Source organism: Zea mays, chromosome 3 (assembly GCF_902167145.1).
Source record: "Zea mays cultivar B73 chromosome 3, Zm-B73-REFERENCE-NAM-5.0, whole genome shotgun sequence".
NCBI lineage: Eukaryota > Viridiplantae > Streptophyta > Magnoliopsida > Poales > Poaceae > Zea > Zea mays.
In genome coordinates, this window is record NC_050098.1 from 191,837,174 (window position 1) to 191,907,260 (window position 70,087).

General features: G+C 47.7%; 5 protein-coding genes and 1 long non-coding RNA gene across 11 annotated transcripts; 4 read left to right on the forward strand and 2 right to left on the reverse strand.

Annotated features, from left to right (window-relative positions):
• Positions 1-11,519: 11,519 nt before the first annotated feature.
• LOC100501609 (uncharacterized) lies at positions 11,520-16,439 on the forward strand. Of its 5 annotated transcripts, XR_004857018.1 has the most exons (6): positions 11,520-11,917; positions 12,052-13,001; positions 13,143-13,214; positions 15,709-15,918; positions 16,023-16,152; positions 16,255-16,439. XR_004857018.1 is itself a non-coding variant. In XM_035966027.1 (5 exons), exons 2-4 carry the CDS (start codon positions 12,153-12,155, stop codon positions 16,101-16,103), a joined length of 1,002 nt encoding a protein of 333 aa, XP_035821920.1. In that variant the 5' UTR covers positions 11,520-11,917; positions 12,052-12,152; the 3' UTR covers positions 16,104-16,152; positions 16,255-16,408. The 5 variants fall into 5 exon arrangements, 3 of the variants coding, with proteins under 3 accessions (XP_035821920.1, XP_008673328.1, NP_001183222.1); XR_002267922.3 differs by having other exon boundaries at positions 16,023-16,439; XM_035966027.1 differs by lacking the exon at positions 15,709-15,918 and having other exon boundaries at positions 16,255-16,408.
• Positions 16,440-19,523: 3,084 nt separating this feature from the next.
• LOC109945173 (uncharacterized) lies at positions 19,524-21,211 on the reverse strand. Its single transcript, XM_023302134.1, has 3 exons — positions 20,043-21,211; positions 19,727-19,969; positions 19,524-19,651 (listed from the first exon to the last, which is right to left on the reverse strand). Exons 1-3 carry the CDS (start codon positions 20,972-20,974, stop codon positions 19,534-19,536), a joined length of 1,293 nt encoding a protein of 430 aa, XP_023157902.1. The 5' UTR covers positions 20,975-21,211; the 3' UTR covers positions 19,524-19,533.
• Positions 21,212-22,656: 1,445 nt separating this feature from the next.
• Positions 22,657-27,802, forward strand: LOC100277449 (14 kDa zinc-binding protein-like). 2 transcript variants are annotated; one of them, NM_001364796.1, is made up of 5 exons: positions 22,674-22,926; positions 23,807-23,864; positions 24,328-24,417; positions 27,179-27,296; positions 27,396-27,802. In NM_001364796.1, the coding sequence occupies exons 1-5, from the start codon at positions 22,778-22,780 to the stop codon at positions 27,467-27,469; spliced, it is 489 nt and encodes a 162-aa protein (NP_001351725.1). In that variant the 5' UTR covers positions 22,674-22,777; the 3' UTR covers positions 27,470-27,802. The 2 variants fall into 2 exon arrangements, with proteins under 2 accessions (XP_035821686.1, NP_001351725.1); XM_035965793.1 differs by lacking the exon at positions 24,328-24,417 and having other exon boundaries at positions 22,657-22,926; positions 27,396-27,783.
• Positions 27,803-29,855: 2,053 nt separating this feature from the next.
• Positions 29,856-31,237, forward strand: LOC100383393 (Protein RETICULATA-RELATED 3 chloroplastic). The gene has a single exon (NM_001176048.2). The coding sequence runs from the start codon at positions 29,921-29,923 to the stop codon at positions 30,947-30,949; it is 1,029 nt and encodes a 342-aa protein (NP_001169519.1). The 5' UTR covers positions 29,856-29,920; the 3' UTR covers positions 30,950-31,237.
• Positions 31,238-57,700: 26,463 nt separating this feature from the next.
• On the reverse strand, positions 57,701-58,712 carry LOC100276695 (Osmotin-like protein OSM34). Its single transcript, NM_001150422.2, has one exon. The coding sequence runs from the start codon at positions 58,631-58,633 to the stop codon at positions 57,971-57,973; it is 663 nt and encodes a 220-aa protein (NP_001143894.2). The 5' UTR covers positions 58,634-58,712; the 3' UTR covers positions 57,701-57,970.
• An 8,444-nt stretch (positions 58,713-67,156) lies between these two features.
• Positions 67,157-68,020, forward strand: LOC103651088 (uncharacterized). The gene is made up of 3 exons (XR_002268455.3): positions 67,157-67,229; positions 67,310-67,736; positions 67,823-68,020. It is a non-coding gene; the product is annotated as an uncharacterized lncRNA (long non-coding RNA).
• The last annotated feature ends 2,067 nt before the right edge of the window (positions 68,021-70,087 follow it).

The following is a 70,087-nucleotide window of genomic DNA, read 5'->3' on the forward strand; positions in this document are numbered from 1 at the left end:
TTTTCCTCCGTCGCCTTGAATGCGACGGGTTGAGCTTCGGATGTGGATGGATCATCAAGCTCGTTGATCTTCCTCGAGCCTTCGATCATGCACTCAAAACTTACAAAATTCCCGATAACTTCCTCGGGGGTCATTTTAGTATATCTAGGATTACCACGAATTAATTGAACTTGAGTGGGGTTAAGGAAAATGAGAGATCTTAGAATAACCTTAACCATTTCGTGGTCGTCCCACTTTACGCTCCCGAGGTTGCGCACTTGGTTCACCAAGGTCTTGAGCCGGTTGTACATGTGTTGTGGCTCTTTCCCTTTGCGAAGCCGAAACCGACCGAGCTCCCCCTCGATCGTTTCCCGCTTGGTGATCTTGGTGAGCTCGTCTCCCTCGTGCGCGGTTTTGAGCACATCCCAAACCTCCTTGGCACTCTTCAATCCTTGTACTTTGTTATACTCCTCTCTATTTAAAGAGGCGAGAAGTATCGTTGTTGCTTGAGAGTTGAAGTGCTCGATTTGGGCCACCTCATCCTCATCATAATCCTTATCCCCTACGGATGGTACCTGTGCACCAAACTCAACAACATCCCATATACTTTTGTGGAGTGAGGTTAGATGAAATCGCATTAAATCACTCCACCTAGCATAATCTTCACCATCAAAAGTTGGTGGTTTGCCTAATGGGACGGAAAGTAAAGGTGCATGTTTAGAAATGCGAGGGTAGTGTAGGGGGATCTTACTAAACTTCTTACGCTCTTGGCGTTTAGAAGTTACGGAGGGCGCGTCGGAGCCGGAGGTCGATGTTGATGAAGTGTCGGTCTCGTAGTAGACCACTTTCCTCATCCTCTTTTGCTTGTCCTTACTCCGATGCGGCTTGTGGGAAGAAGATTTTTCCTTCTTCTCTTTGTGGTGAGAAGAAGATTTCTTCTCCTTCCCTTTGTTGGAGGAGATCTTCTTCTTCTCCTTCCTCTTGGTGCGGGACTCTTCCGATGAAGTGCTCCCTTGGCTTGTAGTGGGCTTTTCGCCGGTCTCCATCTCCTTCTTGGCGTGATCTCCCGACATCACTTCGAGCGGTTAGGCTCTAATGAAGCACCGTGCTCTGATACCAATTGAAAGTCGCCTAGAGGGGGGGTGAATAGGGCGAAACTGAAATTTACAAATATAAACACAACTACAAGCCGGGGTTAGCGTTAGTAATAAAGAAACGAGTCCGCGAGAGAGGGCGCAAAACAAATCCCAAGCGAATAAGCAAGTGAGACACGGAGATTTGTTTTACCGAGGTTCGGTTCTTGCAAACCTACTCCCCGTTGAGGAGGCCACAAAGGCCGGGTCTCTTTCAACCCTTCCCTCTCTCAAACGATCCACAGATCGAGTGAGCTTTCTTTTCTCAATCACTTGGAACACAAAGTTCCCACAAGGACCACCACAAGATTGGTGTCTCTTGCCTCAATTACAAGTGTGTTTGATTGCAAAGAATGGATCAAGAAAGAAGAAAGCAATCCAAGCGCAAGAGCTCGAAAGAACACAAGCAAATCACTCTCTCTAGTCACTATGGCGTTGTGTGGAAATTGGAGAGGATTTGATCTCTTTGGTGTGTCTAGAATTGAATGCTAGAGCTCTTGTAGTAGTTGGGAAGTGGAAAACTTGGATACAATGAATGGTGGGGTGGTTGGGGTATTTATAGCCCCAACCACCAAATGTGGCCGTTGGGAGGCTGTCTGCTCGATGGCGCACCGGACAGTCCGGTGCCCCCTGCCACGTCATCACTGTCGTTGGATTCGACCGTTGAAGCTTCTGACTTGTGGGCCCGCCTGGGTGTCCGGTGCACACCGGACATCTACTGTTCCTTGTCCGGTGTGCCGGAATGGGCGCGCCTGACATCTGCGCGCGCAGAGCGCGCATTAAATGCGCGGCAGAGAGCCGTTGGCGCGGAGATAGCCGTTGCTCCGGAGTCGCACCGGACAGTCCGGTGCACACCGGACAGTCCGGTGAATTATAGTGGACTAGCCGTTGGCGTTTTCCCGAAGCTGGCGAGTTCCTGAGGCCGACCTCCCTTGGCGCACCGGACACTGTCCGGTGTACACCGGACAGTCCGGTGAATTATAGCGGAGTCGCCTCTGGAAATTCCCGAAGGTGGCGAGTTGGCGTTGGAGTCCTCTGGTGCACCGGACACTGTCCGGTGGCGCACCGGACACTGTCCGGTGTACACCGGACAGTCCGGTGCTCCCAGACCAGAGTGCCTTCGGTTCCCACTTTGCTCTTTTGTTGAATCCAAAACTTGGTCTTTTTATTGACTGAGTGTGAACCTTTTACACCTGTGTAATCTATACACTTGGGCAAACTAGTTAGTCCAATTGTTTGTGTTGGGCACTTCAACCACCAAAATTAATTAGGGACTAGGTGTAAGCCTAATTCCCTTTCACTCTCAGCCCCTTACGGAAGCAAGGAGACGTCGGCAAGGATCCGACAGCCCCGACAGCTGTACTTCCACGGGGCTCAAGCGCTCCTCCGACGGCCATGACATCACATTAACAGGGCGCCAAAACCTCTCCGACAGCCACGACGGCATGTACATAGGGCTCTGGCTCCCCTTTGCTGGACACGTTAGCACATTGCTACACACCCCATTGTACACCTGGGCCCTCTCCTTACATCTATAAAAGGAAGGTCCAGGGCTCTCACACGAGAAGGTGGCCGCGCGGGAGAACGGGCCGACGCGCAAGGCTCGCGCCCTATCTCTCTCTCCCCCGCGAACGCTTGTAACCCCCTACTGCAAGCGCATCCGCCCTAGGCGCAGGACAACACGAAGGCCGCGGTTTCCCCTTACTGTTTTTCCCCGTTTGTGTTCCGTCTCGCGCCGACCCATCTGGGCTGGGACACGCAGCGATAATTTACTCGTCGGTCCAGGGACCCCCGGGGTCGAAACGTCGACAGACAGTAACACCTAAATCCGTAAAAAGACAGTTGTAACCCATTTTACATAATTAAGAAACTGAAAGCAAGTTGTAATCTAAAGAATCTACAAGAAAAACATTGGAAATAGAATGGTCAGGAGATATAGCAATTTTACCAAGTCCTTTGACCAAACCTTGATTTCCATCACCGAATGTGATAGCTCTTTGGGGATCATGGTTTTTCTCATAGGAGGAGAACCTCCTTTTCTCCCCAGTCATGTGGTTTGTGCACCCGCTATCAATTATCCAACTTGAGCCCCTGGATGCATAAACCTACAAAACAAGTTTAGGCCTTGTTCTTAGGTACCCAAACGGCCTTGGGTCCTTTCACATTAGAAACAAGCACCTTGGGTACCCAAACACAAGTCTTCGACCCCTTGTGTTTGCCTCCAACATATTTGGCAACTACTTTGCCTGATTTGTTAGTGAGCACATAAGAAGCATCAAAAGTCTTAAATGAAATATTAGGTTCATTTGATGCTATAGGAGATTTCTTTTTAGGCAATTTAACATGGGTTGATTGCCTAGAGCTAGATGTCTCACTCTTATACATAAAAGCATGATGAGAGCCAGAGTGAGACTTTCTAGAATGAATTCTCCTAATTTTGTGTTCGGGATAACCGGCAGGGTATAAAATGTAACCCTCGTTATGCTGAACCATGGGAGCTTTGCCCTTAACAAAGTTAGACAGTTTCTTAGGGGCATTAAGCTTGACATTGTCTCCCTGTTGGAAGCCAATGCCATCCTTAATGCCTGGGCGTCTCCCACTATAGAGCATGCTTCTAGAAAATTTAAAATTTTCATTTTCTAAGTCATGCTCATTAATTTTGGCACTAAGTTGAGCTATGTGATCATTTTGTTGTTTAATTAAAGCTAGGTGATCATGAATAGCATCAACATTAATATCTCTACATCTAGCACAAATAGTAACATGCTCAACGGTAGATGTAGAGGGTTTGAAACATTTAATTCATCAATCTTAGCGTGTAACATGACATTTTCATTTCTAAGATTGGAAATAACATCATTGCAAACATTTCAATATTTAGCCTTAGCAATTAATTTTTCATTCTCAATTTTAAGGCTAGAGAGAGATGCATTGAAATTTTCAATCTTAGCAATCAAATTAGCATCATCATTTCTAAGACTAACAATTGAATCATCACAACTATCTAACTTATCAACCTTAGCAATTAGTTTAGTGTTCTCATTTCTAAGGTTGGAAATGATATCATGGTAATTGGTAAGTGCTTAGCTCACTAGTTAATTTTTCACATTTTTCTATCTCCTGAGCATAAGCATTTTTAACTTTAACATGCTTCTTATTTTCTTTAATAAGGAAGTCATCTTGGCTATCCAAGAGTTCATCCTTCTCATGAATGGCATTAATCAATTCATTTAATTTTTCCTTTTGTTGCATGTTTAAGTTGGCAAAAAGGGTGAGCAAGTTATCCTCGTCATCACTAGAATTTTCCTCATCACTAGAAGTTGCATACTTAGTGGAGGATCTAGATTTTACCTTCTTCTTCTTGCCGTCCTTTGCCATGAGGCACTTGTGGCTGACGTTGGGGAAGAGAAGACCCTTGTTGACGGCGATGTTTGCGGCGTCCTCGTTGGAGGAGGAGTCGGTGGAGCTCTCGTCAGAGTCCCACTCCTGGCAAACATGGGCATCGCCGCCCTTCTTCTTGTAGTATCTCTTATTTTCTCTTCTTTTTCCCTTCTTGTCGTCGCCCCTGTCACTATCACTTGATAATGAACATTTAGCAATGAAATGACCGGGCTTACCACACTTGTAGCATACTTTCTTGGAACGGGGCTTGTAATCCTTCCCCTTCCTTTGCTTGAGGATTTGGCGAAAGCTTTTGATGATTAAAGCCATCTTCTCATTGTCGAGCTTGGAGGCGTCGATGGGGAGCCTACTTGATGTAGACTCTTCTTTCTTCTCCTCCGTCGCTTTGAATGCGACGGGTTGCACCTCGGGTGTGGAGGTGGCGCCTTGCTCGATGATTTTCTTGGAGCCTTTGATCATCAATTCAAAGCTCACAAATTTTCCTATCACTTCCTCGGGAGACATTAGTTTATATCTAGGATCACCACGAATTAATTAAACTTGAGTAGGGTTAAGAAAAACGAGTGATCTAAGAATAACCTTGACCATTTCATGGTCATCCCATTTGGTGCTCCCGAGGTTGCGCACTTGGTTCACCAAGGTCTTGAGCCGGTTGTACATGGTTTGTGGCTCCTCCCCTTGGTGAAGCATGAATCGATCGAGCTCCCCCTCGATCGTTTCTCTCTTGGTGATCTTGGTCACTTCGTCTCCTTCGTGCGCGGTCTTTAGCACGTCCCAAATCTCTTTGACACTTTTCAACCCTTGCACCTTATTATACTCCTCTCAACTTAGAGAGGCGAGGAGTATAGTTGTGGCTTGGGAGTTGAAATGTCGGATTCGGACTACCTCGTCCGAGTCATAGCCTTCATCCCCCACGGATGGTTCCTGCGCACCAAATTCAACAATGTCCCAAATACTAGCGTGGAGTGAGGTTAGATGGTTCCTCATTTTATCGCTCCACATACAATAATCTTCACCGTCAAAAACCGGTGGTTTGCCTAGTGGGACGGAAAGTAAAGGGGTGCGTTTGGAAATGCGAGGATAGCGTAGGGGGATCTTACTAAACTTCTTGCGCTCATGGCGCTTAGAAGTGACGGACAGCGCGTCGGAGCCGGAGGTGGATGGCGATGAAGAGTCGGTCTTGTAGTAGACCATTTTCTTCATTTTCTTCTTCTTGTCGCCACTCCGGTGTGACTTGACGCGGGGAGGTGATTCCTCCCTCTTCTTGTTGCCGGACTCTCCCGATGGAGTTTTCCCGTGGCTTGTGGCGGGCTTGTCGCTGGTCACCATCTCCTTCTTGGCGTGAGCTCCCGACATAACTTCGAGCGGTTAGGCTCTAATGAAGTACCGGGCTCTGATACCAATTGAAAGTCGCCTAGAGGGGGGGTGAATAGGCAAATCTGAAATTTACAAACTTAAGCACACACTATAAGCCAGGATTAGCGTTAGAATTAAATTCGAGTCTGAAAGAGAGGAAAACAAATCAACAAAGAAATAAAGCAGATGAACACGGTGATTTGTTTTACTGAGGTTCGGTTCTTGCAAACCTACTCCCCGTTGAGGTGGTCACAAAGACCGGGTCTCTTTCATCCCTTTCCCTCTCTCAAACGGTCACTTAGACCGAGTGAGCCTTTCTCTTCAATCAAATGGGACACTTAGTCCACTACAAGGACCACCACAACTTGGTGTCTCTTGCTTTGATTACAAGTGAGTTGGAAACAAGAATAGAGGAAGAAGAAAAGCAATCCAAGCGCAAGAGCTCAAAAGAACACAAAAGTCTCTCTCTCTAGTCACTAATTTGTTTGGAGTGATTCCGGACTTGGGAGAGGATTTGATCTCTTTGTTTGTGTCTTGGAATGAAGTCTAGAGCTCTTGTATGAGGTTTGATGGCTGGAAACTTGGATGCATTGAAGTGTGGTGGTTGGGGGTATTTATAGCCCCAACCACCAAAATGGTCGTTGGTGAGGGCTTCTGTAGTATGGCGTACCGGACAGTCCGGTGCGCCACCGAACACTGTTCGGTGCGCCAGCCACGTCACCCAGCCGTTGGGTTCCGACCGTTGGAGCTCTGACATGTGGGGCCACTGGACAGTCCGGTGGTGCACCGGACAGTCACTGTTCACTATCCGGTGCGCCTTCTGCGCCTGCTCTGACTTCTGCGCGTGCAGTCGCACATTGTTGATCACTGTTCACCTATTGCAGACGACCGTTGGCGCTGTTAGCCGTTACTCCGCTTGGCACACCAGACAGTCCGGTGCTACACCGGACAGTCTGATGAATTATAGAGGAGTGGCTCCCCAAATTCCCGAAGCTAGCGAGTTGGAGGGAATCCACCCTGGTGCACCGGACAGTCCGGTGCGCTAGACCAGGGCAGCCTTCGGTTGTCTTTTGCTATTTTTATTTGAACCCTTTCTTGGACTTTTTATTGGTTTGTGTTGAACCTTTGGCATCTGTAGAACTTATAATCTAGAGCAAACTAGTTAGTCCAATTGTTTGTGTTGGGCAATTCAACCACCAAAATCATTTAGGAAAAGGTGTGAGCCTATTTCCCTTTCAGTATTACATCATCTAATATGTTTAGTCGAGCCGTAGATAATCGGTTGTAGACGTGGTTAAAGAGGATGTGATGAGGACATCCTCCACTATTGCCCGTTTGCAAAGACGCAATTGGCCCAATTGTAGTCGGACGACGACCGTGTGAGCCTCAGAATTATCCCACCTCGCTTAACTCGAGAGGAGGAAGCCACCTTAAAAGGGAGAGCTACCTTTCCCCCATCGAATTAGTCTTTTGGGGAGATTGGGCATTTCCCTGAGTTGAGTGTGCTTAATGAACTGTTGGGCTCTAGTCAACCTTAATTTGTTAGGCCTCGAACAACCCCACCTGGGCTGGGTGTATCATCTGGTACCAGAGCTAGGGCCCATTTTAAGAAGGCGAGAATGATGAGGACATCCTCCACTATTACCTGTTGGCAAAGACGGAATAGGCCTAGTTGGCCCAATTGTAGTTGGACGATGACCATGTGAGTCTCAGAATTATTCCACCTCGCTTAACTTGGGAGGAGTAAGCCACCTTAAAAGGGAGAGCTACCCTTCCCCCATCGGACTAGTCTTTTGGGGCGATTGGGCCTTTCCCTGAGTTAGGTGTGCTTAATGAACTGTTGGGCTCCGGGCAACCCTAATTTGTTAGACTATCTCCAGCAGCTTACCTATACCCATACCCATATTCAAACTCCACTATGCAAACAATACAGTCTACAGTGCAAAACAATGCTTATGGGTAAACTTTGGGTGAACTGCTGGAGTCGGCCTTAGGCCTCGGCCAACCCCACCTGGGCTAGGTGTCTCGGGATGACCTTGCGGTTGCTCGCGGACCGCCGATCCCTTCAACTATTTAGTGGTGCAGTGGTGAGGAGGTTCGTTGGTGGAGTTGTATGTAGTTGCTATTTGGCCCCAAAAGGTTGGTCCCCTTTTATTGTAGCCCTCAACGGGGCCAACGGTGTGCAATAGCCATGCGTGCACCTATAAATTTATGAACTAAAAAAATGTTCACAACTTGAAAACTAAGTCTAACTCATAAAAGTATATGTGTACTTACAAGTCTTTCATCCTCCTTATTAGTCTAGTCTCATTGTCGTTGGAACTGTGACGCACATGAGTACACAAACTTGTTGAAGGTTGTGTCACTGTGGCTGCTTCCAGGCACCATGCATGTAGGAGGACGAAAAGGGGGACACACACCATATGTGGGGGAGCATCACAAGGGGAGGGAACACATGAGGAGCACCATGCGATACATAAGGAGAATCATCATATGAATATCCATATGGGTACGAAGGAGGACACAATAAGGAAAAGGTTGTGATGGGGAGCGTCGGTGGAAGGAGCTTCATTGGTAGGAGGAGCATCGATCGTAGGAGGTTCAACAGTAGTAAGAGCAACATCGACACTTGATCAATATGGATATGGAGGAGGAGGATACGATAAGGAAACATAGGTTGCAGAGTCAGGGGACGAGCAGTAATGCTCTCTTGTAAATGATGGACGAGGCAAAGGCCGTCGATGAAGACCTGTTTCCGCACCCACACAGGTATTGGGACATTATGGAGATTGCTCGTTGAACAAACCTGAGAACGTATCAAAGTTGGATCTCCACCTTAGATCCATATCAATATAGAGTGAAGGCTACACATGCAGTAGATGGTTTGTGAGTTCAAGAGGAAGGGATGTGAATGAACCCGAGCACCCCTCTATTTATAGGGCGGATTCAAATTTTTTAAAATCCAAATGGTTAAAATGACACTAGCCTATCAGGAGACGACACATTAGTAGTAGGTGGTCTTATCGACTAGGCCTGATCGAGACCGATCTAGACTCCAACGCGGCAGTCAATATCAACTAGTATGGTGCCAACGTGGTCGGTACCGATAGTACAGACCGATTGACGGGTCCACCGTCCATTGACCGACCGACTGAATCGCCTGCCCTTGGGGCCTTTTTGGTTGGTACCAACCGTGCCCTGAGCCACGTCAACGGGCGTGTCATCTAGCACTGGACCCAACCTTAGCAATACATCGAATTGAATAAGTGTGCAAGTAAACCATGATTTTAAACTTCATTGCTATCAACATATGGTATCCTCCAATCTTCTTCTAAACATGGACATAGACACACGTACAAGTTATAAACAATGACCAACTGTACTTATTGGAAAAAATAAATAGGTAAATTAAAAAGTAGTTTGTTAAGTGAGATTGGGTTACTCATTGGGCCAAATAGTTCCAGCTCTCTCAACCCATTTCAGATTCATGTTTTAAAACTCTTAATGTTATATTCCATCTCTAGTTATTAAAGTTAAACATTTTCATCCTTTACCCTTAATTTTAAGAAAATTTAAATAGTTTTACAATACGTAAGTTATATATTACAAAAGTACTTGTTATAGTGAATATAGAAATATAAATTATATATTGTTGATATATATATATATATTTAAAATTGTTAGTTAGAATTAGAAATATTTGATTTAGAACGAAAATAATGTGGCATATAAAAAAATAGAGGGGGTATTTATGCGTGTGAGGTTTTAGAAATTGCTAGTTTTCGAACAACTTTAATATTTATGTTTGTGAAAGGGAAATGTGCCCCTGAGCTATTTGTATATTGTTTTGGTGATTAGATACACAATACACTATGTGTGAACTAACATAATATTGAGCAGAGGAATATCTAGATGGATCAAGTATGAAGGTAAGTTCTAGACACTTAGTCCATTGTTTTATGTGCTAAACATGCTTGTCTAAGTACCAGGAACTCAATTAAGTCAAGTCCAAAAGGACCAAAAGGAGTTCAGCTGAAACAACGAGTACTGCACCAGCTGCGGGTGCACCGGACAGTGTCCGGTGCACATGTTGGCTCATCAACGAACTCGCTGCTCTCGGGAATCGTCGAGGACGCTGCGGCTAAAATTCACCGGACTGTCTGGTGAGCCAACAACGTCTGCAACAACGGTCGACATCGCGATCGACGCGCAATCCACGGGCGACGCGTGGCCAGAGCCAACGGTCACTAGGCAGCACCGGACTGTCCGGTGTGCCAAGTGGACCGAGGGTTCAACTGTCGGCTTCGCCAAAGAAGGAAAGAAATCGTGCACTGTTCATGTCCGGTGGTGCATCGGATTGTCCGGTGCGCCAATGGACAGAAGGCAAGAATTGCCTACCAAATAGAGCTCTAACGGCTCCTAGCTGCCTTGGGGCTATAAAAAGGACCCCTAGGCGCATGGAGCAGTACACCAAGCCTCCATTGAACATCCTAAGACGCCTAGACTCCGAAAGCACGCATCCGGATCATTGTGTTTCAGATTTGAGCACTTGTTGAGTTGTGGACTCGTTGCGCTGTGTTTGTGCGCTCGTGTCTTAACTTGTGTGCGTGTTGTTGCTGCGACTCTAGCTCTTGCGTGTGTTTCTATTCTCTCCCATACTCTTGTGGTTTTCATTGTGATCAATATTGTAAGGGTGAGAGGCTCCAACTTGTGGAGATTCCTCACAAGGGAAACATCTGCTATAAGGAAGAAAATCGTGGGATTCAAGTGGATCATTGGATCACTGGAAAGGAGTTGAGTGCAACCCTCGTCCATTGGGACACCACAACGTGGAAGTAGGCAAGTGTTCTACTTGGCCGAACCACGGGATAAAAATCGATGTGTCATCTGTTGTTATTCTTGTGCGGTTCTCTCTGCTTCTACTCACTTGATAATTGCTCTAAGTTTAATACTCACTTTGTGAAGAGCAATTAAGTGAAGAAGTCATATCTTTCTCTCTAGTCATAACACCTTGGTTTTGATTTCACAAACATTTCATAAACCAAGTTTGTGTCAGTTAGTGTTGATTTTTACAGGATCACCTATTCACCCCCTCTAGGTGCTCTCAGTTTGTTGTGTGGTACTTGATATAAGGACATGTAAAATAGTGTTTAATGTAGAGGCTTTTAAGGTGGCTAAAGGAGTTTTTTTTTGCAAAAAAACCGTGAGACGTTTATGGCTCGTAATTCAAGTAGCAACAAACATCTCATTTTTCACTGTACGAGTTCGTCATATGTTCTATTGATCTGATGTTATACAAGTGTATTTACTTCTATATTTATTAGTGAGCTATATTTATAGACAATCCATTGTATAATAGAGTTTCTTAGTTGTATGGTGTGCTTGAAGAATCTTTTTTTTTGTGTCTCACTGCCGTATACGCCAAACTGGGGTACGAGATGTGAAAATTAAAATCGGAGCCTTGGTCAATGATATTAATTAATAAACAGAATGTCTAGGTATACACGTGGCTGCCCCTACACTCGGCATCTAGGCTGAATCGTGAAGACAAAAGCATGGACCCCATTTCCATTTCATTTTTCTTACCCATTTTGCTGGTGGGGCCCACGTCTAAGTTCTTAAATACCCTCTACAGCAGTTTTAAGCCTTAAGTTAGCGTAGTATCACTGCTGCCTAACACTAAACAAGATCTCTCTCTCAGGCCCCCGACCCCGATGGTTTCCTCGCACACCCATCACATGGCCGCCTCCTCCCCTTCCACCTCCTCCCCTAATGGCAGATGCTAGGCGGCGGCGCCCCTCTTGAGAAGTGAAAGGGAAAGATTTGTTTTGCCGCCCGCGCCCTGCTCAGGCGCTCCGCCTCGGTCGGGCCACACAAGGTAGCGCCTTCCGCCTCGTTGCCTGACCCATTCCTGTTTCGTTCGAAGCACTGAAGCAGCCCCAGACCGACGCCAGGCGCCCAGGCCAGTGGTCGACGCCTGTGGTGAGCTGATAGGCGATGTCGTCACCGTCTCCGGTGCTGGCAAGGGCTGCGCGTCTCACGTGTAGGTAAGGTCGCGCTTCTTCCCTTCCCATGGCGATTGATGATTCAGAATAACATGGCCTTTTTCTTTTCTTTTTTTATCCGTGTTGGGTTCACTAGCAGTTTCCTGATGGCTCTCCTCACTATTATGGATCTGCAGGTTGTGATCTTTCTGCCCAGAGATGTGCGATTTGTCTTCGCTTGATCTGAGTGACAGTAAAACGGAGACCGGCTAGTGTTGTTCCTGAAACCTGTTGATTTATGGGGAGCCAGACAATCGCATCACAGGCTGGGGGAGGTGGAAGAGGCATGGGTAGTAGTGGTGGTGCCGGTGCAGCGCAACGCGGGCAGATGCAGAGTCTGGCAAGACAAGGGTCTCTGTATAACCTTACCCTTGATGAGGTGCAGAGCCATTTGGGAGAACCCCTACACAGCATGAACCTTGAGGAGCTGCTGAAGAGTGTCTTTCCTGATGACCTGGACCCTGATGGTGGCACTACCAGCCAATATGAGCAGAGTTCGGGCCTCTTGCGACAGGGAAGTATCACAATGCCGCCTGAGCTCAGCAGGAGAACTGTGGACGAGGTGTGGAAGGACATCCAGGATGCACCAAACAGAAATGTTGGGGAGAGTGGTCGGCGGAAGCGGGAGCGGCAGCCAACGCTTGGAGAGATGACGCTTGAGGATTTCTTGGTGAAAGCTGGGGTTGTCGCCGAAGGATATCTGAAGGACTTGAATGGCATAGGCAGTGTGGAACAGGTTGGTAGCACTGGGGCTGCGGGTTTGACAGCAGGGGCACAATGGTTAGACCACTATCAGCAGCGGATTACAGCTATCGAGCCCCATCAGCACAGGCAACATAGTTTGCCAGGTGCTTACATACCGGGTCAGTTAAGCCTTCAGTCCCTGAATGTTGGACCAAGTGCTATTTTGGAGTCATACTCTGATGGCCACATTTCTTCACCGATGATGGGTGCACTTTCTGATTCTCCGATGCCTGGTAGAAAGCGTGGTTCCCCAGGAGATGTGGCTGATAAGTTGGTGGAGAGAAGGCAGAAGAGGATGATCAAGAATAGGGAGTCAGCTGCTCGTTCAAGGGCTAGGAAGCAGGTTGCAATATTCGTTTCCTTCCTTTCTTTGTTTTTACTAATTGATTGAGCTAGTTTTTCTTGTTATCTGTAAATAAAATTTTAGAAATGATGATGCTGTTCTTCTTAAGCCTGAGTATTACTTACACTGTATTTTCAACAGGCATACACTAATGAACTGGAAAACAAGGTTTCTCGATTAGAAGAGGAGAATAAGAAGCTAACCACGTTAAAGGTACTTTAGTTCTTCAATACATTACTATCAGATGTCACCCTCGTTTTGCTAAGTGCTAACACGGGTTGCCCTCCCCTCCCCCCTGTTTGGTTGGTGCAGACGGGTAGTTACAAATTAGTATTTCCCTTCACCATCACTTTCTGCTCCTTAATAGGTGTCATTTTACTCTTACTGACACCTGCCTCTAATTTATTTTCACATTGTGAAGCTACTTTTAAGACTTGCAATTATCTAAAGATACCTAAATCCCGTGATGTTTTATTTTTTTTGTTCTATCCTTTCTGTTTCTGTTGCTGGAGATAAACCATGTTTGAGTAGGTATACAGACTAAGATCTGATGTGTTGCATCTGTTGGCTTTGGCTAATCCAATTACTATGAGATTTTTACTGTTTGTCCCTTCATATATCTATTGGGGTTGATGCAAATACCAAAGGGCAGTTCTAAGTCTTAAAAAAAACTCGGCCGGGGAGGGAAAGACTGAAACATGGCCCCGGCCGAGAAAACCCCCGAACCCTGCCCCCCATCACTAGCGGGCCGTCACCGCTCACTCTGCAACGGCTCAACCGGAGGGTGGCACGCAGGACGTAACCTGGGAGCAGGCGGGGCACAACGAGGGGATTTTTTAAACAAGCCAGAAAGTTGCCCCTGAGGGGGATCGAACCCAGAACCTGGAGGTGCTACTCGGAAGCCTTAACCATTACGCTAGTGGCCCTTTCGCGGCAGTTCTAAGTCTTATTTGTAATTTTATCTGCGACTGCGAGTGTTGATATTTTTCAGTCAATCATGATTAATCAATGTTAATGGACAAATTGTTCCCTGGACACCAATTTGGTGCATCAATTTGATTACATATACTAACAATTCAGCTAGTTTACTATTTTACCAATCATTGACTAGTTGGCTATGTCTCACTGGCAACTTTGGCTTCAGCCTAGTAGTATCTGAGGTACAGACCACGCTAGCTCGGGTTGTCACCATCTATATATATTAACACACAGCCACAGCTTTGTTTTGAAGTAGGCGATCTTCACTCGCTGCCTGTAATGGAGCACGAGTGAGGAAGGGAAATTTCTCCCGCATGACACCTCTGTCTGGAGCTTGCCACACTGCAGCCACTTCAGCTTCCATCCGGCGGTGCACCTCCATCTCCTTCCAGCAGAGGTCCATGCCAGTGTGCCGCACCACATGCCCCGACCCCGACCTCTGCTCTCTGGTTGCCGGTTGTGCTAAACTTCTCCATCTAGTCTCTACTGGATTTGCAGTCAATGCTACTGGGATGGCCAACCAACTACAACTAGGAAATAGGTTGCCCTGGGCAAACTATTCAACTAAACTAATCGCGACTCACCACTAGTCGGCTAGTTGTTGCTCAGGTGACTAGACTTGATTTATGATTTGGAAACACTAGTAGCTGCTTATCTTTTATTTACGCTAGTTATCCTCAAAAGACCACCAAATGTTATTATACACATTCGTAGCAATCGTATAAGGTTATATTATGCTACAGTGAACGATGTGCCAAAAAATGGATAAGCGTGTTCATTTAAATTCTAAGAGAGCCATTTTATGTCCTTGCTGGATACAACAACATTTTGATTTACTGTCTTGCATCCGAAGGGTGCATTCCAAGCCTATATCTAGTTGTAAATTCTTAGGGTCTGATTGGTTGCCTTATAGGCTCAGGCTTGCACAGTAGCTAGTACGGTAAATCTGGTCAATATTAGACAATGCAGGTTTGCACAACCCGATGTTCACACAAAAATAAAACTCCCATTCCTCATATTTCTACTCGAAACATGATACGTCAACTCAAATGGAGGTGACTACATGCAACAAAAAGTTAACAATAAAAAAACAATTTTGTTAAATGCAGCTTTCCTGTGCAGAACAACCAAACGCCAAGACACTGCATACATGTAGGTTATGCTGCATAAGGTCTAATGCAGTCTAACATTTCTGCCAACAACCAATCAAACCTTCACAGTAGAAGAGGGCTACAGCTCTACAAACATATATGTTATATTGAGAGCTCTTGTTTGTGGAAACTATCTTAAGTTTCTCTAGATAACTCAAAAGTTCTATAAATTAAATTTCTACTAGTGTATTCTGGAGTCATTTACACAGGCATGTTAGCGCTATTATAGCTAACATTTTTTTCTTTCTTTATATGCTATTGTTGATGGGTGATATATAACTAGCTATTCAAGTTTGGACTTGATGTCTTGGTCTTTGGTGCTACATCCTAATGACCACTTGATATTGGTAACTCAATAGTTTATACAGCCACCTGTTCATTTCAGTAAGTATGTTTGTAGCCTCAATCTCAAACTTAATTTGTAGCCAAGTGATCTTGTTTAGTTGGTTGCAACTTTTTGATGTTTTATTTGTTGCTTATGGTATTAGATGACTATTATGTTACTAAGTAATCCGATTTCTTATACTCCCTCCGATTTTTTTATATGACGCTGTTTAGTACAAAATTGAACTGTGCAGCGACATATATATCCGAACGGGAACGGAGGTAGTATTTTGTGATATTATTAGAGAATGGGCAGAAGCAATTTCCTGACATCGTATTCTGACAATCAATTTCTCATGTGCCAATAAATAAATAAAAACCAAGATACTGGTGTGCTGATCCAAATGCTAAGATAGTTGGCCTGATTTCTTGGTTCTTTAATTTAGATCAATACAGCTCCCATGGTAGGTTCTTGTATTCGTGTACTTTGATTGAGATAATGATGGATGTTATCCTATCTCCATGCGTACCGTTGACCCCATTTTGCCCTGTTTTGTGTTATCTTCAGGAGTTGGAAAATATACTTTTCTCTGAGCCTCTTCCGGAACCCAAGTACCAACTGAGGAGAACCGGCTCAGCGACTTTCTGATTGTATGCAGAATATCTTGTTTTGCTGTAGGTTGTAAGTCCTGTAGCTTGTAAGTTTTTTTGTCTCTTTGGTTTAGAATCATTTGCTAGCTTGGGAGTTTTTGTTTATCCTAGCTCGATGGTTTGCTCTCTCCCTCCCTCCCTTTCTCTAGACTAGCAGGAGCCGAGCATGTGCTGTCCGAGGCCTTGCTACCAGTATAGTATGTAAAATCTTCAGGACACATGTAGGTGGTCGGAGCTTGTTTACATGGTGTGACTTAACAGATGGATACATATAACTATGAGAAGTATGGGAGCCCTTTCTTTGGTAACCGGAGTTAAATGACTTGACTCTTCTGGTCGTTGTTCTTCTTCCATCACTCTCCTGATCCGTTTGGAGAATTTTTTTGATTTACTTGGGAGGTTGTGGTGTACTGGTGTTGCAGTTAGTTAGGGTTACTTACCCTGACACCACTGCTTCATATATTGTGGAGCCCCGTTCTGGTGCTGACTCGTGGTGAAACGCCGGTGGTCCGATGAGATGTTGATGTGTTTCCTTCGAAATACGGCGTTGATGTTTCTGTTCTACCAGCAAGAAGTGTGAATTGTTTCAGGCACAGATTGAGAAAACCAAAATCAATTGCAGATTCTGAACCTCGCATTATCTGTCACTGTCAGGCCCTTGATTTCAGATTTAGGTTTGATTTATTGATTAAGGGCATATTTGGAAGCACCCAGTTTTTAATAAATTAGTCTATTAAAATTGAGATGGTTCCAAACATATCAGTTTATGCTTCAGTTTAATAGTAATTAAGAATTCAATTTCTTAAAAACCAAGAATCTAGCTTTTTCTAGCTAAAATATAAAAATCAGTTTTTTTAAACTGGCTTGATTTCAAACCGTACCTAAATTAATTATGCTCATTACTGACTTCTGATGGGAAAAAAAATCAGCTGCGCTTTCCTGAAACCTCGCAAACTTCGTAACTGTGCTTAGGATTCGCTAAACTCGCGTGAGATGCAAAGTACGATTTGATTCTAAGAAGGCGTAAAACTGAGTTAGAGCTTGTTCGGTTTGCTCTCAATCCATATGGATTGAGTAAGATTGGATGAGTTTAAATTCAAACAAGTCAAACTTCTTTTTATTTTTTCTAATCACATTTAATCCACGTGTAATAGTATTAAACGAATGAGGCGTCAGTGGGAGTGTGGAACCGCGCTGGAGTTAATTGACTTTATAACAGTCTCGTCGCGCGGCTTCGCCAGTATACTACTCCGCAGCTCCGCTTCGCCAGATTGGTATTATGGAGCACGGACACACGCTAAATTGGTATGGTTAATCTCCCGCCCACTGTAACATTCCATCAGCAATGGTAAAAGTCAATTGTATCCCTGCTTTAACCACGGCGGGGGCTGGTGAAAACGGAGTACTCGGTGAAAACCTAAGTCCTCTTTCCATTCCACGGCGCTGCCAATCTCACTTATCTCGTTCCTCCTCTTTCTCCGATGGCGACTCCGAAAACAGCTTCTCTCCATCTAAATAGTAATTTGAAGCTATCCTCCCATGTTCCATACAACTCTCTAAGGGCCTTATCTTTATCTTTCCACACTGTATCATAAAAAATGTGCAATTGTGCTGCTCTTGCAAGGTATTTTGCAATTCTTTTGCTCCCATATGTGGTTTCTTCGTTAGGATTGGCAGTGCTAGGGATGCAACCCATGAGCTGGTGGGTGTTGTTGTTTTTCGACGGCCACTAGAAGTGCATGTGTGCTGATCCACGATAACTGCAACCTGCACAAAAAATAATGTATCATTGAGAGCTTCCCTAATTTCATCAACGATCGAAAGTACAAACAATGTGTGCTAAAACATTACTCACAACGACAGTGGGAGACACGACATTTTGTAGCCTTGCATTGATTCTCCATGGACAATCACCTCCTTTGCAATAACCTCGATATCTCCAAGGTGAGCTTGACTCAATTCCTAACTCAAACTCATTATTAATCGCATATTGCCTCATAGCCAGTCTGAATTCTTTCATATCCTTGTACAAACTACCAATGTTCATTATCGGATTAGATCTGTTGCAAACAAATACTCTTTCTTGTGGTATGCAATCAGTACAGGGCAATGTAGCTGTTTCATCATCAAATTCATCACTTCGGCGGACACCAAATGGTCTACTGGTAAAAGCATCTTGCCTTTGAGTAGTTTCACGTTCATCTTCTGCTAGCAATCTTAACCGATCAAACATCACTGACTCAAAGGCAATATCTTGTTCCCCTTCTTCTTCTCATCTATCATCAATCTGTATTGCCCTCCAATCAATTTCTAAAACCTGAAACCAAAAGATAAGACAACTATGAAGTACTCGACGCAGGTACATCAGACAATAAACTGCTGGATATTTGAAATTGAATCAAAGCTCCATTCTATTTTCATCCCCAAATAGAAAGACTTGTCGATCCAATAAATCCAAGCTCGGAGCCGGTAGATCAACTCTTTGCACAACAGAAAATGTGGGGAGGCAAGGAAGGGCTGGCTCACTTGCATCACCGGGAGATGAATCCGGTGAGTGGGCGCTGTACTCGTCCTCCATGGAGACGGGTGAAGGGAAAATGCTGCTTGGGCAGCGTCACACGGGGGATACAGCGGGCACACGATGGTGGACGGCCCAGGCACCAGATGGCGGCGGCGCGGGCGCCAGTGGGCAGGCGGCGCGGGCAAAACTGGACACCAGCTTGGGCAGTGTCGCTAGGAGTAGATTAGGAAACAGGAGTATACGACCTTCATCAAACGCAAGAAAACAGATGGTTACTGTGGGTGGGAGATTAACCGAGAAAATTGGATTTATGCCATTATCAAACTACGGATTCGCTCGAATGCCATTATGAGAACACGCTTCGTTATTACGCCATTTTCAAACACTGGATTACAGATAAAATGCCATTTAGGGGGTTATTTGACAAAGTATCAATTAATTGGACTATTTTACCCCTAAACTAAAACAGCTCCTCTCTGTTCTCTGTCTCTCGCGTTTTCTCCTCTCTGTACCGCACCACACCAGACCAGGCTCCTCTCTGTTCTCTCAGCCATTATCTCCTCCTCTAATCCTCTCCCACGGCAAGCACCAGGCATGCTCCTGCACGCACAGGCAAGCTCCAGCACGCACCATGGGTTAGAGGCAAGCTCCAGCACGGACGAGGGCAAGCTCCAGAAATTCAGAACTGAATGAACAGCAAGGGGCAGGGAAACATCAGAGTGAAAAAGTAGCCGATCTTAACTGAATGAACACAATTTCAGAAATTCAGAACACAGTTTCCCATTCTTAACTGAATGAACACAGTTTCAGAAAGAACACAATTTATCTGATAGCATAACAAGGTTCAAAATAACTAGCTTACTAAAATCTTAGATAACACAAAAATCAGCAGCTTATTACAATCTTGTCACATTTTCTTCAGCTTCCTTGGTGTGAGCTTCTTCATTAGCATCTTCTTAGGAGTTGTATTCTTGGGAGGTGACTGGATATCAATCTGTCCATCTCCCAGTAGCATAGCAAGCCGACTGAAAAAAATAAAGACCAGTAATTTAATGAGACAACAACGACTTGATGCAACATAATCATAATGATATGTTTACCTCCTAGTGACTCTGATTGGGCTGTCCTGTAAAATAGACTCCCTTGTTGGTGTAACCGGAAGAGAAACTTCGAGCTGGACATCAGCTTCAGTTTGGACAGCACCATGATCTTGAACAGTTTCAAGTTCGACATTAGCTTCACCTTGGACAACACCTTGACCTTGGACACTTCGTTGAAGTCGAGTTTTGGGGATTTTGGCATTATCCCCATACTTTGTTCTATTCATGCGAGGCTTTCTCTTCCTACAAGTTGGACAGCACAGTTAGATACAAATATAACAGTGCAAATGTTCAAATTAGACATTTCATCACTTACCTTTTCTTTGTTCCGTTCAATGGGCACTTGTAGCTAGTTTCACTGTGACCTAATTCTCCACATCTTTTGCACTTTCTTTTGCCTCTAATCATCTTCCTTTTCCCCTTCTCAGATTGGTTTGAACCCTCCATGTCAGCTTCTAGTACTGCATTCTTGTCAGCTTCCTTGCCTTTCTCTGTAGCTACTTTTTCCCCTTTGCTATTCCCACCTTCCAAACAACTCTTAATTCTTAGTTTCTTATACCTTCCTTTACCTCTCTTGTCAAGTGGTGCAGCAACCGCATAGGGCAGATCCACTGTTTGCCATTGAGACTTATCAGGTAGTGGTTCAATTATTCTCTTATATGCATTTTTGAACCTTTGTACAGAGTAGAATTCATGCACAAAATCTTCCAATTCGACATCCACACTCTCCTGTGCTGTAATCAAAGCCAATGCATGTGGACAAGGTTTGCCGGTGTGCTGCCACTCTAGGCATGTACACTCATGCAAATATGACTTCACTACATGTCTGTTGTGAGTGTTTGTGCTGTCCTCAACCTGTGCAGAGAAAAAACCAGCCTTTGTCACTGATAGATGCCCTAGGCCTCTGGTCCTTGCCTTCAATTGTTGTAAAACAGCAGGTAAGATCTTCCCATTAAGTTTATCTCCAATTCTTCTCCTTTTCTCCCACAACACCATTATCATCTCCCTACACTTGTCTGCAAGCTCAACAACTGGAAGGTCCTTCCAATCTTTAATCCAATTGTTGAAGACTTCAGCTAGATTGTTGGTGACATAATCACACTTGATGGCAGGATTAAACTGACTTCTCCTCCATTTCAGCTTGTGGTAAGTATCTAGCCATTTCTTTACATCTGGGGAAGCTTCCACAACTTGATTGTAAAAGAATTGTGAAACTTCTGGCCTATATGCCCTAGCTGTAGGGTACATCTTAGAGAATATGTCACCTCCAAACCTCTTAACAAAATTCTGTATTAGATGCCTAAAGCATTCTCTTTGGTCAGCCTGAGGGAAAACAAGTTTTACTGCATTTTCTAACCCTTTGCATGCATCTGTACATACAGCAAGCAATGGAAGATGGATAACCTTTGATGCTACCCAAGCGCTAGTAGGGGTCGTGGTTTTCCTTCTAGCACTGGAAGTACAAGTGTGTTCCTCAATTAAGACAGTGACCTGCAATAATAAACCTCAGTTAGTAACAACAAAGATGGCAAGGGCACAACATAGATTAGTAAGAACAAGTCTATACCATAACACTATTCCCAGATTGTTGCCTACGTCCCACAATATGCCAAGGGCAACCTTCTCCTTTGCAATTACCAATAAATCGACTTGGATCAGTTTTATATATTTCTAGCTCAAACTCTTCATTGATCGCAAACTGTCTCACAGCTAGCCTGAAGTCACGCATGCTGGGGTACACTGTTCCAATATCCATACAAGGCTTGTCTGGGTCATGCAACATCACTCTCTCATCTGGAATTTCATCATCAACAGGGATGGCTGCATCAATAGTTTCATTGTCACTATAACTTCTATTGACATCACCCTCTTGCATCTTGAAAGCTTCACCAGCCTTCTCAGCAGCTTCATCCTCAGCTCTCAAACCAATCAACTCATACATTCTGTCATCGTCAACAATTTCTATCCTACCTTCCTCATCTTGCCTCTCAACAATTTGAAGTGCGTCCCAGTCAATACCAACCTTTGGATGACCACTAGGATGTACTACCAATGCTAAGCTAGGCAGAAGCTCATCGTCAAAACTGAAAATAAAAAATAAAAATGTACAATCATACTACTTCATTCGATTTCTATAAAATTAATTAAATGTAGAATCATACTCGTACATAGAATCATTCCAGCTGTAATCCATCTAGCCAACTGTTGGTGACCAATAATGTGAGATCTTCGCTGCTGCTAACTCAAATCAGAACAAACCCTAAAGTCTAAAGCCTAAATCCTAAAGCCTAAAACCCATATGCATACCTGGAGCTCGTCGAGGTTAGCTGAGGGGAACCGACCACCGCTGCTGTAGCTAGCCGAGGGGAACCGCCCGTCGCTGAGGGGAACAGGCCACCGAGGGGAGCTCGCCGTGGGGAGCCCTTGCGGCGTGCTGGAGCAAGCCGTGGGGAGCTGAGCCCGGGCGACGTGCTGGAGCAAGCCGTGGGGAGCTGAGCCCGGGCGGCCTGGTACGTGCTGGAGCTCGCCTGGTGCTCGCCGTCGGAGAGGAGGAGACACGGCTGAGAGAACAGAGAGGAACCTGGTCTGGTGTGGTGCGGTACAGAGAGGAGGAGAAAACACGAGAGACAGAGAACAGAGAGGAGCTGTTTTAGTTTAGGGGTAAAATAGTCCAATTAGTTGATACTTTGTCAAATAACCCCCTAAATGGCATTTTATCTGTAATCCAGTGTTTGAAAATGGCGTAGTAACGAAGCGTGTTTTCATAATGGCATTCGAGCGAATCCGTAGTTTGATAATGACATAAATCCAATTTTCTCGAGATTAACCTTACCAATTTAGCGTGTGTATTCCATAATACCAATCTGGTAAAGCGGAGCTGCGGAGTAGTATACAGACGAAGCCGGGACGAGACTGTTATAAAGTCAATTAACTCACCGCGCTGCGTGGGCAGGCGGGGATCAACTGGTCAACTGCTCTACAACTTCACGTCTTCTTCACCTTCGGAAGACGGGCAGGCGAGCAGCGAAGGTGCGACGGAAATCAGTGGGGATGAGGCGCAATAGCCCGCCGACGGCGAGCGGCAACCGCCTCGCGGTCATCGCTTCCCACTTATCCCTCCCTCCGCTCGGCAGTCCGGCAGCCATATCCGGGGAGAAGGAAGCCGCCCTCGCCACCGACCTCAACAGCACCCCCACCATGTCAGCCTCTATCAGTTCTCTCCAAATCCTGCACCGTCGTTTCGATTCGGTAGGGAAGCTGCCGTAGTGAGCGTATATCTATTTTGGCGAGTAATTCGTTCTAGTGAAATAAGCAAAAGCAGAGAGTACCCTGGATTTTGTATCCTAGTCCTAGGTGTTGGTTGGACTTCAGTACTGAATCCCACATTCCCACTGTGAGAGACGGTTCATGTAGTCAGGGTCCTATTCTGTTGAGTTTGGTAGGTTTTATAGGAGACGCCTATGTGCTTCGATTGTCACTCGATTGGGCGAATCAAGATAATCTCAACGCAGTATGTCCATAGTGGTCATTCAGATGGCAACATTACCTAAGGGCCTTGCTTGTTTTAAGTTTGAGGTATGCAATTGAAACCCCCGGTTCACCACATGCAGGAGCAGGAGCACAATCTCCTCTCCTCAACAGGAGCTCATTTGTCATAAGACAAGCTCAATAGTGGAGCAGTTTTTGGTTAGCTCACATCATCTGGCTTAACAATCCCACACGTTATGGCATCTGATGGAATTGGTTATCGAGCTCCTGAAAATATATCATTGGCTTGGCAGCATTTGTTTATCCGTCACGATGCACCCAACCTATGGCTAGGGAAACTTGCAGAAATCTTCAGATAACTTCTCTGCATAGCAGTTTCTGTTAGTTAATCAAGCTTGGGCATCATTATTGTTACTTATATATGTGAAATACTAGCTAACCTGTGCTAAATTCGAGCTCCATTCTTTTTTACTTGAAAAGCTTTGGTGTTGGCTGTTCTGATAATTTTTGTATATGGTTACAATTTATCCTCTTCACACATACAGCTCGCAAACGCCTCTATTCACATGATTACTTCTCTGCCTTATGTAGTTTTGACAAAATTATTCGGAAGGAGATCCCATCTGAGGTGGTTTATGAGGATGAGAAGGTTAGTATTATCTATGCCATCAGGGTAGAGTTCCTATTGTTTATAATGCTATGAATGTTAGTATGTTACACTTTAAAATTAATGTTGCCTCAATGCCTTTGTCACCTTGGTGCTATGTTGATGTTCCTCCTTGATATGCCATTGGTAAAACTCAAGAACCAGTTATCCCTGCATATTCCTCCTTGAAATTCTGGGCTCCAAAATCTTTGTAAGTTGTCTCTATCACCCTTGCTGCCATGTCAGCAGAGGATCTCACATTCAAATCTTTAATGCTTAAGAAGGATATTAATTGGTCTATCATAAAAAAATTGTGCTCCTGAAATAACACCTTGATTTCCTTGGCAAGCCAAACACCTTCTGAAACGTATCTTCATGGATATCGAGAATCGGATTGAAATATTAGTGTAGTATGTGATTACAGTTAAATTGTTGTGATGTCACATTTGTATGTCTATAACTGCAGGTTCTTGCATGTAGAGACATATCACCACAAGCTCCTACACATATTATAATCATTGCGAAGGTTAAGTATGGGCTGTCTAGGTTGTCGAAGGTATGCATATTCACCTATTCCCCCTCTTTATGGTTGTTTTGCCAAGTATTGTTCCTTCTACGTGGATGGCTTTCTTCGTGGAGTACTGGATGCTTGAAAATATGATCAGTTTACCTTATGCTTTGAATGATACTTGATATGTGTATTTTTCTATGTCCATGAATGATTATGGCACTTCCTTAATGATAGTTTTAACGAAATCACTATTTTTTGTGGTAATGGGTTGTCATAAGTGTACTGATACATATGAAGGCTAATTTGTCTATCCGGTTTTAATTTGTTTTGTTCGTTCTTTTTTTTGACAAAGCATGCTAATGGTCGACCCGTTCAGACTAGCCATGATTTGTGCCACGAGAGCTTTTGAGGTCGCAGGGAGTAGAACGCATGGCAGCCGTATGTGAAGCCGTGAAGGCACGGGGAGGCAGGGAGCGGAGCATGAAAAACTGAGCTGCGTGCGGTTCCCTGTAATGAGAACTTTTAATAATATCATGACTTGCTAATAATCATATTTTGGAATATAGTAGGTGTATTTTCAGCACGCTGGGGGGGTGGGTGGGGTGGGGGGCTTTATCTTTAAAATCTTCCGCAATTCACCACCACACAACCGTTTATGTTCGGTATTAGTAAGGGACTAGTTTTCTTTTAGACAAAGGTTATCACCTATATTTCGTATTAGAATTACAGTTTTAGTTTGTTGTAATTTTATGTAGGCGTAATCTGTAATTTTCAGTCCTAAGAATAAAAGTTCTGTTAAACGAAACCACGGAACCACAAATCCGTCAAAATTTTATTTATGTTGATACAAAGACAACTTACAATTGTTTCTATAGTCAGATAAGGACAAAAAAATGATATGTTACAACCCAAAAACAAATGACAAAAACAAATAATGTACTTGCGCTAGTCGATGGTACAATTGTGTTTTCTGAAATCATTTTTAAATTTAGTTATCTGAAATTTAGAAGTGTATGAATAAATATGATTGTAGATTGCAGATGTTTGATGAGACTTAAGGCATGTTTGATTTAGTAACTAAAGATTAGTCTCTTCATTTTAGTCCCATTTAGTACCTAAATTGTCAAACAGTTGGATTAAAATAGGGAGTAAACTGTTTTAGAGCAATTCCAAAAACACACTGAAAAGTTTCCCCAAAAAATGATTATTGGAGGCAAGCTAAAAAAATTTAGGGATGCTCTTAACGTGTATACTCCAACAACTCCTTTAAACAAATGCTGAAAAATTGAAAACTAGGCTAAATACAAAACCACATCCATCTAGCTCTATTGGCGCCACGAAAGGGTCTCTAACCGAGTTGGTTAGGTGATCTGAGTAGCACTCTTTAGGTCCAGAGTTTGAATCTCAGTGGGAGCGAATTTCAGGTCGAGGTTAAAAAAGGTCACTCGCTGGTTCCCCTGATTGTGCGCATGAGATGGACATGCCTATGGGGGGCGGATCCTCGTGCAAGGGCTGGGAGGGCTCAAAGCACGAGTAAAGATCTGGCCTATAGGGGGACCCTTATGCTGTACGGCGGCCAGCTTTCGTGACCTTTCTCGGTCGGGACTCCGATTGAGCTTCTTCATAATATAATACCGTGGGGACGGTCTTTCCCCTACTGGTCGAGTTTTTTAGCTCTATTGGCGCCTGCATATGGGCTTCATACATGGGCCTTTCTGCATGTGCCGCAAGCCAGAAGCTCCTACATGTGCGTGGGGCGCCCAAATTGGGGAAGCGATCCTGACGCGGAAATATGAGGGAGGGGAGGACACAGATGCGGGGATGCGAAGATTGAGGGGCGTAAAGGGAGCCGTTGGAGCGACGGAAAAGCGATTCCTTCCCTAATATTTGTTTTTTTGGGTTAGTTTAGGGCTTCTTTTGGGGTTGCTCTCCCTAGTCTCTCAAAGGGTGACTAAAATGGGCTAAACCATATTAATTACCTTTTTTGTCCCTCATTTATTTCAGTTGCACTAATAGCCGGAGTACAGTAAGGGGCATTTTAGTTTTCTTATGAGTCACTTAATGTGTTCAGGATACTTTTAGTCAATAACAATGATTTCAAGTCGCCTAGTCGCCTGGTCGAACCCTGGGACCGACCAGGCGACTAGTCGCGATTAGGCGACGACTAGGGCGACTAGTCGACCCCTAGTCGGTCCTAGTCGGTCCCTGGTCGTCCTAGACTAGTAGCTATACTTATATAGGTATATATATAAATATACCTGTATACATTATATAAATTAGAACAAACAACTAGGATAAACAAAGTAACATATTGCTTCATTGTGATTTGTGACTTACCTGAACCTGATGGGCTAAAAAAGGCCCAATAACTGAACCCTAGCCAGGACGACCAGGTCACACAAGTCGGACGACTAGTCGCCCTAGTCGACGATTAGTCGGACGACCCGGACGACTAGGTTGTCTAGTCGAGTCGTCCACCAAATCGTGCACTAAATACCGACCAGCCCGACTAATCGCGATTAATCGCGATTAGTCGGACGACTTGAAATCATTGGTCAATAAACCAAACAGGGTAGAGACTAAACTTTAGTTCCGAAACTAAAGGAACCAAACAGGTAAGACCTTGCCTCTCAGCACCCTGCACGTCATAACACTGAATATGAAGGACAGAATAGCAGTATAGTGGGAAACAGCAAGCCTCACACCTTGGTTTAGGAACTTATTTAAGGATTCGAGGTTCTTGGTGCATGTACTGACGGACAGATCATCCACAGTAACTTTAATACATTGATGTGCTTGTTCCCAGGCAGAGGAAGGGCATGTCGAGCTTCTGGGCAATCTTCTGTATGCTGCAAAGGTTGTAGCAGAGCAGGAAGGGCTTGCTGATGGCTTCAGAATTGTCATGGACGATGGGCCCAGAGGATGTGAGTACAGTTCACTGATTCTAACAGGACCCATCTTGTTGGTGCCCTGGTGGGGGAATGGGGTTTCGACTGATTTTTCTGTCTTCTGTTGGCACGTAGCTCAATCGGTCTACCACCGGCACCTACACGTTCATCTTCTCGGGGGACGGCAGATGAATTGGCCACCGGGGTGAGTTGGTGTTGTAAAGGTCTGTTTGGTTCACTGCCTAACTTGCCACACTTTACCTAACTTTTCTGCCTAAGGTTAGTTCTTCAATTCGAACGCCTAACCTTAGACAAAGTGTGGCGCAGTTAGCCACGAACCAAACAGACCCTAAGACTCAAGCAATGACTTCGTAAGGCATGTGTTGTTCACTCGTTAGAATTTCATAATATGCTGTCATTTGCAGTTTGCTATTAGGGTTGCACAAATAGTCATCGGTAGACGCTGTCCCAATGATTTTGTGTACGGAGCTCAAATAGTATAAAAAGTTTTCATTTCGTAACATTATCTGTTTCTCAGTTAATACCTGCCTGGTACCATGTTTTCTCTTACCACATCTAAGGTCGTGTTTAAATACATTAGAGCTAATAGTTTACTGCTAAAATTAGCTGAAGACATTTGAATAGTCTAGCTAATAGTTCAATTACTAGTTACTTTTAGTAAATTAGATATTCGTTAGCTAGCTAATTCCACAACTATTTTTTAGTTAACTAACTATTAACTCTAATACATTCAAACATCGCATCTCTAAAAGAAGCTAAAAGAAACACACTCGCCTCAATCATGCGACTGTCTACAGACCATAGTAGAGCCAAAACCAAAACCGGAAAAACCCATCTCTCTCTCTCTTCGGATTTATCGGGACCACGTCTTCTGACAAGTTGAAACTCAGCCGTTTCGAAAGGAACAACGAACATAATCAGCAACATGAGATGCTCCAACCGGGCCGAGCCATGCAAAATCCAACATGAAAACACTTCGGCCTGAGCCCGTCCCAAAATCACGGCCCGAGTCTGCCCGTGGCCCGACCCGACGGCCCACGGGCCGACCCGATGACCCGACTGGCAACAGTGTGCATGTCTGCAGAGTGCAGACTGGAGGGTACACGGCTAAATGCCATCAAGTAATATAATCTTGATTTTACTATAGCTCAGAAACCGTTTAACAGTAGCAGCACCCATCTCTTCATAGGTGGACAGGTCGCGAGGACGCAGCAGAGGCGGAGCCGCGGAGCGCACCGATGAGGCGATGACCGACCCCCACCTCAAAAGCTCTCCATTGCTCCCACGTATCGTTCAAATTTATAATGTTCCCTTTGGTTTTCGACAACGCACTGTTTTTCAAGTGTTGGGCATGTTCCCTTTGGTTTCAAAATTAAAACACGCATATCGTTTTTGAAACACTCGACAACACACTGTTTCTCAAACGTTGGACTGCAGGTTTTGGACTGCTGATATCCGGGTGCCCTCACTGTACACGTGCTTGTCAAATACCTGAAACTCTAGGAAGTAGTTGATGATTTTATCTTGCAGCCTGCTGTTTCAGATCATCACACATATGGAACCTAACAGATTCAGGATTGTACGACGCCTTCTTTTTGTGTTTAGTTAAGTTTGCACCTTGAAAAAGGATTTGGAAAACATGGACCCCTCTTCGATGCAAGTTCTTTATTTGGTTAGCAATCAAGAACATGTGTTAGACAGCAGATTGCCTAGCGAAGCATGGGCTATCGCACCACTGTCTTTGCCTCCTCTGTGATCAAGATGCGGAGAATATGCAACACATTCTTGTGTCTTCTCCCGGGAGGTTTGGACCAAAATCCTTATATGTGTTGGTCTGCAGGCAGTTGCTCTCTAACCTAATGTGCGATCTTTCTCTGCCTAGTGGTGATGGGCAGCCAACAGTTTGCCAAAGGAGAAGAGGAAAGGGTTTAATCTCCTAGCCATTCTTGTGGTCTGGACTCTTTGGAAGCATAGGAATGCATGTATGTTTGAGGGTCTTAATCCTAGTGTCTCTTTAGTCTGCCAAGAAGTTGGTAAGGAGACCGAGCTTTGTTGTCTTGCTGGTAATACGACACTCAAGGAGCTACTCGGTGAGGCGCGTAGGCTGGACACCTAAATTTGTCATATAGGGTTGTTTGTTTGTCATTGTGTGGTGCGCTTGTTCTCTAGAGTGTTGGTGTGGTGAGAGGTAGTCTACATGCCTCCCTTATGTGATGTGTTGTTTTCTTTCTTTCTTAATAAAATTGTTTTCTTTCTTTTTTAATAAAATGACGCGTAGCTCTCGTGCGTCGTTCGAGAAAAAATAAGCGTTTTTTCTAAGTTAACTAAAAACATAGAAAATAATATCAAAATTTATATTTTGATATAAATTTATTATAAAAGTATATCAGTACATAAATATAATAAAATATATTATAAATATTAGTATATATAATTAATTAAATTTTGATTATTTGAGAAACGATATGTATATTTATTTTAGCATGGAGTGAATATTCCACTCCCACTGAGCAACTCAAAAAGGCCAAAACCCTTCCCCAGGGGCCGTCTCGCTAGTCGCTACTCACTGTACCGCACCGCCGCCGCCGTCTCGCACACGGGGCACAGGACGCGCGCGATCCCCTCGAGTCCGGATTGCCATGGCCACCACGGCGTTCGCCGCCGCCAGGTTCTTCCCCGCCCACCTCGACTCCTCCCCACGCATCGCGCCCCACCGCGTCGGGCCCACCGCGAATCTCTCCTTCTCACCGCTTTCCGCCAACTCCTCGTCCCTGCGCCGCCTCCATTCCCCCTGCCCATCCGGCCCCGGGGGTAGGCTGCCCCCGCCGCCGCGATCGTACGGCGGCGCCGGCGGATCTGGCGACGCCGCGAACTCCGGTGGCGGCGAAGGCCGCCGCGGAGGCATCCTCGGGCTCCTCCTCGCCGGGTGGGCCGCCCGCGTCGCTGCGGACCCGCAGTTCCCTTTCAAGGTGCTCATGGAGGAGCTCGTCGGCGTCACCGCTTGCGTGCTTGGCGACATGGCCTCCCGCCCTAACTTCGGCCTCAACGAGTTGGACTTCGTCTTCTCCACGCTCGTCGTCGGATCCATCCTCAACTTCGTCCTCATGTACCTCCTCGCCCCCACCGCCGGCGTCGCCGCCGCCGCGTCGTCCGCCGCGTCCGCGCTCCCCAGCCACATGTTCGAGCCCGGCGCGTACTCCCTCGGCTCCCGCGTCGCCACGATCATGTCCAAGGGCGCCACCTTCGCGGTGGTCGGGTTCGCGGCCGGGCTCACCGGAACCGCGATCTCCAACGGGCTGATCGCGATGCGGAAGCGCATGGACCCGGCGTTCGAGACGCCCAACAAGCCGCCGCCCACGCTGCTCAACGCGGCCACCTGGGCGCTCCACATGGGTGTCAGCAGCAACCTGCGGTACCAGACGCTGAATGGGATCGAGTACCTGCTCGGCAAGGTCGCACCGGCGCCGGTGTTCAAGGTGTCCGTTGTTGCTCTCCGCTGCATGAACAACGTGCTGGGTGGGATGTCCTTCGTGCTGCTTGCCAGGCTGACCGGGGCGCAGAAATCAGACAAGCCAGCGACGGTCGCGGAAGAGAAGGAGAGGTTGATAGCTGTGGGCAATGCCGCAGCAGATGCCATCAACGAGGCGAGGCATGGAGAGGGTAAGTAGGTGGTAGAGGAGAGAGACGAGTAAGTTGATGGTGCATCATCTCAGACTCGTTTGCTGGTTCTTGGACATAGACCAAGAAACTCACCTAGTCACCTGTAGAGTTGGTTGGAATAAGGAGTGGAGTGAGGTTCAGAACTTCTTTTTTAAAAAACTCTGTTTGTGGTTTATCGGTGTTGATGATGACATGCTTAGTGATGGTAGAATAAAGTTTTTTTTTCCTCTCATGCTCATTTGATCGTTGACTCGATGGGTAGCCTGTTTGTTAAATACCTTCAGTTTTTGCATGCAGTATATATGATTCTGAATGGTACTATGATGTACAGATGAGAGGACTCAGTGACCCAAAGGGGATTTGTTGATGATCTAGTTAATCTTGCACTCGATTATAACAAGTTTGTACAGGACAATATCAATTTCTATTGTAGTATCTCATTACGGTCGGACTTAACCAAACATAGTATAATGTTATTGGTTACCATTCACATTATAAACATGTGAACCAAATAGTACTCTAGTGTTTTCTTAAGTGCGTGAATGGCTTGTGCTTACCTAATAATCAAGATTCCAGTATTGAATGTCTTACTGATGCAAATAAGGCCACAGGGCCATGCTAGAACAATGCATGGGTCTAAGATGTCTGTTGGAAGTTGGAACTACATTTAGGTCTTACTGCTACATTTCATTGTTACTGTCATGCTTAAGATCAAGTTGGGAAAAAATATTTAAGGGCTTGTTCGGTTCGCTCTCGATCCATATGGATTGAGTGGGAGTGGGAGTGAGAGTGGGATTGGATAAGTTTAAACCCCAAGCAAGTCAAACTTCTTTTTAATTTTTTTCAATTACATCCAATCCATGTGTAATAGAAATAACCGAACAAACCTTAAATCAAGTTGTACCATGTGGAAAATAACAAACAGGACCGGAAATAATTTCGCTGTTATCAGTTGATTGCATGTATCGATTCGCGTTCACCTTGATCGGTAGGTAGAGCTATATTGTTGGTCGCTTTATTTATCTTATCTCTCTTAATCAACCGCATCCAACGGTCAATGTTTTTTTGGGTCATCTCCCACTCGCCTCTATCCCCCATGATCACCCTAACATGTTTCGCCTGTTCGATCAATAGAGCCTTAGCCCTACACCTGCCTCGCCTGGACGAACCCCACCCCCCTTTGCGGGATCTCCCTCAACAACGACGATGCTGATGGTTGCACAGAAGCTCTGTGACCCCACGTGGAGCCGACATTAGCCCCACGACCACCACCATGACGAAATTGGGTGGCCAAGCGGGAGCATACGAGTTAGGTGGCCTACTAATCTACCTGTGGTGTGGTGCAACAGCTGACATGACTTGCCCTATGCCCCTATTGCGCTCCCTCGATCGTTCGGCTTCGAGCGCGATGGATAGGATGAGGCTATGGATCTGTGATGGAGCGGTGCAGCATTGGCATGGGAAAAGGGCCGGGCGGGGAGGCGGTGGAGAGTGCGTCACTATCATGAAGCGATAGTTAATTGTGAGGACGAAGGAGATGTGGCCGTATGAGATGGTGTGGAAGTACGTAGAAACGATGCTAAAACCCTCAACACAAGAAATTATTCCTTTGGCACCGAGGATGGGTGTGAGGATGGCGACACGACGATCACCTCCTCCAGCGGAGGGAGGGGGGTGAGCTGCTTTCCGTTGGGATGCACGAGGACGACAAGCACCTCCCCGATCGGGCATTTTACTAGTTTGGTTAATTGTCCAGTAACAAGCATTTACCTTTTTTTACTCTTGGTTAATTATTTGGTCATTAGTATGTTTTCATCCCTGACAGTACAAATTCAACCGAGGATTCAAAATTGTAAGTAGACCTAAAGATTCGAGGTTCCGACACTCGCTTTGGTGATGCTGTTGTTGGCAGACATTAAGGATTTTGGGTCCCCAAATGCGACGGATGCCGCTCACCGCTGTTGGTAGTAGACGGCGATTGCTGGCACAGCCGTGTTCAGCACTGGGAGCTTTGACAGGCTGTACTTGACGTGTTCGCTTTGGCTCGGATCGCTCCTCGAGAAAGAGACATATGTGCGTGCATCGACGCGCAGCCTGAACTGGACGCGCGCAAGCTAGAGTCCATGCCTGTCCACGGGCATGGTCGCATGAAAGCCTTGTCAGAGCCACAGGCTGAACATGCATGGCACTAGGTTGCTTGCCTACGGTCCTAGTCATCCGTCTGTAGCTGGCAAAGCAACTTTCAGGAGAGACTGGGTTGGAACGGCTGCCCGTTTGGCCTTAGCCTAGCCAGAGTGAAGCAATCTGCTACAGGTCTCGTGCCGAATCCAGCCGCAAGTATTTGCCACATTACGCAGGCGCTGCCAAATGCCGCTCCCAGACAGAATACCTCGCCCATGGAGGAGGACATGCAGCGCCGCGCGACCACGTCGTGTCGTGTGCGGTGGCGTGTCCTAATGCCTTGAGACAACCGTGTTTGATGAGCGGATTTGTTGAAAACTAAACCTATACATCCATCTTAATCCATCTGTACGTGGTTGGGAATATAATGGTATACACTTTAGTTTAGTTTCTACTCTAGCCCAATTAAATATATAAATTAATCTAAACATATGTATATCAAAAAATAAACCCTTAGGATATGTTAGGGCTTATTATGAAGGAGACAACGGTGTAGGCGAGGCAACAAAACCAATGATTAGCATGGTCAAACCGGTGAGTCCAAAGGCTTGGGGCCTTGAGATCGGCCCAGTCACATGATTCAGAGGGACCGCATGTCAGGTATACAGTGGCTGATTTCTCATGACACCGCTCATATCTGGGTCTAGAGCATCTTTGTAGCAAAGCATCACATCAAAGAGGAGCAAAAAACGACTGAATTGCGAATGATCCCTGGTCCCAACATACCAAGAAACCATTTCCCTGAATATATACATCGGTTCAGTGTACCAACTCGTGCAGAAGATGGAAAAGGTGGATGCAATCTATGGCTCCATGTGCTGCCTGCCCACGATCGCCGAATGGGCATTCACACAAAAACATCAAACGAGAGTTGGTTTACTGAATCAATGTTTAAATATATTAGAGCTAATAATAGTTAGGTGCTAAAATTTATTGAAAATATTCAAACATTCTAGCTAATAGTTTACTTATTAGTTACTTTTAATAAATTAGATAATAGTTGGTTAGCTATTTGTTAGATAGCTAATTTTACTAGTAAATTTTTAACCAATAAACTATTAGTTCTAGTACATTTAAACATCCCCTAAATCAAATACAACCCTGAGAGCTCCTGAGCTCGGATCTCTCATCTCTCGGTGCTAATCGACTGTACTCACATGGAACGGAAGTTCTTATAAGAGCAGACTTGAGTTCCCTTCCCAGTCGTCCTCATTTCTCACTTGATCTCATCCCTCGTCTGCTGGCAGAGCCATGGGAGCTATGGGTGTCGGCGCTTTCAGCCTCCTCTATGTCTTGATACTCCTTCGTTATTGACTCGTGGCACCTTCTGCTGTTAGGCTATCCGCAACCGTTACATCTAAATTTTTCTCCCTATATCACTTTCCCCCTATTTTTCTCCCTATTTTTTCATCTTTCGCAGCGGTTCCCCCTAAATACTCCTCTATACCTCACTACAACTATAAAATATCATTTTCTATATCAACTATCAATTTTTTATATACTAACAATTACCCGTGGACCCACAGCACAATGTTTAGGGTGATGGACAGTGACACGCTAGATCTGGATAGAGAGAGAAGGGGGCCGACGCGTAGGGGGCACTGTAGGGGGCACCGCTGCGGCCGTAGGGTGCCCCCTACAGCCGGCATGCAAGGGGAGGGGGATGGCTAGCGTTTACCGCTGCGCATAGCCTTATGGTCTCAGGTCTCTAAGGAGAGGGTCGAATCAAGAAAACTGTTCCAGAGCGTACTCGTCAGCTCGAACTCAGAGAAAGCGCGGCGAGAGGTGTTCCAAGCATAGGATAGGCTATTTTCACCTTATACACTTTACAAACAATACACTCTACGAACATTAAAGTTTATATTATAAAATAATGTAAAACAATACTTTGATGATTATACGGGTGAACTGCTAAACACTAAGGACGTACTCAGTACCGTAGGCTTCTCGCGCTGTGCGGGATCTAGAAAGGGATATCTTTAAACGTCAAGCCTTACCCGCATAATATGCAAAAGCCGGAGATCGAACCCGAGACCTTCTAGTTACAGACGGTATGCTCTATCACTGCACTAGGCTCGCCCTTCAAAATCTTCAATTCTGAAATAAGATCATTTACCTCATATCAGATCAACCTGTGTGAGAGATAGCTGTGTGTGCAAGTAGAGTACAAGACTCTTCTAGTTCAGTATTATTCAATTACTTCAAGATAGTTGAGCTCAATAAAAACCAAATATATCTTTGAACACCATGAATTTTTCAAATTTGGTTTTCAATTAATATGTCTCTTGTTTTATTATCAAATTTATCCCAATTTCTTAGATCATAAATGTCAAATTGTTCATAAACACTACCAAACTGTGGATGTGCATATGATGAATTAGACATATTCTCATGGTCACTTACATTGTTATCATCGGTGTTGATATGAACGTGTTCTTCTTTTCTTCTTTAGAATTGCCATTGGTTGGTTCCTCTGCCCCCACGGGAACTATTACCAATGCATATACATCATTTGGTGTAGGATCGGTGAGGCGACTAGAGGGGGTGAATGTGAGCCAATCAGATTTTGTTTTCAAACGCTGAAAATGAACACTTCACTTCAATTGAGATGAAGCAAGCGCTCAAACCAAAAACACATCAGCGAACGAGTGATCTCATAATTACAAAATATTCCTAATACTCACATGAGACCAGCAAAACAAACAAATTGTAAATCGGACACCGAAAAGTTCGAAACAGTCCAAAACAGTATCGCGAACAAGTGTTATTTTTAGAAGTATGAAATTTTATTCTTGGATCCAAAACTGAATCAAACGAACTGCGATTGAGATGAAATTTTATACACACCTGAGCAAATATGTTTCCCAGGTCTCCACCAATTTTGAGCTTAATCGGACTTGTGAATCAACCGCAGATTTAAAAATACAGCTAGAAATTGGGGTTTTCTAGAACGAGTTCAAACTGAGTTTTTCTCAAATTGCGACCAAAATCTTCAACAACTAGGTGTATACAGTGGTCTGAGGAGTGCAACTCATCACCAATCAATCTCCAAACCAAATCCTCTCAAAAGAATCAAAGGTTTTCCACCAAAAACACAAGAGAGGGGAAGGGAAGAACACGCGCAAGAAAAGTTTCCAAATTTCAGCAAGGATGCAAAACTGAGATTGAAGCCAAACAACGCTTGGGACAGACCGACGACCCTTCCTCGGATTAAACTCGAAGATCAAGAACACAGTTGACAATTTACAAAATCGGCTCAACTGGTGTCTACCTAAAGAGAAAACTAGGAGCTCTAGAATAAGTGCTCTAAACAAATGACAGCCAAGATATGCTAAACTAACCAGTCCTCCCCTCTATTTATAGAGGGTTATTCTCACTTCGTAAACTACTCCTATTTACGTAGAGCCTATCCACTCCACCGAGGGCAAAATGGACCAACTCCTAGGTTTTCGATCCGACGGCCACATCCTTCGCACGGAGTTGCTTCGCCTTGACAAACCCTTCACGATCATGCCACGTGCCGCCACTGGTTCCCTCCGGAACCGCCGTCGCTGAATTTTGAGGCCTAAACTCAGCAAAACACATCGTCCATAGCGTTGAGTGGTTTTGAGGCCCAAACCAACAAACTCGCCGTGAGTACCGCACCTCGTCTGCGGCCTCTACGACCAGACGTGTGTCCCACCAGTACTCGACTACGCCGGCAACACGGTACACTCCACCACGTCCTTGCGCGAGTGTGTGTCCCAATTGTCATCCACCACGACTGGTCACCCGACTGCTCCGCTCCATTAGTCAAAGACACATCTGTCGGGGACCATAATTAGGGGTACCCCCAAGACTCCTAATCTCAGCTGGTAACCCCCATCAGCACAAAGCTGCAAAGGCCTGATGAGCGCGATTAAGGTCAAGGCTCAGTCCACTCAAGGGACACGATCTCGCCTCGCCCGAGCCCAGCCTCGGGCAAAGGCAGCCGACCCTGGAGGATCCACGTCTCGCCAGAGGGTCCCCTCAAGCAACGGACGCACCTTCGACTCGCCCGAGGCCCAGCTCGGGCAGGCTTCGCGGAGAAGCAACCTTGGCCAGATCGCCACGCCAACCGACCGTATCGCAGGAGCATTTAATGCAAGGATCGCCTGACACCTTATCCTGACGCGCGCTCCTCAGTCGACAGAGCCAAAGTGACCGCAGTCACTTCGCCACTCCACTGACCGACCTGATAGGAAAACAGCGCCGCCTGCCCTGCTCCGACTGCTGTGCCACTCGTTAGAGTGAGGCTGACAGCAGCTAAGTCCAGCCTCGGGCGCCACAGGAAGCTCCGCCTCGCCCGACCCCAGAGCTCGGGCTCAACTTCGATGCCGGACGACGGACTCCGCCTCGCCCGACCCCAGGGCTCGGGCTCAACCTCGACGCCGGACGACGGACTCTGCCTCGCCCGACCCCAGGGCTCGGACTCAGCCTCGACCTCGGACGCGATCTCCGCCTCGCTCAACCCCAGGGCTCAGACTCAGCCTCGACCTTGGACGACGGTCTCCGCCTCGCCCGACCCCCGGGCCCGGACTCAGCCTCGACCTCGGAGGAGCCTCCGCCTCGCCCGACCCCGGGCTCGGACTGACCACGTCACAGGGGGGGCCATCATTACCCTACCCCTAGCTAGCTCAGGCTACGGGGAACAAGACCGGCGTCCCATCTGGCTCGCCCCGGTAAACAAGTAATGATGGCACCCCGCGTGCTCCATGACGACGGTGGCTCTCAGCCCCTTACGGAAGCAAGGAGACGTCAGCAAGGATCCGACAGCCCCGACAGCTGTACTTCCGCAGGGCTCAAGCACTCCTCCGACGGCCACGACATCACATGAACAGGGCGCCAAAACCTCTCCGACTGCCACAACGGCATGTACTTAGGGCTCTGGCTCCTCTCTGCCGGACACGTTAGCACATTGCTACACCCCCCATTGTACACCTGGGCCCTCTCCTTACGTCTATAAAAGGAAGGTCCAGGGCTCTCGTACGAGAAGGTTGGCCGCGCGGGAGAACGGGCCGCCGCACAGTCTCTCTCGCTCTCGCTCTCTCCCACGCGGACGCTTGTAACCCCCTACTGCAAGCGCACCCGACCTGGGCGCAGGACAACACGAAGGCCGCGGGTTTCCCCTTTGCTGCTTTCCCCCCCTTTGTGCTCCGTCTCGCGCCGACCCATCTGGGCTGGGACAAGCGGCAACAATTTACTCGTCGATCCAGGGACCCCCCGGGGTCGAAACGCCGACAGTTGGCGCGCCAGGTAGGGGCCTGCTGCGTGTTGACAAACAGCTTCCCGTCAAGCTCCAGATGGGTAGTCTCCAGCAACCTCTTCAACCCGGGACGATGCTTCATTTCGGGAGTCTTGAGTTCATGTCCCTCGACGGCAGTTACGACATGATACTCCTTCCTCCGCCGCGCGGCAACGACAATGGCGGCCGTCAGCCCGCCCGCCGGCGGCGGAATCGACGACGTCTTTCCCACGTGGCGGAAGAGCAACACCCGGGTCTGTCCCGTCACCTTCCCCGCCGGCAGAGGAGGAGGCGGGGCAGGCATGGTCAAGCAGGAGGCGGCACCTCGTCGGCTGTCGAGCGAGTCGACGGCGCCGGCGCCCCAACGGGGGACACGTCGGGCGTTGACCTCGCGCCTGAGACGAAGACGAGCGTCGTTTCCCCGCAACACGCCAACTCCAAGCAGACGGACGACGCCAGCACGCTTGCGAAGGACTTGCTGGGCGTTAGCCTCGTACCTGAGACAACGGTGCAGTTCGTCCCTGACGCGGCTTCGTCACCACCCGTTGATCAAGAGGTACCGTCTGTTTCCCGTTCCATGCCTTTTAGATTCAGCTGCGACCCACCAAGCGACCCCGCTTCGGTGGACGCTTTCATAAAGGCATGTCCAAACCCTCCGGGGTATCATATGTGGTCACCCTGGGACCGGCTGACGGCCGTCTCGACCTACGGGCCTCTGGGTTCCGAGGAAGATGACGAGCCCGACTCTGGCTGGGATTTCTCCGGGCTCGATAACCCTAGTGCCATGCGGGACTTCATGACCGCATGTGACTACTGCCTCTCCGATTGCTCCGATAGCAGCCACAGCCTCGGCGACGAGGACTGTGGCCCAAGTCGCGAATGCTTCCACGTCGATCTAGGGGGTCTCGACGAAGGCAACCATCTTGGTATGCCGGAGGACGGTGATCCTCCTAGGCCTGCGCCTCGCGTTGACATCCTTCGGGAGCTAGCTGTGGTCCCAGTCCCTGCGAGGGGTCAGGACGCATAGCTCGAGCAAATCCGCGAGGTACAGGCCAGGCTCGACGAGGAAGCAGGACAACTTGTGCAGCTTCGGCAAAATATTGGGCAGGAGTGGGCAGGCCGAGCACCAGCCGGAGAAGCGCGTCACCTGGCCCAGGACGTCCAGCACCGCATCGCCGATGATGCCAGGGCAAGGCTGCCCCCGGCTTCCAGTGGGGTCGGTCAGAACCTGGCTGCAGCAGCGATACTACTCCGAGCGATGCCGGAACCATCCACCACCGAGGGGCGCGCGTATCCAAGGAGAGCTCAAGAATCTCCTGGAAGATGCCGCGGTCCGACGGGCCAAGAGATTTGCCTCCCGAAGGTAGGGGTACCCCCCGGAGCACCGCGCCGCGACTTCCCGATTCATGCGGGAAGCCTCGGTCCACACCGGGCGAACGCGGAACTCAGCGCCTGCGGCCCCGGGTCGCCTCGGCAACGAGCACCACCGCCGCGACCGTCGAGCCCACCTCGACGAGAAGGTGCGTCGAGGCTACCACCCCAGGCGTGGGGGACGCTACGATAGCGGGGAGGATCGGAGCCCCTCGCTCGAACCACCTGGTCTGCGAGCTTTTAGCCGGGCCATACGACGGGCGCCGTTCCCGACCCGGTTCCGAACCCCGACTACCATCACCAAGTACTCGGGGGAGTCAAAGCCGGAGCTGTGGCTCGCGGACTACCGGCTGGCCTGCCAGCTGGGTGGGACGAACGATAACAACCTCATCATCCGTAACCTTCCCATGTTCCTCTCCGATGCCGCCCGAGCCTGGCTGGAGCATCTGCCTCCTGCGCAGATCTCCAACTGGGACGACCTGGTCAAAGCCTTCGCCGGCAACTTCCAGGGCACATACGTGCGCCCTGGGAACTCCTGGGATCTCCGAAGCTGCCGCCAGCAGCCGGGAGAGTCCCTGCGGGACTACATCCGGCGATTTTCGAAGCAGGGCACCAAGCTGCCCAACATCACCGACTCGGATGTCATCGGCGCTTTCCTCGCTGGCACCACTTGCCGCGATCTGGTGAGCAAGCTAGGTCGCAAGACTCCCACTAGGGCGAGCGAGCTGATGGACATCGCCACCAAGTTCGCCTCTGGGCAGGAGGCGGTCGAGGCCATCTTCCAGAAGGACAAGCAGCCTCAGGGGCGCCAGCCGGAAGACATCCCCGAGGCGTCCGCTCAGCGCGGCTTGAGGAAGAAGGGCAAGAAGAAGTCGCAAGCGAAACGCGACGCCGCCGACGCGGACCTTGTCGCCGCCGCCGGGCACAGGAACCCTCGGAAGCCTCCCGGAGGCGCCAACCTGTTCGACAAGATGCTCAAGGAGCCGTGCCCCTATCATCAGGGTCCCGTCAAGCACACCCTTGAGGAGTGCGTCATGCTTCGGCGCCACTTCCACAGGGCCGAGCCACCGGCGGAAGGTGGCCGAGCCCACAACAACGACAAGAAGGAGGATCACAAGGCAGATGAGTTCCCCGAGGTCCACGACTGCTTCATGATCTACGGTGGGCAAGTGGCGAACGCCTCGGCTCGGCACCGCAAGCAAGAGCGCCGGGAGGTCTGCTCGGTAAAGGTGGCGGCGCCAGTCTACCTAGACTAGTCCGACAAGCCCATCACCTTCGACCAGGGCGACCACCCCGACCGCGTGCCGAGCCCAGGGAAGTACCCGCTCGTTGTCGATCCCGTCATCGGCAACATCAGGCTTACCAAGGTCCTCATGGACGGAGGCAACAGCCTCAACATCATCTACGCCGAGACCCTCGGGCTCCTGCAGATCGATCTGTCCTCGATCCGGGCCGGCGCAGTGCCTTTTCACGGGATCATCCCCGGGAAACGTGTCCAACCCCTCGGGCAACTCGATTTGCCCGTCTTCTTCGGGACTCCCTCCAACTTCCGAAAGGAAACCCTCACGTTTGAGGTGGTCGGGTTCCGAGGAACCTACCACGCAGTGCTGGGGAGACCATGCTACGCTAAGTTCATGGCCGTCCCAAACTACACCTACCTCAAGCTCAAGATGTCGGGCCCCAACGGGGTCATCACCGTCGGCTCCACGTACCGACACGCGTACGAATGCGACGTGGAGTGCGTGGAGTACGCCGAGGCCCTCGCCGAATCCGAGGCCCTCATCGCCGACCTGGGGAGCCTCTCCAAGGAGGCGCCAGATGCGAAGCGCCACGCCGACAACTTCGAGCCAGCTGAGACGGTTAAGTCCGTCCCTCTCGACCCCAGCAACGACGCCTCCAAGCAGATCCGGATCGGCTCCGAGCTCGACCCCAAATAGGAAGCAGTGCTCGTCGACTTTCTTCGCGCGAACGCCGAAGTCTTTGCGTGGAGTCCCTCGGACATGCCTGGCATACCGAGGGATGTCGCCGAGCACTCGCTGGATATCCGAACTGGAGCCCGACCTGTGAAGCAGCCTCTGCGCCAATTCGACGAAGAAAACCGCAGAGCCATAGGCGAGGAGATCCACAAGCTGATGGCTGTAGGGTTCATCAAAGAGGTATTCCATCCCGAATGGCTTGCCAACCCTGTGCTTGTGAGAAAGAAAGGCGGGAAATGGCGGATGTGTGTAGACTATACTGGTCTAAACAAAGCATGTCCGAAGGTTCCCTACCCTCTGCCTCGCATCGATCAAATTGTGGATTCCACTGCTGGGTGTGAAACCCTGTCTTTCCTCGATGCCTACTCAGGGTATCACCAAATCAGGATGAAAGAGTTTGACCAGCTCGCGACTTCTTTCATCACACCCTTTGGCATGTACTGCTACATTACTATGCCATTCAGTTTGAGGAATGCGGGTGTGACATACCAAAGGTGCATGAACCACGTGTTCGGAGAGCACATTGGTCGAACGGTCGAGGCTTACATTGATGACATCGTAGTCAAGACGAGGAAAGCCTCCGACCTCCTTTCCGACCTTGAAACGACATTCCGGTGTCTCAAGGCGAAAGGCGTAAAACTCAATCCCGAGAAGTGTGTCTTCGGAGTCCCCCCGAGGCATGCTCCTGGGGTTCATCGTCTCCGAGCGGGGCATCGAGGCCAACCCAGAGAAAATCGTGGCCATTACCAACATGGGCCCCATCAAGGACTTGAAAGGAGTACAGAGGGTCATGGGATGCCTTGCGGCCCTGAGCCGTTTCATCTCGCGCCTTGGCGAAAGAGGCCTACCTCTGTACCGCCTCTTGAGGAAGACCGAGCGCTTCACTTTGACCCCCGAGGCCGAGGAAGCCCTCGGGAACCTAAAGGCACTCCTTACCAGCGCGGCCATCTTGGTGCCCCCCGCTGCCGGAGAAGCCCTCTTGATCTACGTCGCCGCTACCACTCAGGTGGTCAGCGCCGCGATCGTGGTCGAGAGACGAGAAGAGGGGCACGCATTGCCCGTCCAGAGGCCGGTCTACTTCATCACTGAAGTACTGTCCGAGACCAAAATCCGCTACCTGCAAATCCAGAAGCTACTGTACGCGGTAATTCTGACGCGGCGAAAGTTGCGACACTACTTCGAGTCTCATCCGATGACTCTGGTGTCATCCTTCCCCCTGGGGGAGATCATCCAGTGCCGAGAGGCCTCGGGTAGGATTGCAAAGTGGGCGGTGGAGATCATGGGCGAGACTATCTCGTTCGCCCCTCGGAAGGCCATCAAGTCCCAAGTCTTGGTGGACTTTGTGGCTGAATGGGTCGACACCCAGCTTCCAGCAGCTCCGATCCAACCGGAACTCTAGACCATGTTTTTCGACGGGTCGTTGATGAAAACAGGAGCGGGTGCGGGCCTGCTCTTCATCTCACCCCTCGGGAAGCACCTCCGCTACGTGTTGCGCCTCCATTTCCCGGCGTCCAACAATGTGGCCGAGTACGAGGCTCTGGTTAACGGGTTGCGCATCGCCATCGAGCTAGGGGTTCGACGCCTTGACGCTCATGGCGACTCGCAGCTTGTCATCGACCAAGTCATGAAGAACTCCCATTGTCGCGACTCGAAGATGGAAGCCTACTGCGATGAGGTTCGGCGCCTGGAGGACAAGTTCTTCGGGCTCGAACTCAATCACATCGCCCGACGATACAACGAGACTGCGGATGAGCTAGCTAAGATAGCCTCGGGGCGAACAACAGTCCCTCCCGACGTCTTCTCCCGAGACCTACATCAACCCTCAGTCAAGACCGACGACACGCCCGAGCCCGAGAAGGTCTCAGCCCTGCCCGAGGTGCCCTCGGCTCAGCCCGAGGCACCCTCGGCCCCCAAGGGTGAGGCACTGCGCGTCGAGGAAGAGCGGAATGGGGTCACGCCTAACCGAAACTAACAGACCCCATACCTGCAATATCTCCACCAAGGAGAGCTACCCCTCGACAGAGCCGAAGCTCGGCGATTGGCGCGGCGCGCCAAGTCGTTCGTCTTGCTGGGTGACGGGAAGGAGCTCTACCACCGCAGCCCCGCAAGCATCCTCCAGTGATGCATATCCATCGCCGAAGGTCAGGAGTTATTACAAGAAATACACTCGGGGGCTTGCGGTCACCACTCAGCACCTCGAGCCCTCGTTGGAAATGCCTTCCGACAGGGTTTCTACTGGCCAACCGCGGTGGCCGACGCCACTAAGATTGTACGCACCTGCCAAGGGTGTCAATTCTACGCAAAGCAGACCCACCTGCCCGCTCAGGCTCTGCAGACAATACCCATCACCTGGTCGTTCGCTGTGTGGGGTCTGGACCTCGTCGGTCCCTTGCAGAAGGCACCCAGGGGCTACTCGCACCTGCTGGTCGCTATCGACAAATTCTCCAAGTGGATCGAGGTCCGACCCCTAAACAACATCAGGTCCGAACAGGCGGTGGCGTTCTTCACCAACATCATCCATCGCTTTGGGGTCCCGAACTCCATCATCACCGACAACGGCGCCCAGTTCACCGGCAGAAAGTTCCTGGACTTCTGCGAGGATCACCACATCCGGGTGGACTGGCCGCCGTAGCTCACCCCATGACGAATGGGCAAGTAGAGCGTGCCAACGACATGATTCTGCAAGGACTCAAGTCGTGGATCTACAACGACCTCAACAAGTTCGGCAGGCGATGGATGAATGAACTCCCCTCGGTGGTCTAGAGTCTGAGGACAACGCCGAGCCGAGCCACGGGCTTCACGCCGTTTTTTCTAGTCTATGGGGCCGAGGCTATCTTGCCCACAGACTTAGAATACGGTTCCCCGAGGACGAGGGCGTACGACGACCGAAGCAATCGAACCAACCGAGAAGACTCACTGGACCAGCTGGAAGAGGCTCGGGACATGGCCTTACTACACTCGGCGTGGTATCAGCAGTCCCTGCGACTCTACCACGCTCGAGGGGTTCGGTCCCGAGACCTCTAGGTGGGCGACTTGGTGCTTCGGCTACGACAAGACGCCCGAGGGCGCCACAAGCTCACGCCTCCCTGGGAAGGGCCATTCATCATCACCAAGATTTTGAAGCCCGGAACGTACAAGCTAGCCAACAGTCAAGGCGAGGTCTACAGCAACGCTTGGAACATCCGACAGCTACGTCGCTTCTACCCTTAAGATGTTTTTCAAGTCGTTCATATACCTCGCTTACATACAAAGTCTAACCATCAAGGAAGGGTCAGCCTTGCCTCGGCAAAGCCCGACCCTCCCTCGGGTGCTAGAAGGGGCGAACCCCCTCTGCGTCAAAATTTTTCTCGGAAAAAGTCTTTCTGCCAGAACATCTTTCGTGCTTTTCGACTACTTCGAAAGTGGGATCCTGAAAATGACGGAGTACATGTAAGCAGGCAAGGCCGACCGAGCCGAGGGACTCCTACACCTCCGGGATACGGATACCTCACTCATCACCTTCTGCGATAAGTAACTCACGCTCGGATAAGCGATTCCGTTGACCGAACAAGTCTTAATGCTCGAAAACTTTTCTGCCGAAACGATTTTTCGTGCCTTCTCGACTATATCGATAACAGAATCCAACAGACGAGTAAGAGTACACGTAAGCGGCAAGGCCGACCGAGCCGAGGGACTCCTACGCCTCCGGGGTACAGATACCTCACTCATCACCTTCCGTGAAAAGTAAATCTTGCTCGGACAAACAATTCTGTTACCGACAAATAAGTCCAGATACTCGAAACAAGGGGAAAAGAAACGCAGCTTTACAACACGACGACGATATGTTTGGGCCTCGGCGGCCGCAAAAAACATACGCACACTACAAGATAAACTGCTCCTGCAGGATCAGACATCAGTGGGGGAGCAGCAGCACCGTCGGCGTCGACTCCACCTTCGGCGGAATCCGACCCGGCCTCGGGCGACGACACGGTCGAAGGATCTCCACCTCGAAGGAACCTGTCGGCACCGCGCCTGGGCCATCGTCGCCGGGGTCTCCTCCGGAAACTCGGCTCGAGCAGACGGCTCGACCGACCGCTCCGTAGCCTCAGCCAGCTGTCCCCCGAGGACATCAGCCCGGCTCATGGCCTCGGCAACCCGACTCCGGCGTCAGTCCCGCCAGTGGACGGTCCAGCCAGGCTCCGGCCGATGAAGCTTCTTTTCGAGCCAACTCTGCCTCTGTCCGTGCTGGCACCGCTGCCTCCGGCTCCGGCTCATCGCAGAGCAGCCGAGGGTTTCTTTAACTAAGCAAGAGAAGCCTCGGGCGGCAAGGCCGACCGAGCCGAGGGACTCCTACGCCTCCGGGATACGGATACCTCACTCGTCACCTTCCGCACGAGGCAACTCACACTTGGTTAAGCGGTCCAGCTAGCCGACAGGCGAGTCCTAGTGCTCGAAATGAGGAAGAAACATGGCTTCACGCCAAAATACATAAATGTTCAGGCCCCGATAGCCACAATGAACAGACACCGGCACTCAAGGTGCCATTACAAACGGAACTCCGGTTCCGCCCCCGCAGGTACGAACAACCCCCCACATTGGAGGGCCTGCGGGGCGACGAAACCCCAGGTGGCTCACAGCCGCCCACTCCGGCAGCAGCGACAACGACCTCCGCTCTGGGTGGCCAAACAGCAGCAGCGATGACCTCAGGGCGGACGCTGCTGCGACGAGCCCCTCGCCCACGTCCCCACTCGAGGGGCGAGGACAAGCTATCAAAGCCAAAGAGCCGGAGGCCCGGAGCACGAATGGTGGCGGCGATCCCGTCGGCGACGAGGACTTCTTCAGCCGCCACCACCTCAGCGCCAACGACGGCAGCCATCTGCCCACCGGCAGATCCCCACTCGGATCCTCCCGGACGGGCGAGCACCGACCTCCACGCAGAGGCGTCGTACCGGAGCAAAGGCAGGACAGCCCTGAGAGCACCTAGAGGGGGGGTGAATAGGTGATCCTGTGAAAACTGAAACTTATAGCCACAAAAACTAGTTAAGTGTTAGCGCAATAATTGCCAAGTGGCTAGAGAGGAGTCACAACAAAACACAATACCACAAGAGATCAAACACAGAGATGACACAGTGGTTTATCCCGTGGTTCGGCCAAGACCAACACTTGCCTACTCCACGTTGTGGCGTCCCAACGGACGAGGGTTGCAATCAACCCCTCTCAAGTGATCCAAAGACCAACTTGAATACCACGGTGTTTTGCTTTGCCTTTCAATATCCCGTTTGCGAGGAATCTCCACAACTTGGAGCCTCTCGCCCTTACAATTGAAGTTCACAAAGAAGCACAGAGCAAGGGGGAATGAGCAACGCACACAAGACTTCAAAAGATCAGAGCAACAACACGCACACAAGTCGCAACAAGAGCTCGCAACACAACTCCAAGAGTTCGCAACTCAACAAGAGCTCTAGATGCTATCACAATGAAACGAATGCGTGAGATCGATGTCTTGGTGCTTAGGAATGTTGTAGGAATGCTTGGTGTTCTCCTCCATGCGCCTAGGGGTCCCTTTTATAGCCCCAAGGCAGCTAGGAGCCGTTGAGAACAAATCTGGAAGGCCATCCTTGCCTTCTGTCATCGGGCGCACCGGACAGTCCGGTGCACACCGGACAGTGTCCGGTGCCCGATTCCTTTCCTTAAATGGCGCAGTCGACCGTTGGAGATCTGGGAGCCGTTGGCGCACCGGACATGTCCGGTGCACACCGGACAGTCCGGTGCCCCCTTCCGACCGTTGGCTCGGCCACGTGTCCCGCGCAGATCGCGCGGCCGACCGTTGGCCCGGCCGACCGTTGGCTCACCGGACAGTCCGGTGCACACCGGACAGTCCGGTGAATTTTAGCCGTACGTCGCCAGTCAACTCCCGAGAGCGGCCAGTTCGCCCGAGGCAGCCTGGCGCACCGGACACTGTCCGGTGCACCACCGGACAGTCCGGTGCCCCAGACCGAAACAGCCTTTTGGCTGTACACAGCCAACTCTCCTCTTTTCTTCTTCTTCCTGTTTCTGATACTTAGACAAGTATATTAGTACACAAAACCAATGTACTAAGATTTAGAAACATACCTTTGCTCTAGATTTGCACTTTGTTCATCCATGGGCATTGATTCACATTTAAGCACTTGTGTTGACACTCAATCACCAAAATACTTAGAAATGGCCCAAGGGCACATTTCCCTTTCAATCTCCCCCTTTTTGGTGATTTATGCCAACACAACATAAAGCAACTAGAACAAGTGCAATATCACTTCAAATAAAAACTCAAATTTATTTTGATTCAATTTTGGCATATATGGATCATCCTTTGCCACCACTTGGTTTGTTTTTGCAAATCAAACTCAAATCCCTATCTCTAAGTCAAACACACATGTTGAAGCATAAAGAGAGTCATTCCAAAAGAGATTGATCAAAGATTTCAAAAACTCCCCTTTTTCCCATAATCAATACTTCTCCACACAAGAAGCCAACTTTTGACAAGAGAGACACTAAAAGAGTTTTGGCAAACCAAAAGCTCTATTCTACTATTTTCAAAGTTTCTCAAGTGGTAGCTGATCCATCTATTGCTTTGGCCTTTATTTTCTCCCCCTTTGGCATCAAGCACCAAAATGGGATCAATCTTGGCCCTATAACCCCATTGCCTCACCAAAGTCTTCAATTAAGAGCAAATGGCAATAAGATTTCATGAGATGAACTTGGAATAAGTTACCCTCTCATCGGAGTGCAGTGGAAGTCTTTCATGGTCCAAGTCCACCTTTTCCCTTTCAATCCTCCTTCGAGACTAAATCATCAACTCAAGCACATGGTTAGTCTCAAAGGGTCAAGTTGTAACACATCTCCCCCTAAACATGTGCATCACTTTGCAACGGACTTGTGAGGTCCAGGAAGTGTTTGTACAACTTGAGCACCATAATAAGCAACAAAATGCAAAAAGGAACATGATCGAAAACATAAATACATGTATGCTACAATTCAATCCAAGTTCCGCGAATCTAAGACATTTAGCTCACTACGTAACCTGCAAAAGGTCTTCTCATCTAGAGGCTTGGTAAAGATATCGGCTAGCTGGTTCTCGGTGCTAACATGAAACACTTCGATATCTCCCTTTTGCTGATGGTCTCTCAAAAAGTGATGCCGGATGTCTATGTGCTTTGTGCGGCTGTGCTCAACAGGATTTTCCGCCATGAGGATAGCACTCTCATTATCACATAGGAGTGGGACTTTGCTCAGATTGTAGCCAAAGTCCCTGAGGGTTTGCCTCATCCAAAGTAGTTGCGCGCAACACTGTCCTGCGGCAACGTACTCGGCCTCAGCGGTGGATAGGGCAACGGAGGTTTGTTTCTTAGAGTTCCATGACACCAGGGACCTTCCTAAGAATTGGCACGTCCCCGATGTACTCTTCCTATCGACCTTACATCCAGCATAGTCGGAGTCTGAGTATCCAACTAAGTCAAAGGTAGACCCCTTTGGATACCAGAGCCCGAAGCAAGGCGTAGCAACCAAATATCTAAGAATTCGCTTCACCGCCACTAAGTGACACTCCTTAGGATCGGATTGAAATCTAGCACACATGCATACGCTAAGCATAATATCCGGTCTACTAGCACATAAATAAAGTAAAGACCCTATCATTGACCGGTATGCTTTTTGATCAACGGACTTACCTCCTTTGTTGAGGTCGGTGTGTCCGTCAGTCCCCATCGGAGTCTTTGCGGGCTTGGCGTCCTTCATCCCAAACCGCTTTAGCAGATCTTGCGTGTACTTCGTTTGGGAGATGAAGGTGCCGTCCTTGAGTTGCTTCACTTGGAACCCAAGGAAGTAGTTCAACTCGCCCATCATCGACATCTCGAATTTCTGCGTCATCACCCTGCTAAACTCTTCACAGACTTTTGGTTAGTAGAACCAAATATTATGTCATCGACATAAATTTGGCACACAAACAAATCACCATCACATGTCTTAGTGAACAGAGTTGGATCGGCTTTCCCAACCTTGAAAGCATTAGCAAGTAAAAAGTCTCTAAGGCATTCATACCATGCTCTTGGGGCTTGCTTAAGTCCATAGAGCGCCTTAGAGAGCTTACACACGTGGTCGGGGTACCGTTCATCCTCGATGCCAGGGGGTTGCTCCACGTACACCTCCTCCTTGATTGGCCCGTTGAGGAAAGCGCTCTTCACATCCATTTGGTACAACCTGAAAGAATGGTGAGCGGCATATGCTAGCAAGATACGAATTGATTCTAGCCTAGCCACAGGAGCAAAAGTCTCCTCAAAGTCCAAACCTGCGACTTGGGCATAACCTTTTGCCACAAGTCGAGCCTTGTTCCTCGTCACCACCCCGTGCTCGTCTTGTTTGTTGCGGAACACCCACTTGGTTCCCACAACATTTTGCTTGGGACGAGGCACCAGTGTCCAAACTTCATTGCGCTTGAAGTTGTTGAGCTCCTCCTACATGGCCAACACCCAGTCCGGATCTAGCAAGGCCTCCTCTACCCTGAAAGGCTCAATAGAAGAGACAAAGGAGTAATGCTCACAGAAATTAACTAATCTAGATCGAGTAGTTACTCCCTTACTAATGTCACCCAAAATTTGGTCGACCGGATGATCCCTTTGAATCACCGCTCGGACTTGGGTTGGAGGTGCCGGTTGCGCATCTTCCTCCATCACATGATCATCTTGTGCTCCCCCTTGATCACACGCCTCCTGTTGATGAACCTGTTCATCGTCTTGAGTTGGGGGTTGCACCATAGTTGAGGAAGAAGGTTGATCTTGCTCCAATTGTTCCTGTGGTCGCACATCACCAATCGCCATGGTGCGCATAACGGCCGTTGGAACGTCTTCTTCATCTACATCATCAAGATCAACAACTTGCTCTCCTGGAGAGCCATTAGTCTCATCAAATACAACGTCGCTAGAGACTTCAACCAAACCCGATGATTTGTTGAAGACTCTATACGCCTTTGTATTTGAGTCATAACCTAACAAAAACCCTTCTACAGCTTTGGGAGCAAACTTAGAATTTCTACCCTTCTTTACTAGAATGTAGCACTTGCTCCCAAATACACGAAAGTAAGATACATTGGGTTTGTTACCGGTTAGCAGCTCATACGAAGTCTTCTTGAGGAGGCGATGAAGGTAGACCCTGTTGATGGCGTGGCAAGCCGTGTTCACGGCTTCCGACCAGAAACACTCGGGGGTCTTGAATTCTCCAAGCATTGTCCTCGCCATATCGATTAGCGTCCTGTTCTTCCTCTCTACCACACCATTTTGCTGTGGTGTGTAGGGAGCGGAGAACTCGTGCTTGATCCCTTCCTCCTCAAGAAACTCCTCCACTTGAAGGTTCTTGAACTCGGACCCGTTGTCGCTCCTTATCTTCTTCACCTTGAGCTCAAACTCATTTTGAGCTCTCCTGAGGAAGCGCTTGAGGGTCCCTTGGGTTTCAGACTTATCCTGCAAAAAGAACACCCAAGTGAAGCGGGAAAAGTCATCAACCATAACTAAACCATACTTACTTCCTCCTATGCTCAGATAGGCGACGGGTCCGAAGAGGTCCATATGCAGCAGCTCCAGGGGTCTTGAAGTGGTCATCACATTCTTGCTGTGATGCGCTCCTCCCACCTGTTTCCCTGCTTGACAAGCTGCACAAGGTCTATCTTTTTCGAAATGAACATTGGTTAGACCTATCACATGTTCTCCCTTTAGAAGCTTGTGGAGGTTCTTCATCCCCACATGTGCTAAGCGGCGATGCCACAGCCAGCCCATGCAAGTCTTAGCCATTAAGCATGTATCTAGACCGGCCTCTTCTTTTGCAAAATCAACTAGGTAAAGCTTGCCGTCTAATACACCCTTAAAAGCTAGTGAACCATCACATCTTCTAAAGACAGACACATCTAAATTTGTAAATAGACAGTTATATCCCATATGACATAATTGACTAACATATAGAAAGTTATATCCAAGACTCTCCACTAGAAACACATTAGAGATAGAATGCTCATTGGAGATTGCAATTTTACCTAGCCCTTTTACCTTGCCTTGATTCCCGTCACCGAATATAATTGAATCTTGGGAATCCTTATTCTTGACGTAGGAGGTGAACATCTTCTTCTCCCCCGTCATATGGTTTGTGCATCCGCTGTCGATAATCCAGCTTGAACCCCCGGATGCATAAACCTGCAAGGCAAATTTAGGCTTGGGACTTAGGTACCCAACTCTTGTTGGGTCCTACAAGGTTAGTGCAAATATCCTTAGGGACCCAAATGCAAGTTTTATCACCCTTGCATTTTGCCCCTAACTTCCTAGCAATCACCTTTCTATCCTTTCTACAAATTGCAAAAGAAGCATTCAAAGCATGATATATTGTAGAAGGTTCATTTACTTTCCTAGGAACATTAACAACATTTCTCCTAGGCATGTTATGAACAATATTTCTCCTACCAACATTTCTATCATGCACATAAGAAGAGCTAGAAGCAAACATGGCATGAGAATCAAAGACATTATATGCATTACAACTCCTATAAGCATTTCTAGGTTGTCTTCTATCATAGTACATAAAGGCATGGTTCTTTTTAGCACTAGTAGCCATAGGGGCCTTCCCTTTCTCCTTAGCGGGAATGGGAGCCTTATGGCTTGTTAAGTTCTTGGCTTCCCTTTTGAAGCCAAGTCCATCCTTAATTGAGGGGTGTCTACCAATCGTGTAGGCATCCCTTGCAAATTTTAGCTTATCAAATTCGCTTTTGCTAGCCTTAAGTTGAGCATTAAGACTAGCTACTTCATCATTCAATTTAGAAATTGAAACTAGATGTTTACTACAGGCATCAACATTAAGATCTTTACACCTAGTGCACGTTTCAACAATTTCTACACAAGATGTTGATTTACTAGCTACTTCTAGTTTAGCATTTAAGTCATCATTAACACTCTTTAAAGTAGCAATGTTTTCATGACAAGAAGATAATTCACTAGAAAGCACTTCATTTCTTTTAACTTCTAAAGCATAGGATTTTTGTGCCTCTACAAACTTATCATGTTCATCATACAACAAATCCTCTTGCTTTTCTAACAGCCTATCCTTTTCATTCAAGGCATCAATCAATTCATTGATTTTATCAATTTTATTTCTATCCAATCCCTTGAACAAACTAGAATAATCTATTTCATCATCACTAGACTCATCGTCACTAGAAGAATCATAAGTGACATCATTACGAGTGATTACCTTCTTCTCTCTTGCCATGAGGCAAGTGTGACGCTCGTTGGGGAAGAGGGATGACTTGTTGAATGCAGTGGCGGCGAGTCCCTCATTGTCGGAGTCAGACGAGGAGCAGTCCGAATCCCACTCCTTGCCAAGATGAGCCTCGCCCTTTGCCTTCTTATAATTCTTCTTCTTCTCCCTCTTGATCCCTTGGTCCTGGTCACTATCATTGTCGGGACAGTTAGCAATAAAATGACCAAGCTTACCGCATTTGAAGCACGAACGCTTCCCCTTGGCTTTGGTCTTGCTTGGCTGTCCCTTGCGACCTTTAAGCACCGTCTTGAATCTTTTGATGATGAGGGCCATCTCTTCATCATTAAGTCCGGCCGCCTCAATTTGTGCCACCCTGCTAGGTAGCGCCTCCTTGCTTCTTGTTGCCTTGAGAGCAAGAGGTTGAGGCTCGTTGATCGGTCCATTCAAGGCGTCGTCCACGTATCTTGCCTCCTTGATCATCATCCGCCCGCTTACGAATTTTCCGAGTACCTCCTCGGGCGTCATCTTCGTGTACCTGGGATTCTCACGAATATTGTTCACGAGATGAGGATCAAGAACGGTAAATGACCTTAGCATTAGGCGGACGACGTCATGATCCGTCCATCGCGTGCTTCCGTAGCTCCTTATTTTGTTGATAAGGATCTTGAGCCGGTTGTATGTTTGCGTCGGCTCCTCGCCCCTTATCATCGCGAATCGTCCGAGCTCGCCCTCCACCAACTCCATCTTGGTGAGTAATGTGACATCATTCCCCTCATGAGAGATCTTGAGGGTGTCCCAAATCTGCTTGGCATTGTCCAAGCCGCTCACCTTGTGATACTCGTCCCTGCACAAAGAGGCTAGCAACACAGTAGTAGCTTGTGCATTTTTATGGATCTGTTCATTAATAAACGAAGGACTATCCGAGCTATCAAATTTCATTCCACTTTCCACAATCTCCCAAATGCTTGGATGGAGAGAAAATAGGTGTGTACGCATTTTGTGACTCCAAAATCCGTAGTCCTCTCCATCAAAGTGAGGAGGCTTGCCAAGTGGAATGGGGAGCAAATGAGCATTTGAGCTGTGCGGAATGCGCGAATAATCAAAAGAAAAGTTTGAGTTAACCGTCTTTTGTTTGTCGTAGTCGTCGTCCTTGTGAGAAGAAGTAGACTCGTCGCTGTCGTAGTAGACGATCTCCTTGATACGTCTTGTCTTCTTCTTCTTCCCATCTTTACGTCTGTGGCCCGAGCCAGAGTCGTTGGATTTGTCATCTTTTGGCTCGTTGACGAAGGACTCATTTTCCTTGTCGTTGATCACGATTCCCTTCCCCTTAGGATCCATCTCTTCGGGCGGTTAGTCCCTTTCTTGAAGAGAACGGCTTTGATACCAATTGAGAGCACCTAGAGGGGGGGTTGAATAGGTGATCCTGTGAAAACTGAAACTTATAGCCACAAAAACTAGTTAAGTGTTAGCGCAATAATTGCCAAGTGGCTAGAGAGGAGTCACAACAAAACACAATACCACAAGAGATCAAACACAGAGATGACACAGTGGTTTATCCCGTGGTTCGGCCAAGACCAACGCTTGCCTACTCCACGTTGTGGCGTCCCAACGGACGAGGGTTGCAATCAACCCCTCTCAAGTGATCCAAAGGCCAACTTGAATACCACGGTGTTTTGCTTTGCCTTTCAATATCCCGTTTGCGAGGAATCTCCACAACTTGGAGCCTCTCGCCCTTACAATTGAAGTTCACAAAGAAGCACAGAGCAAGGGGGAATGAGCAACGCACACAAGACTTCAAAAGATCAGAGCAACAACACACACACAAGTCGCAACAAGAGCTCGCAACACAACTCCAAGAGTTCGCAACTCAACAAGAGCTCTAGATGCTATCACAATGAAACGAATGCGTGAGATCGATGTCTTGGTGCTTAGGAATGTTGTAGGAATGCTTGGTGTTCTCCTCCATGCGCCTAGGGGTCCCTTTTATAGCCCCAAGGCAGCTAGGAGCCGTTGAGAACAAATCTGGAAGGCCATCCTTGCCTTCTGTCATCGGGCGCACCGGACAGTCCGGTGCACACCGGACAGTGTCCGGTGCCCGATTCCTTTCCTTAAATGGCGCAGTCGACCGTTGGAGATCTGGGAGCCGTTGGCGCACCGGACATGTCCGGTGCACACCGGACAGTCCGGTGCCCCCTTCCGACCGTTGGCTCGGCCACGTGTCCCGCGCAGATCGCGCGGCCGACCGTTGGCCCGGCCGACCGTTGGCTCACCGGACAGTCCGGTGCACACCGGACAGTCTGGTGCACACCGGACAGTCCGGTGAATTTTAGCTGTACGTCGCCAGTCAACTCCCGAGAGCGGCCAGTTCGCCCGAGGCAGCCTGGCGCACCGGACACTGTCCGGTGCACCACCGGACAGTCCGGTGCCCCAGACCGAAACAGCCTTTTGGCTGTACACAGCCAACTCTCCTCTTTTCTTCTTCTTCCTGTTTCTGATACTTAGACAAGTATATTAGTACACAAAACCAATGTACTAAGATTTAGAAACATACCTTTGCTCTAGATTTGCACTTTGTTCATCCATGGGCATTGATTCACATTTAAGCACTTGTGTTGACACTCAATCACCAAAATACTTAGAAATGGCCCAAGGGCACATTTCCCTTTCAATCTCCCCCTTTTTGGTGATTTATGCCAACACAACATAAAGCAACTAGAACAAGTGCAATATCACTTCAAATAAAAACTCAAATTTATTTTGATTCAATTTTGGCATATATGGATCATCCTTTGCCACCACTTGGTTTGTTTTTGCAAATCAAACTCAAATCCCTATCTCTAAGTCAAACACACATGTTGAAGCATAAAGAGAGTCATTCCAAAAGAGATTGATCAAAGATTTCAAAAACTCCCCTTTTTCCCATAATCAATACTTCTCCCCACAAGAAGCCAACTTTTGACAAGAGAGACACTAAAAGAGTTTTGGCAAACCAAAAGCTCTATTCTACTATTTTCAAAGTTTCTCAAGTGGTAGCTGATCCATCTATTGCTTTGGCCTTTATTTTCTCCCCCTTTGGCATCAAGCACCAAAACGGGATCAATCTTGGCCCTATAACCCCATTGCCTCACCAAAGTCTTCAATTAAGAGCAAATGGCAATAAGATTTCATGAGATGAACTTGGAATAAGTTACCCTCTCATCGGAGTGCAGTGGAAGTCTTTCATGGTCCAAGTCCACCTTTTCCCTTTCAATCCTCCTTCGAGACTAAATCATCAACTCAAGCACATGGTTAGTCTCAAAGGGTCAAGTTGTAACACATCTCCCCCTAAACATGTGCATCACTTTGCAACGGACTTGCGTGCTCCATGACGACGGTGGCTCTCAGCCCCTTACAGAAGCAAGGAGACGTCAGCAAGGATCCGACAGCCCCGACAGCTGTACTTCCGCAGGGCTCAAGCACTCCTCCGACGGCCACGACATCACATGAACAGGGCGCCAAAACCTCTCCGACTGCCACAACGGCATGTACTTAGGGCTCTGGCTCCTCTCTGCCGGACACGTTAGCACATTGCTACACCCCTCCATTGTACACCTGGGCCCTCTCCTTACGTCTATAAAAGGAAGGTCTAGGGCTCTCGTACGAGAAGGTTGGCCGCGCGGGAGAACGGGCCGCCGCACAGTCTCTCTCGCTCTCGCTCTCTCCCACGCGGACGCTTGTAACCCCCTACTGCAAGCGCACCCGACCTGGGCGCAGGACAACACGAAGGCCGCGGGTTTCCCCTTTGCTGCTTTTTTCCTCTTTGTGCTTCGTCTCGCGCCGACCCATCTGAGCTGGGACACGCGGCGACAATTTACTTGTCGGTCCAGAGACCCCCCGGGTCGAAACGCCGACAACATCACTCGCCCTTCATCGCTTCGGTTCATCAGCACAAGCCCGCATGACCTTCATATCAGCCGTCGACCACCGACCCTGTGCTCCACACCTGGACACTACAAGTCGACCGACATGGGTGCACAAGCATAATCTCACACTCTAATCAGTCTACTAACTATCGCAGCGTACGTGCTACCCGCTCACTCATTATCAATTCAAATCACAAGGGACGAGTCAATCTTGTGTTCGCAATTTTATAGAAATCCATTAATTTTCTCAGGAAAAAACGCAGAAAATAGGGGGGAAATCGCGCATACGAAAGAAACCCTAAGTCAAGGTAGGTCCGTGATCACGGGTCTAGAGAATGGGAACATATCTAATGCACATGGAAGATTGGTGCACATGGTGCACATATTAAATTATCATCACTTATTTTAGATCTAACGTCTCTAGTTGTTTGGTATATTTTGCTAAAAACACCCTCCAACATGGTGGTGTGTAGTGGTGGAAGGTGTTATTTGCAAATTGAATGATCAACTAGAGACGTTAGATCTAAAATGAGTGGTGATGATTTAATATGTGTACCATGTGCACCAATCTTAAATGTGCACCAGATATGTCCTCCTAGAGAATAGTGACTCTTCTGTTGAGTCAGTCTGCTACGCAGGGATAGTTGAACACGTCATGACAGCAGCAGAGAGTATACCCTTCCTCGGGGCCTGAGCCTGACATACATGTTATCTTTTTTTCGATTCCATTCGGCACAGATATTCCAAAAAAAATAGACGAAGATATCATCAAATTTCTTCCGCTCTTCTTTTATGACCGTGCATCCCTTTTTCCTCCAAAATTATATATTGTGCTAAATTATATATTGTGCTGTTTTGCAAAGTTTCTTTATTCATGAACAAACGTATATATGTCGGAAATGATGGCCAGTAAGTAAGGCCTTATTCATGGGCCAAAATACTCGCAATAAGCGATTTATTTACCAACTACTCCACGCGCGATAATAATAAATATCGCGACTCTTATTTCTTGTGTATAGTTGTACTAGTGTGCACTTGTTGCGAGCTGCGAATGCATGGTCGTTGATCTCTCGAACATGTGGCTCACGGGCAGAGCACGACATCGTAGTTGGAGCCCTGTGGGCAGGTGAAGGTGCTGGTCTGGTCGTCCTTGGCGTAGCTGTAGGCGTCCGGGCACAGCCTCTTGAAGAACCTGGAGTAGTCCGTGGGCGGGCACTTGTCCTTGTACTGGCCCCGGCAGCAGTAGGTGTCGCCGCCGAGCTTCTCGCAGGCGCTGGCGCAGCCGCCGGGCACCTTGAGCGCGGCGGGGCACTGGGCGTTGATGTCGGCCTTGCAGCTGGGGCCCCTGCCGCGGCACTGGAAGGACATGGGCACGTTGAAGCCATCCACGAGGGAGATGTCGATGTAGTCCGGGCCGTTCCTGTTGAGCGTGTACTCGGCCAGCGTCGCGGGGGTTCTCCCGGACACGGTGCACGCCAGCGCGCCGCCGCAGTCCCCCGTCTGGCACGTCCCGCGGCCGCTGCCGTCGAAGCTGCACCCCGTGCGCGCCCACACCCGCGCGTGCGCCGTGCCCGCCGGCACCTGCACGGTCCACGTCTTGCCAGGGTCCAGGCGCGCGCCGCCGCCGGGGAGGGCGGCCGGCCACAGCGTGTTCTTGCAGCGGTTGATGACGTTGAAGGTGGCCGCGTCTGCGGAGGCGGCGAAGAGGGCGACGGCGGCGAGGAGGAGAAGAGAGGACGACGCCATGGTCGATCGATCTGCTAGCGGTGCACGGTCAGTCTTTCGTCCGCAAGTTCTGAAGAGCTAGCGTGCTGTGAGTTTGGATGAGCGTTCATGTGTCGCTCGCTGGGTATTTATAAACGCATGTCGGTGCGTCCGGTTGGTACCATGGCATGCGTGATGTGATGTGATTGCGTGTGGAAAATGGTTTCCGAACAAATTCCACAAGATCATGCGTTCGTGTTTGGCATGCTGTATGATGAGGTGTACTACAGCTATATTGATCAGGTCAACCGGTCTACGCCCTAGATCACACGGGGTAACCCTACCTATAGTCGAGGGTGCAGAGAGAGAAATGCAGCTCTTCCGATCCAGCGGCCGACGTGTATGGCTTGGCGCCTGTTGGCCTTGCACCAGCGGCACGGCCAAATAAACGTGTCAGGGCGGGCGGCAGTACGCATGGATGGGCTTCGTCCATTCCGTGAAGACTTTGGAGACGTAGGCGACCTAAATATATATGGTCCAAGCTAGTTTATCCGTGCACCGTCCGCACTTGGTACCAGTGATAATTTAATTAATTTCGCTAAAAATAAATAAATTTTCAGTAAGTTTTGCTGCTATTATATGTCAATAACCCTGTACAAACATCTAGCAATTGTTCTTCGAATATTATTTTTATGCCACCCCACAGGATCCAGATCACCATTTGCTTAATCCGATCATGGTTTAACCAGTCGGTCACAAACGTAGTTAGGCTACTCATGCTTAATATGGACCAAAAACTTGTTTTTGTATTGTCTCTGTCCTAAAACATTAGTCGTTTTAACTCTTAGTTTTTATGTCTGTGTTTGATGAATTTAGATAGATATATAAAACAAATAAATTAATTATTGTATGAATCAACTAAAAAGATAAAATAAATTTTATTTTGTGATGGAGTGAGTAGATTAGTACTGACTACTGACTTTAATTGAGTCCAACGCAAATTAATCATCAATGATCAGAGTCATATATATTTCACCAATTGCTTTTTTATTGGATATCACAAGTTCACAACTAGTATTTTAAAGTGTCAGCTTTTAGTCATGTCTATAATAATATTATACTGACGTCTCCACGCGCAATAGAAAGTCTCAAACCAACATATCATCTGTCTTAAATAGTTAAATTAACCATCATTTTAGTTTTTTATATATAATTTTTTTATTACGTATCTATATATATGATATATTTACATACCTAATCCTTAATAATAAAACTTAGGAAGCGGAGGGAGTCTGCACCGTTCGTAAATCGTACTAGTGTGGCAAGCAGCCACGCGCTGGTCGCGTGTTGCAGTAGCCGCACGACCCGGTGCCGGCGGAGTGGATGAGATGCCACATGCATGTTGGGTTCCGCGGCAGCTAGCCACGTACCCCGTCCAGTATCGCATGCAGAATTGCAGACCCTATTTTCTTCGTCCAGCCGGAGAATTCCTACCGCTACGGGATGTCAATGTCATGCAACAGTTCAATCAATTCAATTTTTTTTATTTTTTGTTGAATTCCTACCGCTACGGGATGTCATGCAACATGCATCGTCAGTTCAATCAATTTTTTATTTTTGTTCTCTTAACAAAAATATTTCTACTCCTATAACAAAATTATAACTGAATTTTAGATCTTGGGGTGTCGACATTATACGACTTGGTTTCATAGACCAATCAGGAGCGGATCTAGGATCCAATATTTTGGTCTAAAGACAACCAACAGGAATCTATACTACCTATTAAGGCTCTAAGGGGTAGGCTGCCTCCCCTGGTTCTGCCTTCAGCCAATCTGCACCGTCCATCAATATGCGTCAAATCATCACCGTCCGACACCGCCGCCGTGCCTGGCTCCCCCTCCTCCTCGCCCCACTCCCCCTGATGCACGCCGCGGTGTCCCTGCCCCGCTCGCGATGCATCCCCCCGAAACCCTAGGCCTTCCGCGATGAGGAGTCGCCTCCTCCTCCCTCCGTCGTGGCGTTCTCGGGCGCCGCCTCCGCGAGCAAGACGCCTCTCCCGCTCCCGCCGGCATCGCGGCGTCTCGACGACCCCGTCCCCGGTGAAGCATCACGGCGCAGCTTCGGCGGCGGCATGTTCAGTGGCTTCAAGATGTTCAGTGGCTGCGACAGCATGGAGGTGATGTACGTGTCGAGGATCCGGCTGAGCAGCTGCAGCGGCGACGACCACCGCGGCGCGATGGCACGGCAGCGGCGTAACCGAACGAACCTCCAGCCTCCCGAGCCGAGGACCGCTCGCCGTTCGAGCCTGCAGGTGCCTCTGCCCGGAGTCGGCGGCGGCGGTGCCCGCAGCCGCTGGTAGCCGTTGCAGCTCCTCCTGCGCGCCCCGATGAACCCCTCCTCCATCTTGTTTGCAACAGACCGCAGCAACCGCTCCGCCCACACGCCGGCACGCCAGCCCCCGCGAATCCATGCTCTTAGCGCACTCCCTCCCCCGCGGCCAGCGTCCCACGCACTCCCTCCCTCCGCGACGCCCGGATCCGACCGCACTGCACCCCCGATGCCTAGATCCGCGTTTCAGGAGACCGCCGCCGGTGGAGACTGCTACATGGAATGTAGGTGGTCGCTTGAGGGAAGCAGCTGGCGGTGGTTGGGCGGGAGCGGAGCCCGCGTCACATGTCGTACGCCGTGCAGGGGCGGTTCCTCCGCGCGCTCGCGGCTGCCGCCGGGGCGGTCGCCGTCGCGCCGTCGCCATCACGGTCGCCTCTGCCGGCTGCTGGGGCGGACGGCGGCGCTCCGAGGACAGCAGCGGCCGAGCTCTTCTCCCGCGGTCGGGCTCTTCCGGTTGAGCTGGCCGGGCTCTTCTCCCGCGGCGCCGTGCAGCAGCGGAAGCGCACGCTGGTGGCCGGCGGCCAAGAAGCAGAGGCAGCTGCCGTCGCTCGAATGGCTGGCTCGTCTGGCGCCATATCCCCTGGCTCGGCGCCCACGCCGCCAAAGGTCCCGTCGGATGAAGCAGTCCGCGGACAGGCCGGGGACGTTGAACGCCACCTCCTCGGTGCTCCATGCCTCCTCCATCCGCGTCTTGGTGTGGCTCATGGCGGCCTCGCCGAACCGGAACAGGGTCGCCGCGGAGTGCCCTGAGTGCGCGATCATGACGCCCTCCACGGCGCGGTAGTCCTCCAGGGCGGAGCTGGTGGTGGTCTCCCAGTACACGGCGTCCCCGACGGCGTGCGGCTGGATGCGGGTCAGGTGCGAGTCCTCGATGTGCACCATCAGGCCCATGCGGGTTTAGGGTCAGCTGCGGGCATGGAGAAGTTTGCTTCAGTCCCATGCGGCAGTGGCGGTGGCGGTGGCGGTATGGCTGTCGCAGCAGCTGCCCCTGCTGCTGGCGGAGCTGCTCCTGCAGCTGCTGCCTCTCTGCTGAGGACTTGATGGCCATTCTGGAGTCAGGTAATTTCACCCAGCTACAACCCATCCAACTGACAGCTCTTGTTACTATTCCCTCCATTCCAAATTATAATTTCATAATTTGGAACGGATGGGTACCAAATATTAACCCTATAGCTGGCTTTGTGGAAAAGACCCAATACTGCCAATAACAATACCTGTTTCTTGAGTGTAGGGATTCACGGGGGTTGTCTGTTGAACTACATGTTAATAATTTTTTGACACAGTTGGTTTGATTTGCATTGGTGGTTTATTCATCCCAATAGTGATTCTGTAATTACTGATTTATTGCTCTTACTGTGCTTTTTTCACACCAAATTTGTTCGGCAATTGAGGTAGTGCATTTCGCCTCTCTTTCTAATGTTCAGGAAGACTGCTTCTTGATAGACCAAGATCTATGCCTCTTAGCTGTTGGGATTTCCGTGTGTTCCGTTAGCTGTTCATTGGCTGAGTTTCTGTTTAGAAAAATTGGTTTTGGGTTGCTTTATTGTTCTTCTAGGAATGACTATGATCTCGCCCGGCTTGTTCAGTAATAATTTGGTTGCCAGCAAAACTCACGCCTTCTTCTTTTCCATAGGAATATGGAGAATACAGGTGTGCCCCAGTGATAGCAGCTGTTGGCTTCCTTTGGGCCAATTGCGTAACCTTGGCATTTGGGAATAGAGATAAGCGAAGCAGCAACATGAATGTATGCTCCATCAGGTGCTGTTTTGACCTTCCTGTGTTATGGTCTCCCCTGATGCCTCTATGGAGCGGATCCACAAGTCCATATAGTGTGTATTTTGACTGTATACTGAATATTCATGCAAAAGAAAGCCTTGGTTTCTTTGAAAAGCAATAAATTCTAGCACAAATGAATCAACATATTCGTTATCCTCATATTCGTCTTATTACATGTAAATGAGTTCATCAGTTTTTCTCTTAAGCATTATAAAGCTCGTGGTTTGCAACAAGAGCATGGCCATGATTATGATCATTTGGGGTTGAGGGTGGGTTGGTTGGATAGATGGCTATGCATCTAACACTTTCATGTTTGAATTATTCTAGCATGATCTAGACCCTGACGAGTACGTACAAAAACTCGGAGGTGACTGTTTTTTCCCAAAATGATGCAGACCATACTAATTATTTTTGGCCTTGCTGTTGGCAATACAAAGTTAGGGGTCTGAACTTTTGATGTTAGTGCTTTGAAGTATATCTTGTATATGTTAATTTATTTTCTTTGCAAACTTTTCATTTTCAATATGAAGTCTCTCTTAGCATCCTGGATCTACCGACCTAGCATGCGCCATCTTTTTTCAAAAACAGTAACTTGGTAGTGTTTGCAGGTGGCTCTTTTCTGCATGTGCATGGGAGGAATCATGTATTTTCTGGAGTACGAGCCAGACACAATGGCTCCATTCCTCAGAGGGCTCATCAGGCGCTTCCTGGCAAGCAAGATCAGCAATCCAAGCCCCCTGCCTCCCAATCGGAATGCCTCCTACTCGTACCTTCAGACGCTAAATGCTCTAGAGCAATCAAGAACCCAACCAGGGGTGGATAACGGACTGACGACATCGGAGAAATACAACCTCGAATCAATTCCTAGACTTTAGAGACCTCATCTGTGGTAGTAGTAAATTGGGTCTTGTAGCTTGGGAAGATCACGAAAACTCGAACACCCATTACATGTGCCATCCTGTGATGGGTTTATACTCTGTTATACGTGTTTGTCTTGAGTGCAAAATAAATGGATAAGCAGAGGTGGTTTGTGCGGGAGTATGGACTGATACGAAGCAATTTGCTCGTACTTGTTGAATATGGGCCTCACCCTCCCCCAGGAAAGACCGGTGCAAAATACATTATCAGGGGAGATGGTCAGAGCTTGATCTTCGGTATGTGAAGAAAAGCAGCGATCAGCATCTGGAGCTTGGTTACAAGGTAAATATCAACTTTCACTATGATTATAGCTGCTGCTGACTATAGAAGTTGTTGCTTTTGTAAAGTTTATGTTTTTACTCATTTTGGATTCTCCCAGGTGGAGAGGCATCTCAATGATGGGGATTTTGTTCTTTTCAATCGGCAACCAAGTCTTCATAAAATGTCTATCATGGTTTTCAGCATGGCATTCAGTGTTCTCTCCGATGGCGCAAGGATACGGAAATGCTCCGCGCATGGAAGAATGCAACGGATCAGCCCGTGGCTGCAGCCATTGTCAATTTGATCATGCCTTCTTTACTAGAAAATACAGTTCGACTTCACAATATATAATTGAACTTTTCAAATCATGTTTGTAAAACTAAGTTCATTTTTTTGTTTGTTTAATTTCCATGACTAGGTACTGTCTGGTTGCAAGCAATCAGATGGTTGGATTGTTCCTAATGATTTGGGCTCTGAAAGAGATGAAGAATGACATTACAAAATCTGAAGGTGTCCTGTGCTGGGAGGGGATTAATGGGCTACCTTGGAAATAAGGTGAATTTTACTCTATCGTGATCAATCTTGAACAATGCATGCAACCTACACAAGAAATCAACAAGAAACATTTAATTTGATTTAAACATATTTGGAATCCAGTGGTAAAGAAGGTATTTATTTCAAAGCTTTTCACTGTGATTCTTATTGGCCTTTGCGCTGTTTCTACAGAATGATCTGACTCATCAGTTAGCTATGATAATACGACATAATGAGAATTTGTAGACAGTATGAGGGATCGCCGGAAACCATCTTGGAGGATGAGTAAGCAGCCACCTTGTTTATGCACTAGCTTTCACGGTTTAGTTCCCATCACCATGCCATTGCACTGACGCCTTGCAATTGTTCATCTTGTGCAATTCTCTTTTGTTATGAGGCACACATGGATTGTGTATTTCTAGGAGTATTGAATTAATTGTACCAGCAATCGTCTTTTGTGTGTATTAGTTAGGTTGTGCATTTGTTGGGAAATGCCATAATTCTTTGGAGTTTCTATGTATCACCATATCAAATTTGTTTTTCCCTAATCAGGGAACTCAATTGGTAAGCTTTTTTTTATTATTAGCTCAACGTTAGTTATTAATGGGATATTGTATGATGTTTTCTTTCTTTTCTTTTGCAGTTGTACTGCTCATCTCTTTCGAGAAGATCACACTGTCGCATTTCTAATGTTTGGAGCTTTCTTCACAGTGCGAGTAATAGCAGGAGATCTTCCGATATTGGAATGGCTTTGATGTCTCATTCCTTTTATGTGGTGTTCTTTTTTTGGCAATGAGCACAAAAACAAGGATATTGACCAGAAGGACATTGTCAATGTCATGCCATGTTGCATGCCAACAAATTTGAAGTATGCAAAAATGTTATGCAATGTCATGCTTTTTCACCTGACTTGTTTTTTTGTTACTTGTCAGATTTCGTCATGATCATATGGAAAAATGTTATGAAGATTACTGAGCAGCTCAGCAAAACAGGTGACTAAACATAGGCACTCAAGAGTGGGCTCTCCTCTCGTGCGACCGCAGCAGAGAGCCACGGCCTGGCCCCGGCAGCTATAGCAGGCAACAGTCCCCACCCGACTTTCCTGGCACCCAGCCCCAGTAGCTGTAGGCAGCGGCAGCGCAGTCGCCTGCCAGTGCCCTCTGCTCTCCCAGCCACCCTCCAGACAAGTACGCTTATATGTTCTTAAAAAACTCTTCACTATATCACAAAGCTCCAAAACACCACATTGTTATTGATCTTCCAATCAGTCTTATCATATACTAGCTTAAATTTTCTGTGTTTTCCTGATTGAATAGCCATTTGGTCCCTTGCTGCACTTTTTCAGCCAGTAATTGCTACATTTCTTTCCACTCAGTAAGTTCTCATTATATTCATCAAGTGATATTTTACCCTCTTCATATGGAACATGATAATATCATTTCTACCAATATAAAACATATTTCCTGAACTGTTTTTTTCGTTTTCTATATTGTAATCACGCTAAATGACCATTTGTTGGATTAGAACAGTCCTGAAACATCACTGATTTCTTATTGTTACTTCGACATAGTATTCAGAATAGAATACAAAAATATAGTAATGAGAATAGATTACGAAAATCATGATTACATAGTAGATGTAAAAATGCATTTTATTGAAACAGAAACCAGTTCTTTTACCAGAATAAGCCAGCTTATGCCATCTAATTTTGTTTGGGGAAACTGAACCTATTATCAGCTCAGCATCATGTACATCATTCTCTGTTTATTTGAATTCCATGTGATGATTTTACAATGTATATTTCTGATATTATCAGATTTGTGTAGTTGTATTGACAAAAGTGGATCTGATAACCATTTACAGATCTGAAAGTTTCCCTTTGTGGGTCACAGGATGGTCAGTTGAGCTGATGGCTTATGCCTTCCTTGTGGTCAGTCCACCTGACATGAGTCAATGCTTTGAGGAGGTTTGTGTCTGTTAGTTTGAAACTGATATGGTTTCAAATTGTCAACAGTGCTATAGTTAGAAGGAAATTCAATATAAATTGAGCTTGTGTCACTTAGTAATAACATCTGCCAAATTATTCTTGCAGATGGCTGCTGCTGCATCTAATAAAACTTCATCCTGGCGCTGGCGCATGAGCTCCTCGGGCCCAGCTATAGTGATGCCGTGCTGGAGCTCAATGCCTCAGATGACAGGTTTCTGCCACCGTGACCTGATTTTGTATCAGTTTGCTTTTGACCGGCACTCAAGCGGGAGACAGCTAGGCCCTAACTGACAAGCCCCAAGGTGGCCAGGCAATGACGCAAGGTCGTGTCAGGACAACCTACATAACGGCTACTGGACAGCTTCAAGGCAGCTAGCGGGCTAGGTAAGGGTGCAATGCGCAAGGCAGATCGATGGTGGCCAACCCTGCCCTTTGCCGGCTAGAAGCAGCAGGAGAAATCTCCGGTCCAAGGGCCAAGACCACGCTCTAGGGGCCAAGGCAACACCTGCAACAGCCTGCAACTGCAATCCTTCACTTTAGGAGGCTTCAGGTTTTGGGTATGGAATTCTAAATGCTCTTCCCTCTGTTTTGTTGGTATTATCTATTTTCTTTATTCTAAGTTATTGTGTTGTTAATATATCAAAGTTTATAACAGGACCTACCAACTAACCGTATGAAAATATGATGATAAATCCCTGCGGTTGATCACTGATGCTTCAGTAAGTTCTCCAATTTCAAGGGAGAAGTCTCAAGATTTGGACCCCAATATGCGAGGTAGGTTTGATGATTTTACAGGAATTCTTCTTGCATTTGATTCATGCTTATTAAGAGGTCTATTTTTTGCACTTTTGCAGACGAAGTTATCTATTCATCTCCAAATTTTGATCCCAAAGTTTTCCTTTCGTGGGTCCACAAAGACACGAGCGCTGCTGACTTAGAGGCTGGTGCTCTCACCTTGAAAACTGATCCCAAAGGGAGAACACAGCAGAAAAAACTATTAGTCAAGGAGAACTTCGATTGTTTTGTCTCGTGCAAAACTACAATAGATGGTATTTGTGTAGTTGTTAGATACATCCATATTGCAAATAAATGTTCATGATCCTGAGTTTATGGACAATGTTTTGCATCCCCGTGTAAAACAATTTTTTTTCTGACATTGATTCGAAATTGAGACAGATAGAGGAAGATCCTGAAGGTGTAGGTACTGCTCACTTGTATTCAGTGACACTAAAAATTAGTGGTGTGGCAAATCGTGCATTTGAGCCTCTATTTGAGAGGCAGGTATATACACTAAGCTGTCTCTAGAACTATTGCTATTGCTTCAAGTTTCCTTATTGAGTGCACTAAATTCTTAACTTCTGGTACAGGCCCAAGCTGAAAAGATCAGATCTGTTCAGGGAATGCTTCAAAGATTCCGAACACTATTTAACCTACCAAGTGCAATCCGTGGGAACATTAGAAAAGGAGAATATGATCTTGCTGTCAGAGAGTACCAAAAAGCAAAGTCAATTGTTTTTCCTTCTCATGTATGGCAACTTCCTGTTTTATAGAGATTGAGCGCCCTTCCTCACCGTTTGAACTTTACTCATCCTCATGAAACTGTGATGCTACCTGTAGGAGCGGTTTGTTAAAGGAGGGAATGACTTTTAGACCGTAATAACTTGTCTACACTTAAGGTAAAAATTGTTGTCATTACTATGATTACCTCCTTTAGTGTCGTAAACTCAGAATAATCATAGATCCCTTTGTTGCTTACATATTATTCATGTTCTACAAGCTATTGAGATTTTGACTAGCCGCTACATTTTAGTGCAGGTTTTCATAATTTCTTACCTTTATATCTACATTTTAGATTTCCTCCCTTTTGACACTACATTTTAGCTGCTCACTCGGAAGCTTTCCATCCCTGCTGGAGTACTCAGCCCATACAGGTAAATGCATGCCTTTACTTGCCTGAAATGCATTGTCTTTCTTTTCAACCGTGAATGTGAATTGGATCCATCATTCGTGTGCACACACAAGGCTGGTTTGAATTTGGAATGCACTGTTGTTCTGCCTGTGATCCACTTGGTGGTTTTTATTTGCGTTCACATATTAAAAAATATATTATACCCTGATTCTGAGTCAAACTTTGGTTAGACCTGGATTTGTTGATTAGTTTCCGTTGTTGTGATCTGTTGAACAAACTATAGGTTAGGTGAGTTGTCAGATTCTTAGATCTGTCCTGTACGTCTGATCTCTACCATGTTACAAACATCTGAAACTTAATAATAGTCACTACTACATTCACACCTATCTTGTATGGATTTGCTGTTGAAATTGCAGAATGCTTCCCAACTTGTGCATTTTTATTACATCCCCACAACTTCATCGTATAGTCCAGACATCCTTTGTTTGTGTAGCAAAATAGATGTGCAATTGTTTCATTGTAACAATGTCCTGTATATTAACCTCGGCGACTCTGGTGCTTTCTGCAGGCTTCTCATTCTTATCTGCATGGCATGTAACTGCTGCACAGCGCGCTACGGCTGGCGTAGCGGCAGCAACTGCTGGTATGACCAGGATCCGTCCACCCTCATTATCGACGATGAAGCGACACCCAATTCTAGGCGCGGACGAACGATGGCGCCCTCGTGCGGGATATCGGGCTGAGTGATGAGACGCTGCTGTTATTGGGGTTTCAGGCGCGCCTGACCGCTCCCACTCCTAGGCCCAACATGTCTCTCCGACGCTACCTACCGGTGCCGGTGAAACGCAAACTTAAAATCGTGCATTGCAAGATGTTGCCTTCTCTTTATGTCTCCTCTACTCTACGCCTATGAGCTTTCTTTGTTTCTAACTTTTTCTGTGGTTTCGCTTTCAGCAAGCTCAAGCGGTCAACAGATCAACTTAGACGAAATGCAGATGCATTGTAAATATTGAGGAAGACCAGATTCCCTCATGTTCATGGAGCAGGTGAAAAGAAGTCACCAGAGACAATTCTGGATCATGAGACTATGAGAGGACTTTGGCAACAAATGTTCGGTTTGGGTTTCTCTGGGTGGTTCTATGATACTTTATAATTTCTTTTGGCTTATGTGTCATATCAGTAGATATGAAAATAGCTAAGCGTTGTCAATAATATTAGCTTCCTTGTTTCTTGTTAACCTAAGATGACTGACCTATTTCACTTGTTTTTTCTAGCTGTGGTAGTAGGTCATAAGAGTAGTTCCCTTCAATCCTAGCACTCAGCCATGTTGTAAATGGTTTATTTCTATTGTGAATCGTGTTTTTCTTTTTTACTGGTGGGGTTAGTGGAAAATCTGGACGTATCCGCGAATGGTGGAGAAGCACACAAAACAACAATTATATGCAAAAACTAAACAATTATATGAATTTAGTACCTTGATAATCACATTGATTAGAGCTCGTTTGTATTTATATTAAAACATAACTGCTCAGGAGGTGTATGAGGAGGAAACGAGATGTGCAATGCGTGCAACAGTAAGTAGACTACCATCACTTGGTTGCTCTTGAAGTGTGCAAGTGTGTCTATGGACTTGTATGGTTCTTTGGTTTTTGTTGTTTGCTGAGGTGTAAAGTAGGAAGAAAATGCGGCCCTGACCCTGCAAGTGGGGAATGTATCGTTTTTG

What these genes read in the sequence shown, in the direction of transcription:
- LOC100501609 (XM_035966027.1), top strand. Translation starts at nt 12,153, where the DNA reads ATGGGGAGCCAGACAATCGCATCACAGGCTGGGGGAGGTGGAAGAGGC. An exon ending in GTTCAAGGGCTAGGAAGCAG is followed by an intron (nt 13,002 to 13,142) that starts GTTGCAATATTC and finishes TATTTTCAACAG; the next exon opens with GCATACACTAATGAACTGGA. An exon ending in AGAAGCTAACCACGTTAAAG is followed by an intron (nt 13,215 to 16,022) that starts GTACTTTAGTTC and finishes TGTTATCTTCAG; the next exon opens with GAGTTGGAAAATATACTTTT.
- LOC109945173 (XM_023302134.1), bottom strand. Translation starts at nt 20,974, where the DNA reads ATGTACCCTACAGCTAGGGCATATAGGCCAGAAGTTTCACAATTCTTT. An exon ending in TTGAACGGAACAAAGAAAAG is followed by an intron (nt 19,970 to 20,042) that starts GTAAGTGATGAA and finishes TCCAACTTGTAG; the next exon opens with GAAGAGAAAGCCTCGCATGA. An exon ending in CCAATCAGAGTCACTAGGAG is followed by an intron (nt 19,652 to 19,726) that starts GTAAACATATCA and finishes TATTTTTTTCAG; the next exon opens with TCGGCTTGCTATGCTACTGG.
- LOC100277449 (NM_001364796.1), top strand. Translation starts at nt 22,778, where the DNA reads ATGAGGCGCAATAGCCCGCCGACGGCGAGCGGCAACCGCCTCGCGGTC. An exon ending in CTCAACAGCACCCCCACCAT is followed by an intron (nt 22,927 to 23,806) that starts GTCAGCCTCTAT and finishes TGCCTTATGTAG; the next exon opens with TTTTGACAAAATTATTCGGA. An exon ending in GGCTGTCTAGGTTGTCGAAG is followed by an intron (nt 24,418 to 27,178) that starts GTATGCATATTC and finishes GCTTGTTCCCAG; the next exon opens with GCAGAGGAAGGGCATGTCGA.
- LOC100383393 (NM_001176048.2), top strand. Translation starts at nt 29,921, where the DNA reads ATGGCCACCACGGCGTTCGCCGCCGCCAGGTTCTTCCCCGCCCACCTC.
- LOC100276695 (NM_001150422.2), bottom strand. Translation starts at nt 58,633, where the DNA reads ATGGCGTCGTCCTCTCTTCTCCTCCTCGCCGCCGTCGCCCTCTTCGCC.